The sequence below is a fragment of the Poecile atricapillus genome, chromosome 10, assembly GCF_030490865.1.
Source record: "Poecile atricapillus isolate bPoeAtr1 chromosome 10, bPoeAtr1.hap1, whole genome shotgun sequence".
Lineage (NCBI taxonomy): Eukaryota > Metazoa > Chordata > Aves > Passeriformes > Paridae > Poecile > Poecile atricapillus.
The window spans coordinates 1366254-1438342 of NC_081258.1; the positions used below are offsets into that span (position 1 = coordinate 1366254).

The 72089-nt window shown below is 43.5% G+C and overlaps 1 long non-coding RNA gene across 1 annotated transcript; it reads right to left on the reverse strand.

Moving 5' to 3' along the window:
* Nucleotides 1-14050: 14050 nt before the first annotated feature.
* Nucleotides 14051-42766, reverse strand: LOC131582595 (uncharacterized). Its single transcript, XR_009278368.1, has 3 exons — nucleotides 42667-42766; nucleotides 35297-35417; nucleotides 14051-14175 (listed from the first exon to the last, which is right to left on the reverse strand). It is a non-coding gene; the product is annotated as an uncharacterized LOC131582595 (long non-coding RNA).
* Between the last annotated feature and the right edge of the window lie 29323 nt (nucleotides 42767-72089).

A 72089-nucleotide genomic window follows, 5' to 3' on the forward strand; every position in this document is an offset into this window, starting at 1 on the left:
GTGTCTGTCCCTGGCTGTCCCTGGCTGTCCCTGTGTCTGTCCCTGTGTCTGTCCCTGTGTCTGTCCCTGTCCATCCCTGGGTGCAGGAGGGGCAGAGCAGGCCCAGGCTCTGCTGCAGGCCCAGCAATGGCCCCAGAGCCACGGGCAGGGGCTGAGCCCAGGCCCTGCCCTGCACAGGAGGCAGAACTTGTGCCCTGGGCAGTGCCCAGCCCCGAGCAGATTGTGCAGAGAGGCTGTGCAGTCTCCTCCCTGGGGATATTGCAGAGCCACATGGACACACTGCTGTGCCCTGGGCTCTGCTTTGGCCCTGCTGGAGCAGGGAGGTGGCACCAGAGGAGCCCCTGTGGGCCCCTCCATCCTCACCCAACCTGGGGTTCTGTGATTCTGACATTTGCTGACTAAAATTTCATTCCCAGTGCTGGTGGAAATCTGTTTCCAGCTCCTTATTTCAGGAGGTGCAGGACACAGAACTGTCCAAGCTCAAGCCTGGACACACGGCCGTGGCTCAGGAAGAGCAGGATGCTGTTGGCTGCCTGGCAAGCCCTGCTCTGCATCACCTTCACCATCACTCCCTTCCCTGTCCTTCCTCCTCATTCACTGGAGGCATTTGTCTGAAGAGCAAATCGAGGCTGACAGGGAAGGTCACTGTGCCCAACTGTGAATCTCAGCATACAAATGTGCCTTTGGCTCCCCGAACAGTGACTGTGTCCTATTATTGATAAAGCCTTGGAAAGTCTTTAATGCATCTTCATTTCACAAAACAACTGCCTTCAAGGTTGCTCTGAGAAAATAAGCAGCCAGAATGCTGAAGAATTCTCTAAGTTGGCATTCTCCCGAAGATTAAAAGATAATAACACTTCTATTAGAATCACTCTGCTACGCTGTATTGATCTCATCAGGGAGGCCACTGCAGGTCTAATATGAACAGAGCAGTTTTAGAATTAATCACAGGAGTTTTTATTATGGTTCATAGGGCTCCTCATTCAAATGGCATCGTTTGCAATATTTATGGCCTAGATTGGTTGCCATTATTAAGTGCAAGTGTGCCACATGGTGTCTGGCCTGCTGTGTTAAAACACAAAGTCATTCTTCAAAAGTAAATCTTATCTAAACTATGCACAAAAAGCCAATTACTTTTTGATTTACATTTTAATTTCACATTCAGCTTTCCCCTTATATACAAACCTCTTACTTAATCTTTGTTTTGGATTAACTAGCACAGGCATACAAGGTACACGCCGTAGTTTTAAGTAGACTGTTACAGCATATTAATGCATTCTGCTCAAAAAGATGTATTTGGTCAGTGACAAGGCACACTTTCTGTGTGAGAGAAGCAAATGAAAAGCTGGAAGAAATAGAGCACCCTGCAAAGTGGACTGGCCACTGATCTTCAAGATAAAACACACTCATTAAGACTCTCAACTTAGACGGTGAACTTGGAAATGAAAAAAGTGTTTGTCAATGTCAGAACAAGCCCTCAGTGACCAGATCCAGTAGTGATTTAAGACAGAGCTCTTGCATTTCCATGTTCCTTGCTTTGCTTGCTTTGGTTTTTTAATCTTCTTTGCCAGGGCTTCAGCCAAGCTCAGGTTTCAGTCCTGCTCATTCCTGTTTGCCTGATCCCACCAGCATTTCCTCACCATGACGGTGACAGAAGTTGAATCTCAGCAAACATGAATGAGCAAATGCAATCCTGATGCTAAGTTATGAAATTAATTAAAACCCTGGGAAAATATGAGAGGGGAGGTTCTTTTTGGTTTTGGTTTGTTTCTTTTAAACCAGAAAGAATTTTAGGGAGTCTGGTAAAGTATGTTGGAAATTTTTGTCCTAAATCTCAGATTCTGTTGAGTTTTTAGTGAATTTTGGGCAAGAAAACTGCACTGACCTTTTCAAGGCCATGTAAGGAATGTCCACAACAATTTTGCATTAAACCTAACCATTAACCTATAATAAAATGAATTAGAATTGCTTGTATAAACATCTCTGTTGACTTTAAAAACCCTCATATTCTCTTAACTCTATTTGAAAACAAGCCATTATTATGACATTCATTTAATTTGAGGGACTAATTATACGTGGCAAGCACATACCTAAATGCTTTGAAGGGTGGAAAAACACTTAATGAACGTAGAGAAAATTGTATTTATCTGCTTAGTCAATGCAATAAAGCAGGTCTGCTCACACTTTTTTCTCCTGACAGCACAAGGTAGGAAGCAGCAATAGAGAAAAGACAAAATAAAAATGAATTGGCAGAAGCCTCCCAATTTATTAAGACTGCAAGGCATATACATTTACAAGTGATATACATTTAAAAGGGGTATGCATTTAAAAGGAGTATACATTTACAAGGGGTATTCAGTTATAAGGGATGTAAAAGTTCTCAAAGGGTAGAATAAACCAATGCCAAGTTGTGCTGGGAATCACCTTGTCTCCAGTCCCCACTGACCCCAGCATTCCCTGTCTCAGCTCAGTCCTTCCAGGATACTGCTGTGAAGCATCTCCACCAATTCCTGCTTTCTCCTGGACAAAAGGACCTGGGAAACAGAATGAATAGAACAGTGCTATCATACACTTTAATTCACACACATTTGTTTTCATCTTGCTCCCATTCCAACCCACTCAACCTCCAAAAACAACTCTCCCAATGAATTCTTTGCTAACAGAGACACCACCACACCTAATTTCAGCCTGATGGACAAAAACAGTTTACCACAACATGTTGGTAGATCTGTTTGCTTCTGCTTTCTGTATTATAAGTAAATATATTCATATTCATCATATTCATAATTTGGTTGATCACTGCACTTCAAAGCCAACAAAATCAAAACTGAGATTGGAATACACCTCTTTCCTCTCCCAGCATCCTAGGAATCCACTCATGCTCTTTTTCTTGATAGCTAGTGAAAAATAATTGTTTGGAGTTTTGTTTTTGGTCTTTTTCTTTTTAAGCAACTACCAATCTACTGTGCAGCAGAACTCTGCAAATGAACTCTTGGATCACAGCACCACCTTATCTACTCCTCTTTACCAGCCAAATAACATATTGACTATCATTCTCACCTCTGACAGATCTAACCCAAGTCTCCCAGAGTGAAAGATTAGGAAGTTAATCCATTTTGAAGCCTTGCTGCGAGATATTAATGTTTTCAAAAACAAAAGTGATGGATGAATATTATTCAGGTCAAATAAAATCAGAGTTCTAAGAAGAGCTAGCCAGGTTTCAGTTCCAAAAAACAGTGTGTGATAAAACCAAGCCTTGAGATAGGGCATCAAATGGGAATTCAAACATATTTATTCCTAGTTTAGGGAGATATTTTAATTTCATAATTGATGAAGTGGGTTTTGAATGCAGTTTTCAGCAAGTCTATTCAAAATTTACTGTAGGATGCTTTGGGAGGGATGGCTGTGATACCATCTCTGCTTTCAGTATCATTCTTTAATTTCATTCTCTGTAATTTGCAGCCTCTCCTGTGTATATTCCTACACACACCAAGTGTTGCTATATCCTGATACACACATAAATGCAGTCCCTTTTCCACCACTAAATCCAGATTTCATACCTGTATATTCACACATATGAAAATACAGCCTTCTGAAATCCTCCAAGTGCTGCATTCAATATCTCAAGTTCATATTTCAGGCTCTATTGAATTTATGCATTTTTTGAAAGTGAAAATGTCTATGCAATACTGTTCAAGTTGTTGTCATTAATTATACACTTGTATTTATGGTATAATTTAGTGTGCACTTGAGAACAGTAATTCAGGTTCACTTAGATTTGGTTCCTCAGCTAAAGGAAATGAGATTAATTGATACAATAATAGGGTGACTCTTTGGCTGGCCAAGATGGGAGTCCCCAAACAGAAATAACCAGAAAACAACTCCAGAGGTTATCAGGAAAGCCTGAATACATGGAAATTCTCTTGAAAATATAAAGCAGGGCAGCATGGGGCAAATCACCCAGTTCCACCCAAGATTCAAGCAGTCTCTTGTGCTTTCACATGTATTTAAGGTGCCCAGTAAAGATTTAAGGTGTACAATACCTGGGAGCCAATGCTTCCTGCAGCTTCCTAAAGAAGGGAAAACAGAGAAGGAAGAAGGCAGGAGTTCCTAAAGAATAGACAAAATAAATACTACCAGACAAATGTTTGTCTTGCTCCAAGTTTTAAACAATATTGCCTTGAAATGGAATATATTTCATTAAAAAACAAACAAATCAGCAACCAAAAAGCCCAAGCCAAAGTTTAACTCCTAGAAGAGGCATCTATAGAACTAAGGAACAGGGATGTCAGCATTTTCCCTTGTGGTTATTCTCTAGAGAAAATGGTAAGGAACTGTAGAACAATTATAGAAGCCTCTCTTCAGAATCCATCTTTAATTTTCCTTGTTTCTGTGACACACTGCCTCAGGAATTCTGAGTCAATTCTGATAACTCTGTTCTCTAGAATGATTTTCAAATTACCAGAATTCAGGCAGAAGCTGATAGGCAAAATCCACCCCTCACAGACATTGACAGTTAAAGAAAGTAAAATAGTTTTTGCTGAAGCAAGAAAGAACTTAACAGTAGTAGCTGTTTAACTATGGCAAATAAACACAGCTTACACCAGACAACATAAAACAGCACAAGATTACGGTATAAATGTGGCATTATTGTGACTTAACAGAAGTCCACAGGTAACAGCATCCTCCTATGAGGAATTACTGACAGCACAATGGTGTTTAAGTAGGAAAGATTCCAGATTTCCAACCCTCAGTAAAGCTTGTTAGCTCAGGTTCTATGGCAGAATAACCCAGAATCCCAGACAGTCCCAGAATTCAGAACACGAATCATTCCCATCTTTGGGGTGAGCGGGGTCTGCTCTGTGCCCCCCACAGCCCCACGATGGCAGAGCTGCTGGTGCCATCGCCACACAGGCGGTGACAGCAGCAGGGACACGGGGACATGGCACTGCCATGCTCGGGGCTGTCACCTGTCAGCCCTGCAGCTGCCACCTGCTCAGCCTGGCACAGCCACATGGGGCCATGGGGACATGGGGACATGGGGACATGGGGACAGGGACACACGGACACAGGGACACGGGGACACAGGGACACAGGGACACAGGGACACGGGGACACGGGGACATGGGGACAGGGACACAGGGACACAGGGACACAGGCACAGGGACACAGGGACACAGGGACACGGGGACACGGGGACACAGGGACACGGGGACACAGGGACACGGGGACACAGGGACACAGGGACACAGGGACACGGGGACACGGGGACACGGGGACAGGGACACAGGGACACAGGGACACAGGGACACAGGGACACGGGGACACGGGGACATGGGGACAGGGACACACGGACACAGGGACACAGACACAGGGACACAGGGACACAGGGACACAGGGACACAGGGACACGGGGACACGGGGACACAGGGACACGGGGACACAGGGACACGGGGACACAGGGACACAGGGACACGGGGACACGGGGACACGGGGACACGGGGACAGGGACACGGGGACACGGGGACACGGGGACACGGGGACACGGGGACACGGGGACACAGACATGGGGACACAGACACAGGGACACAGGGACACAGACATGGGGCACACGGACACAGGGACAGGGACACAGGGACACACAGACACAGGGACATGGGGACAGGGACACAGGGACAGGGACAGGGACACAGGCACAGGGACACAGACACAGGGACACAGGGATAGGGACACAGGGACACACAGACACACAGACACACAGACACACAGACACAGGGACAGGGACACAGGGACACAGGGATAGGGACACAGGGACAGGGACACAGGGACACAGCGACACAGGGACAGGCAGTGCCCAGCTGCCCTTTGCCCTCCCAAGCCCACCCCTGTCTCCTGGGGTCCTTGCAGGTGCACAGCAGACACACTGGAACACACCAACCCCACATGGAAATACAGAGTTAAGGTTAAATCTCACATGCAAAATTAATCCCCATTTTCTTCCCAATTCTGTTTGAAAGCAAATACAAAATACAGCAGTGCAGAGCATCATGTGCATGCAGTGCATTACTTCATGAGTTATTTTGTGCTAATTTTGGTGAAAAACACCCACAATAGAAATGTTGGTTTCAAAGTCAAAGGCCACTTTTATACTTGGAAGCTATCTCTGGAATAAGTTGTCTCCAGTCAACTGACGATGCACAATTTCAGAAAAATCATTTTAAACTGTCAGTGATCTGCTTATTACATGCTTGACTAATTCCTTGAACAGAGGAAAGCCCCACATGACTGCAGAACAGATAGAGGAGATGAAAGATATATGGACTCTCTTTCCACAGAATCCAATTGCTGGTTTCTATAAATATGAAAATATATTTTTGTGATACAAGCAATGGCAAAACATGACTTCACCTCCTGGTCTGTTTGAAAATGCAAAGGTTTTTCCACAGTGAGAAAAAGCCTGGAATGTGCCTTGGATGCAATGATGAACTAATGCCTCAAATCCCTACAGTGTAAGACTGATTATAAATTTCTAACTCCCATTTAGGGTTTTAATATGAGATTCACTGGGAATACATGGACTGAGATTCATTTTCATTTTCCTACTGGGAAGTGTTTACTGCAAAGAAGCTCAACTTTTTGTATTGTACAATGATATTCTAATTATTTTTATACCCCATGCCCTCATGAATTCCCTGTGATCTTTGTCGAGGGACCACATCTAAAACCCAACCATCTTAATCTTTTAGATCAAAGTGTGGACTGAATAGACTCAAAGTCAAATATGGGATAAACTATTTCCAAAGCTAAAATCATAAATAATAGGCAGGAAATGAGCAGCAGTGGGAGGTTACAGAGCACCTTTCAACTGAAGAACAGGAGATTTTGTGTAGAGAGCTCCTGGTTAACAGAGCCATGGCTGAGGACCACCTGGTTTAGTCCCCAAATAATAGAACATCTTTAGAGGGGGGAGTGGAGGTACTTGGGGATGGGCTGGGCAGAGTTAGACTTCACAAACTCACAGAAAGTTTCAAAAGCCTAAATGGGAGTTAGAAATTTATCATCAGACTTACCCTGTGTGGACTGGAGGCCTTAGTTCATCATTGCTCCAAGGCACATTCATTCCAGGCTTTTTCTCACTGTGAGGAACCTTTGCTTTTTCAAAAACATTTTCTTCAGCTTGGCTTGGAAACTGGATACACTTTTATTTAGGCTGCCTGTTCACCTTCCAGTGAAGAAATGCACCTGCAAAGCCTTTGGGCTACTCCAGGAACCCTCCCTGCAGCTCCATGGCCAGGGCAGAGCCCAGGGCAGTGCCCACCTCCTCCACCCACCCAGCCACAGCAGCAGAGACACAACACCTCCACACCTGGAGTATGTGGAGCTGATTTCTCTGAGCTTGAAGGAATTGCAAGCTGTCAGTGACTGATTGTCACCCTGAAAACTCAGCTTCTGAGCTTGCTGACATGGTTTTCTAAGGACTTTCCCAGGCCAGTAACTATAAACATAGATATGTGTACATTCTTTCTGTTACACGTCTTGTGATGGGCATCTCTCATGGCCAGTGCAGTGAGAAAGTGTTATCCTGACCATCCAATCCCTGGTTGTGGTCAGGAGCCTATAAATCCTGGGGGGAAAAATAAACTCTCTCTTCCTTTCACCACACCTCGACCTGTGTCCATGTGATCTATTCATCTTCAGCGGCAACAACTGATATGTCCTTAAGGGAAAGTTTCTTGGGAGATCTTACACTCAAAGACAACATTTGTAAAGCATCTTGTTTTCTCAAAACAATTCTGTATAACTGTAGATAGTGAGTTTTTCTCTTCTCCCACCAATGGGACAAGAGGTGGTGTTCTCTTACCCAATCATGTTAACCCTGTGGTGTAAAACCCTATAAAAACTGAAAAGTTCAGAGAATAAAAACCCCTTTTCCTTGCGACTCGTTCTGGTGTGTGCTGTGAACCCCCACGTCCCCATCGTGTCCAGCAGTGCCAGGAGTGAGGCACTCACACCCCAAACTGCTCAGCACTCCCCAAACCCCACAGGTGAGCCCAGCACAGCTCAGGCTTGACCCACCTGAGGCCACCAAACCCACGGAGTTCAGCACCCTCAGTGTTTATCCCAGCTGAACATTGGGATGTTTCAACACCAAACACACTCAGTCCTCACCACCTGTAGTAGAGCTGCACTATTTCTACCAGATACAGCCTTGGTGCTGCTGCTGGAATTATTAGATCTTTATAATCTCCTCAATCTACTGCCAAACCACCCCTATTTCAGAAGTCAAAGACCAAATGCTAACACACATTTCTAATTATAAGAGATGGGAAAATTGTTCTATTCCACCTCCAGTCCCTGACAAGGACATCACACCTACTGAATTTCAGCTGCTCCTGTTTCTCTGGCATGATGAGAGGCACTCACACCCCAGAAATGCTGGGCCCAGTCAGTGCCTAGCTGCATATGTCAAATTATCCACTGCCAATTCAGACTGGTTCAATTCCCTTCATCAGCGGTGGTGAATCACTTCTCTTAGCATATGGTTACACATCACGTGTCTAACTCTACTTCTGCCCTCTGAAAAATCATCTGAGGAGGGATTTACTGAAGTTTTAGATACGGAGAAATTCAGCAGTGAAAATTATTGATGCTCACCATTATCTGTTTGCATACACAGTCAGCAGGCTGGGCAGGGAATGTTCACTTAGCAGGGCTGGATTAGTATTTTTAAACTCTTTCTATTATTGATTTAACCACTTGAAGCTGCTGGAAGCAGAGTTCTTGTGGCAGCTGTTAATGCAAGAGGCATTAGGGAAAATCCCTACTGTGGAGGTGTGCAAAAATGATCACGCATTAATGGTGAGATTTCACTTTTCATCAGCATCGTGTGCAACCCCAAATCCCCATTTTATCCTGCTCTGCTGGGTAAGAAACGTGAAAGGGGAAAAGTTTGGGGGTTTTGGTGGTGATTTTTTGTTTGTGTGCTTTGTTTTGGTTTTGTTCTCATTTACTTTAGTCCTTTCTAAAACCAGGATCCTGCAGTCTAGCCAAAGTGAGGAGCACTTTTTTTTCCCTCAAGTCATTCCATTAAAGTTAATGCAGCCACTTGCAGAGCAGGGCTATTCAAAGAGAGCAGTGGTATCAATGCAGCTCTGCATGATCACAAGGCCATTAACAAGATCCTTAAAAAAAAGAAGAAAGTGGCTTTATCAAAGCTGAAATGGACCAGGCTTTGCAACACTGTTAAAACTACTCTTGGCCAAGACAAGGGTGGGGAAATTAGTTTCTTCATTTAAAATAAAAATTAAGGTAACTAACTTCCAGACAACATGAATAAAGGAAAACATGCACTTAAAATTTTGTCTTCTCTGCAGCTGAAAATTCATTCTGATTGAGGCAGGATGTGGATTCATGGTTTAAAAGCCATTCTAGAAGTACCACACTTGCCATGTCTTAATTTGAACAGTCCCTCTCTTAATTAACCCAAAATACCTCCTGTGCAGAGAAGCTCTTGCATGGCTCACAAAAGAAATACTCCAAAAACTGTAATGATTTTCAAATTCATTGATAACTATTATGTCCTTCACTTATTTTTCATGTTCCTGCATCTCTATTCTAAATGATTGTTTCATTGATGCCAACAAAAATTAGCACATTATTGCCATGAACCAAATCTATTCATTGGCTTGACAATGCTGCCCTTCAGTTCTGTAAACACTTGAAAAAGTTCCAAGCTATAAACAATAGGCCTAGAAAAGCCTCTCACCACACATATCCAAAGATATTTCACTTGTGCAGAATAAAGCAAGGTAACTCTCATTGTTCTCTTCAGTGCCTGAAGGAATCCTATGAGGGGGATGAAGAGGGACTGGGGACAAGGGATGGAGGGACAGGACACAGGGAATGGCTCCCAGTGCCAGAGGGTAGGGTCAGATGGGATCTTGGGCAGGAATTGTTCCCTGGCAGGGTGGGCAGGCCCTGGCACAGTGTGCCCAGAGCAGCTGGGGCTGCCCCTGGATCCCTGGCAGTGCCCAAGGCCAGGCTGGACATTGGGGCTGGAGCAGCCTGGGACAGTGGGAGGTGTCCCTGCCATGGCAGGGGTGGCACTGGGTGGGCTTTGAGGTCCCTTCCAACCCAAACTATTCTGGGATTCTGTACTTAATTGCAAAACCCCATTCCAAAATATCTCTGTACACTGAACATTTGGGTGTGTCTGTGCACTGATTAATGTGCTAAACTGCTTCACCTGCCTCACCACCATCTCAGCTCTGTTGGCTTCCGAGACCACTCAGAGCATCACTATCATGGACCAAGGGGCATTTCATTTCCCACAGACTCCAACTGAGCAATGCTGGAAAGCACAGGGAAAACACTGAAACAATTTGCTTTTTAAAAACATTCTACTCTGGATTTAAATACAAAATTCCTATGATAATCTCCATGGTTTGGTACTAAGGTTGTACCATGCTTCTCTTAAACCCATTTGGTCTGTGGGTCCAACTGATACATAAAATGGGTCCATTGCTGCTTACAGATCCATATCTGGCAGAACTGTGAGTTTGAGAATGATTTCTGTTTCAATTGAAAGTGGACAAGAAGAAAAAATAAAATTAACCATAGCAGAAATGAGATAATTGCCCAAATTCAGCTACTACTCAATGAATTTATTATAACTTTGGTCTGGAGAGTTCCAAAAGTGCCAAGTTACAGCAGCAGTGAAAGACAAAAACTGGGGATGTTTCAGCAGTGCTGCTCAGAAAACAGAGCTTGTCAACAGCAGCAGGGCCTGGATTTGTGGTGCAGGAGAGAGGCACCGAACCCCCGGCTCTCTGGGAGCGCTGCTCTTTGACAGTTCCATGCTTGATTATACTCATTTTCTACTTCAGCAAGCAGCAAAATTTTATGAGATCCACCCCCATAGATGTTTGTTCCCTAACAATCTGGTGTACAGTTACAGAAGTTGCTAAATATGATTATTGCCTGGGAAGCAAGGAGAAAACAGAATTTTTTTAACCCAGCAATTCCCCTTCTGCCCCCCACCAGCAGCAATGCCAGGACAAGGCACTGCCACTCCAACCCCACAAACAGGGAAGCATAAACCAGTAAATTAAGTCAGTGAGGAGAAAATTATTTAGTTATATTTGAAGATAGCACATAGATCATATTGATCTAGTTCTTGCTCCAACAGAAGGTGGGTTTTTATCTCTTTTAAGAAGAGGGCAGAAGGTTTGTAATTACCCAGCTGCAAATGGGGCACAAGTATCTGCTCCTGTTGGAACCCAGAACTTAATACCTGTAGTCACAAACGCCTCAAAATGCACAGAATACAAAATCATTTTTGGTGCAATTCCTTCATTCATTGTTTCTGTGTCTCTGTTTCAGTCTGTTCTCATCCTGTAAACAAAATTATTCCTTTCTTTTCCTTCTTGGCCCCTCATTGTGATTTAACTGGGAGCAGAGCACTGTCCCCCCTGCCCTGATTCCCCCCAGTTATTTTTGATAAATCTGAGGCATTCCACCCCCTGCATCAGGCAGGTATGTCTGTCAGGGATCCTCATCCCTGCTGCATGCAATTGCATCCTTTCATTAGCAAATGTTGCCAAACAAAGCACTTCTCTGACAACTTCTCATTTCCAGGCATATTACAGGGTTCCATCTTAGACCAGCTTTACTGTTATAGATTTAGATTGAATTTGCCTCACTAAGTTGTCCCATTCTGGGCTGATGACAAAACCTGAGCTATCCATATGCCTAATTGCACTCATAAATGGAGCTCTTAGCAGGCTGTGGTGGTGATGGTGCTACAGTTGCTGTTTATGGAATTGTTCTCTAATTCCCTTTTTTTCCTAAGCTGAAATATTTTTTCCTAGGACTTGCACACATTCTGATGGAGAATGTTATTTTTCATGAAATGTACTTGGCCTGCAAACGGCAGCAGAAGGGAGAGGGAATGCAAGTGAGAAATAACCAAATGAGGGGAAGAAAAGGTAACTGTGTACCCAGTCTGGGTGGAAATCATCACAAGCAGCCCCAGCCAACTCCACAAAAGGGGCAGCAAAGTATCCAAGCACCCAAGGAGCCATCTGGGCTCCTTCATCTTGTCACCAGCTCCTTCCAGACAAACATCCCCTGCCAACCCCTGCAGGGGCAGCTCTGAGCTGTGCACCCAGGGAGCAGCTGGAGCTGGGCAGGCTCAGAGCAGGGAAAGGTTCTGCTTCCCCCAGAGGTGCTGGCACTGCCCAGGCTCCCCAGGGAATGGTCCCGGCCCCGAGGCTGCCAGAGCTCCAGGAGATGCCAGGGATGCCCAGGGGGATTGCTGGGGGGTCTGGAGCTGTGCCCATGATCCTGGTGGATATTCCAGCCCTGGATATTCTGTGCTTCGAACCATCTTCGCTCACAAAGTGATTCCTTTAAGGGAAATTCTCCACATTGGGATAATTCAATGGGGAAATAAATAAATTTATATGTGCACCAAAACTTTCAGGTCATATCATTTGTGCTTTCTTAATATTCATTGACATGAAAATCCCCCTGGACTTATTGCTTGCTTTTTGAGTCTTTTCCCTGGTGTACACATAGCTGTGAAATCGCCCAGGAAATTCCTTAAAGCAACATTTGGACTGATGCTTTGAAATTACATTCCCATTTCAAACAGGACTCAAATAATTTTAAAATGGCAACAAAAGTTTAACAAATATGAAAATAAAGAAATCAGCGAGTCACTTAAACCATTGTGGGTCAGATTAACATAAAACTTAACAGAAAACATAAAAAAAAATCATTAACTGGAAAAATTCTTGTTTTGGGTAAGGGAAGGCAGTCTAGGAAGATACTATTTCTCACTAACAGGTGAGAATGACAGAGTGACTTAAAACACTTTATAAGAATTATTTCATAAACACTCATGTGAAAGAATTCAAACTCTTGAAAAGCAGCCTTCAAATCAAAATTGTTATTGACGTGTTTCATCTGATTGGAATGAGGCTTTCAAAAATTTTTAAAAATCCAAATAACACAGACATTTCTTTGTCTCTTTTCTGTCCTGCTCCTTCCTCCTCACTACAGCAATATAGAATTTTATCAGTTTGGCTGTGAATTCATTCCTTATGGGTGATGAATTCCTGCAGCACTAATGGTCTTTGGAAGATTTCTGAACCAATGTGTGGCAGATCTGAGAGAATCCCATTCCTCTGCCCCAGTACCACTCTGCCAGAGGGGATTGGGGGATTCTGCACGTTTAAACAGTAATTTTATCAAAATTCCCCTTTGCAGGTATCACAGCCCAGCTGACAGGATGGTTATTCTGATATTTGCTGCCCAAGGATGTGATGCCAGCAGGACCTGGGTGCCTCAGGGGGAGTTTTGTGCTCATTTATAATCTGGTCAGTGGGTTTAAAGGCACTCAGACATGCATTAAAATCTGTCTGAGACGGGACCTTGAAGTTAATTTTCAATTGATTCTGTCTTGTAAATGCCACTTAAGTAAGAACTTCAGTCTTTTTCTTTTTCCCCCTTTTTTCTTCTTCCTCCAGAAGGCAGAAGTTTCATTAGCAGGGTGCCATTCTGCTTTGCTTCTCCCAAAGAATGGAACTGCCACAGCCCAATAATCATTTTTACATGTGGACCATACCTGAAGTGACTTAAGAAATTTAATTCCCTACAGAAGAATGATGTGAGACAGTGCACAAGCTAGACTGTAAAATCACTAAATATCATTGTTCACCTATGCCTATTTCACCTCACAGATTTAATGCTTTTCTACTGAGAAAGAACAGGTTAGGGGGAGTCAATTCCACAATTTTAATATATAAGCAAAAAAAGAGAAAAATTCCTGCAGTCCAAGAGGTGGAACTGTATCGATTTTGCTGTTTTGCTCAGGAGCACAATATCAATTCTGTTTGCAATTATTTTGCATTACTAATCAGCTCATTACCAGGCAGTCAGACAATGTTAGTTCATGCTACAATACACTGGTGGGTCATTTGCCAATAGCAATAAAATTTCACAATGTAGCAGGTGAAATTTTGTGTCGCTCACGGTACCTGTGGTGGGCTCATCTGCAGATCTGCTACACTGAGGATGAGAGAGCTTCCAGAGACAGTGAAACCATGGTGCACATGAGGAAATCTGACATTTACAAAGGAGGAAACGTCTGCTGGAGTGGAAATTCAGCAGCTGAAAAGCAACAAGGAACATCCAGTTAAAGGGGCTTAAATGAAATAACTATTCAAGCAGCAACCTGGCTTTAGCAGGAATAATGTATAGCTTAAACCTGGGTCCATCACATGCAAAACTCAGGCACAGCCACTGGAATTGTTTTATTTAATCAAAATACAAGACTGTTAGCAGTAAATGTGTGACACTGCAAGGGCCACATGGCTACAGTACATTACAAAAAGCAGCATGGCTGGGAAAATTTAAACTTTCTTTATAAATATATAACCCTTATACATGGTTGGTTTTGGAAGCTTCAGGCACACTTTAAATATGCTGGAATTTTCTGTTTTGTATTCTTGCAGTATTATTTTCTCCATAAGAAAGTATGGAGCTTGCAGTACAAAGCTATTCTTTAGAATGCAAAGAAGCAAGTAAAAATTGGTATATTGTGTCCTTCCTTGTTCCTATAATCCATAAAACTTATGAAAAAGCAGTCTCTTGAAATTTATTTCAACCAATGACACAGAATATGAAGTGGAAGGACAAACAGTCCCCTGCACAATTCTATTAGAAAATAAAATTTATGTATATATGTAAATATTCTCTCCTAAATATCAGTTAGGATTGCAGAGTCCTTTCATCATGGGGTTTGTATTTAGAATTTTGAAGAAGAATTATTTTCAAAGTTGACAGTAAAACTTATTGTCTGTTCTCTTCCATGTATGTTGAAAATCTTAATTACTTGCTTCAGTATGTATTATTTTTACTTCAACATTTCTAATTTGGTTCCTAGTATGATAACTATCTTTTGAGAAGCAATTATTCTATATTTCTCCTTATTACCTGCTCAGTTTTATTTATTCCTGTATACTGAATTTGCTTTGTAAATGAACCTCATCGCTGTAGGACTTGGTGGTTTTCTAAATAATTTATCTTTATGAGAATACTCTGAGTCAGGAAAGTGCTAATACTGAGATTAAAACCAAAAATGTGCACCAGACTACCCAAGAGACCTCAGGTGAAAGGGCAACGTGCCCTTCCCAGTGAGCAGAATTACATGAAAAATGAGAATTACATCAAAAACAAGAACTTTCAGCAATATTAATGCCCCCAATGTCTCAAGGCAAATTTGAACCCCAAAACTTCTAACCCACACACACACACACAAATCTGGAGACCTGAGCTTCAGCAGACAAATTCCCAATTCCTCCCTTTTTTCCCAACAATCTGCCTTTGCAGTGGTCATCTTGCTCCTGAGAGATTCTTTCCCACATTCTGAGCCAAGATCGAGGTTTAGTGGGAAGCACAAAGAATTTCCAAAGCTACACCCTGGCAAGCTCCAAACCTCTGCTGAAAACAACAGGGACAAGTTTCTAGAAAAGCCAAAAACATGCCTTAAAAAATTCAATAATTTATTTCTCTGCCTTGGTCCTGAATAAATGTCTGCATATCAGAGTCTCCATTCAGGTGAAGTTTTCTGGGATGGCTCAAGCTGAGGCTGGTTCCCAGGCAGATGAAGGCAGAAATTGCTCAGGGGAGTGTCTGGGCCCAGTGCAGGGCATTCAGCAGCTCAGGTGTGTGCTCTGTGCTCTGGGAGGAGCACATCAGCTGCCTGTCCATAGCTCTGCAGCTCTTCTGGCCGTGTGTAACAACTTCAGGGTTCATACTCAACTGCCATGTGCTGATTCCAGTCCTTCTCCCAGCTCTTTTTGTACTTTTCTTTATTTCCCCGTCCTGAATGAGGTGTACTGAGGAGCATCCTCAGTTTTCCATCAAATGAAGCAATTTGGATGCCCAAAGCACTCACCCAGCTTCCAAGAAGCCTTAACAGACGATGCAGATCCCACCTTTTCCATCTGACTCTGGCTATTTTGGCCTTCAGACAGAGTCACTCAACAGAAAAGATGAAGAATGATGTTTCTCCCTGGGAATTTCTTTGGAATTTCTGGTCATGTCCCTGCTGCTATTAAGATGTACTTTTATTGTGCCCTGTAAGATTGCAACTGCATGCTTCACAATACTGGTATATATTTTAATATTGTGATATTATCTGCTAGATATCATCCTTATTAGATAATAGAGCATTTATCACACTTAAATGCTTCACAGTTCCCAACCCTGAGTATATTTTTATTAATGTATACAGGTGATAAGAAATACAGAGTACAGCAGAAATCCAACTGGGAGCCAACATTACCACCCATTTCAGAGTTTCTAATATTTGTATCCATTGGGAGAGGTGATTTGCCCTGAAATGAAATGTTTATCTTGGCCAGCCCTACCTCACAGCAGTAGCCCTTCTAAATGCTCCTTGAAAATACTTACAGATATTATCTGACTCTTATTCCTCCTCCCCCTGTTAGATTCTGAACAGATTTTTTTCATCCTGTTCTGTGCTCAGTGTGGACAGACTGCAGGGATGAGGAATTCCTGTCCTGGATATTATACCCTGCAAGAGGCACCCTGATGTTTTCCTAAGCCCTGGCTCCGTTCAGCACCGAGGGACTCCCTGAATCTGCCCAGGAGAGGGGAGCAGGAGACGGGAACAGGTATTTGAAACTTGTTTATGCTCAGTAGTCAGAGAGTGTCAACAAACAATTCACAGAAGCCTCATATAGTATTATCCCTCTCTCTTCCTTTTAGGCAATGGACTCCATCTTTGCACAGAACTTAAACATTCAATGACCCTGCTGCATGGAAAATGCCTTTCAAAGGCTTTCTGCAGTGCTGTGAGGACTGAAACATTACATTTACTGTGGAAATACTCCTCTTTGCTAATGCTAGTGGGCTAGGAAAACCCACAATTACCAACTATGCCTGCAAAAAGAAAGAAATACTTTTTTCCATACAGAATTTCACAGTAAATAATACATTTATAATTTTCAAATTTTGCTCTGTTGGACCTGGTTTCTCTGTCCTTCTCCCTTGCAGTGTAAATTTGGAGTACACATCTAGAATTTAAAAGGCACAGGATACACCAGACAATGTTTCTCACTCATCTTCCGAAGTTCCTGCTTGTATGGCACAACCTTGGGCTTTCCACAGCACCATGGCAATAAAACAGCACAACAAAAACACCAGAAAATTAAGTTCATGCCAGATCTAAGAAAAAGCTCATTTTAAATTGATTATAATTCATTAACTGCAAACTCCAGGTTGGTCAGGTGCAACACTAACCAGACTTCTCTGTGTAGCAAACACAGCACATCAGCACACATCAGCCTGATCTGTGATGGCTTATATGGTCAGAAAGAATATTTTCCACAATTAAAGTAAAGACTAAACTCAGCAAACAAACTCCCTGGGCAGTGGCATTTCCCTTTGCTGTAAGCCTGCATTAGGATAAACAAGGGAAAATGAACTTTGTGTTGTCCATGTGGTGATTCAGTTTGAGATCATTGTGCTGTCCCTGCAGCCTCAGCAGCGCAATCCCTCAGCTGGGACAGACAAAGGGACAGACAAAGGGACAGGGATCACACACCAGGCACTCCCTGAAAGGTGAAATGGAGATGGAGCAGACTGCACTGACAATTCCCAAAACATTCAGCCATGCATCCCCAAAGCCCCTCATACCCAGCTGCCGTGGGACAAGGAAGGGCTCCCAGGACAGGAATAAGGGGGTGGATTTTTCCAGTGGGAGGAGGAGCACTACAGCAGTCTGGACTCCAGGGATCAGGAAAAAGGACTGCAAGGGGAGCAAAGCTCTTGAGAAATTCCTGAGAAGTCACCAAGGGTAGCTGTCATGGAATTGTAGAAAGCCCTCCCAATCCTCCCTGAAAGTGCTAAAAAGCTCTTGGCATTCAAACAGATCCATTCAACATTCCAGAAGGACAAAAAGAGAAAGCAAAGCTACAGAAATTGTAAGGGAAAAACCTACTGAATATCCATGTGCAGTCACAACCCAACAGCTGCTCGTGGGTTTGTTCCTCCATCCCAAAAAGCCTCTGGATTCTCTGGACACACAGAAAGGTGCAGAGAAGGGCAACAAGAGCAAGGGAAGGTGGGGAGGTTTCAGACTTTTCCAAAATAAGTACATGTGTGAATGTATGTCCAGAATTGACACAAATATCTCACTTCCTCACACAGAAGTGGCACATTGTGGCCCTGGATTTTAGGAATGTTAAAAAAAAATCCATATCCAAAAAATTCCATTAAATTAGCAAACCAAAAATCTGTGAAGTGCCTTTAAACACAGCCACACAAAAAAATCCAGTGCTGAAAGACAATACATCAGAGTCTGGGAATCATCACTCCATCTGTATCCTACTCTCCCACAAGAGAAGAGGAAATTGTGAGAGGGCAGGGAGCCTTTGATGGAACACACAGCTGCAAAGCTACAGATGCAACCAGATCCCCAAGTGCCAATCCAGACAATCCTTGTTGTTTCTCCTTGATTCATTTTGTGAGAACTCAAGAAACCCACTCACACAATTAAGGGCGGTTTCACATTTCTCATTCTGTTTTTATTTACCATTCATATGTTCACATTTCTGTGCAGGCAGGGCTGCCCACTTCTTACCCAAATAAAGTGGAAAAATGGGAGGTCTCAAGCAATTAGCTGAGGTACTGTGCCAGTGCTTAAATGAACCATCTGTTCCAAGGTATGCAAGAGCAGCGTGCCTGGAGCCATGAGGCAGCTCTGCAATATCCAGCCCTGCTCTGGAAAGGCTCTGGGCTTGGATGTTTTGGAATTACACCCAGAAAAAGCACCAACATCAGCCTCATCTGCCACACACAGAGCAGGCTCTGCCAGAGGCTCCCTTTGGCTCGTGGGGATCTGGGCTTTGGCAGAGTGTGGGTGGAAATGAACACATACAACACCCAGAACAGTGTGTGGAAAGCCACTCCAAAAAGTTTCCTGAATGTGTTGTGCAAAAGGAGATGAAAAATTAAAGGTCAAGACAGTGGAATTAACAATATTTCACCGTGGCATGAAGGAATTCTTGAATGAAGAAATTTGGCCTTTGCTGCTCAAGTACAGCTTTTATCTTGGATGGAAAGGGCAAGCAGATGGGAGGAGATTGGGGTTTTGTCTCCTCAAAAACAGATCTAAAGCATGAGGACCTCCAGCATCCAGTTCCAGGAGTGTTTTATTAGTACATGGCTGACATTTATCCATGCCAAGACTGAACATGCTCGTTAGAACTGTTTATTAGACAAAAGGCTACTAGGAGAATGATAATTAATCAGTTGGCATTGATTGAAATTCTTGATGAAATGAAGCATGAGCTGTTAAAAAATAATTGAATGTAATCATAAAATTCATGAATCATCCATAGAAAGCACATTTATTAAAGCAGAATTCATAAGTAAGATATTTTGTCTGGCTGTTTTTCTCTTCTTTGGCTCCTGTCCCGTTGGATGAACAGGCAGCTGCTCCTCCAGCACAGCTCCAAAGAGCAGACAACAGGTAAACATCCCATGCAAGAGCAGAACAGCAGCTCTGCCATTTGAATTACCACCAAGCTCAAAGAGCTTTTGTAAACCAAAAACCTAAAACCTGCTATTTGGCATGAGAATTCAGGAAAAGCAAATTAGTTTTATGCTAAAAAACATGAAAATCTTAGCTGCCTTCAAAAGGAGTGAGCAAAATTTTCATTCTCTAGGTGAAAAACTCAGAATTGAGTCGGGATATACCTGGCTACTCTTTCTCAATACCAATTTCTAAGGAAAAAAATGAATAATGCAATGCCACAGTTTCAAAAGTCTTGGCACAGGTGTACCCTTGGACACAGAAATTCAGTTGCTGGTGGTTTTTTTTTAAATTTGAAATCTATCATTAACTAAACACAGAAACAGCCTAGATGAATAAAGCTCCCAGTATAAAAAATTGCTGACCATATTATCATGGAACAGATATTTAAGAACTGAGATTGGGTTCAAAGGAAACCTCATTTTCTGAAGATAGCAATCAAATCATTTTATATAAATTCTGCTTTTAAATTTCCTAAGTAACAATCAACCATTAGATGAATTGAGTTAATTCCCCCTAACACTGACTGACATTCAAGTAAATATGAACTTTTCCCTGAGAGAAGCTAAAATATTTATATAACAGGCAAAACTGTAACCAGTTAATCCCAAATGTTAGATTAGATAAAAATACATCTTTAATCATGTAACTTTATATTTAGCAAAGTCCAATGTTTTAATATCATTTCAAAGAGAATTTGTTTCTACTCACTGCCTAAAATGAAACAAAAATCCAAAATGCGAACAGACAAGGTGCTGATTTGTCTGTTAAACCACAAAAACCTGTATCAGAATGTTTGAAATACACAAATATTTCTGTTGCAGTGGATGATTTTTAGCAGAAAATCTTACTTATCCTGCTTCTCACATCCCCTGAGAGCAGGAGCAGCTCACCAAGCCAGGAAAACAATTCCTTCTGCAAACACTGCAGGCACAACTGAGATGATGGGTGGGACTAAAGTTGGCAGTGACCAAAACCATCTTTATTTCTGACTTTTCTCCTGGATGAAGAAGCATCTTCTCCACAGGCACAGGCACTCACAGTGAGTGAGACAAAGCCCTTAATGGCTTCACTCACGGCCAGCCCAAGCAGGAAGGGTAAATCACACAGCACAACCTCTGACCTCCACAAGCAGCATCTTCTCATCCCTCAGCAAGGCACAGAACTGCCCTGGGCCTGCTGGAAAGATCCTTTGCTAAGACCCCCATGAACAACAAAATATGGTCGTTCTAAATGCAGCTGAATAAGTGGGAAGGAGGGAAAAATACATCTGGAAAAACTTGTGGAGCACAGGATCCTCCCTGTCACAGGATGTCTGCTCTGCTCCCAAGGCAAGGACGTGGCCAGGAGCACCAGCAGGACTGAGATGAGCTGGCTCTGCTCTCACAAACTCTGGCTGGTTTCTTTACAGCACCATTTTCCTCTGTCAGACAAAAAAGACTTGATAGGAAAAAGACTAAAACATCCCAAGCTTACACATTACAAAGGAAAAAGCATTGGGCAGGTTTTAATTATTACATTAAACACAAGCTCCACCACCATAAATTCATTTCAAATACTGCTGAACCCTACAGAGGTAGCAGTAAATCTACTAAAACAAACTTTTGGAGCAAAATCTGATTTTTGTATCATCATATTTCTGCTGCTGAGCTGCACAGCCCCTCACATACCCTCTCAGATATGCACATAAAGCCTTAAACAGGCAAATATTACCGTGACATTATTTCTATAGGATGCCCAAAATAGATCTAAATGAATCCTTAATATGTGACACCCAGAGAACTTAACAAGTGAACCATTCATTTTTATTGACACAGATTTTCCTACATCAATGAAGTGATGGCACTGAACTCATTTCAGGGGGACTTGAGGGGACAGCGCTGCTTTTCTGCCGTCACCAAAAGAGCCACGATGGCAGCAGCAGCAGCAGCACAGCGGCAGCAGTGCAGCAGCCGTGCAGCAGCAGCAGTGCAGCAGCAGTGCAGCAGCAGTGCGGCAGCAGTGCAGCAGCAGTGCAGCGGCAGCAGCGCAGCAGCAGCAGTGCAGCAGCAGCAGTGCAGCAGCTGCTGGAGTTGTGGTGGATTTTGGCCATTTCTGGGATGTGACACAGGGACTTTTGGCACCCCTGGAAGAGCATTTACAGCAGGACACGACAGGCAGGGGCTCAGCCTGCATGGTACAGATAAAGACAATACAAATGCAAGCTCCAGGAATAACCTCTTGGAGAATTTTATCAAACAGACTTTGTTTCCATGCATTATTTATCCACATCTACATTTCAGTGAAAATGGCCTCATTTGAGTTAATTGATGCTTTCCTATGGGTATTTGTTAGAAATCAGTTCTGCACATCCCCCTGGTTTATGTTATATTTGTAGCTTTGTGTCATCACAGGTACCCAATAATTATAAGTTCACCCATTTAAGGCAAATAAATAGCAAATAAAGACTTCAATTACTTGTTTCAGTCATCAAATAAATGTTGCAGAGTTTTGAGGTTTTTTTTGCAGAAGTCTGAGTAAAAAATGTACTGCTTTTTTGGTTCTTCCCCTGCCATTATTTCTGAACTAGTGCATTTATTTCAGATGGAGTATTCTACAGTGTTAAAAAACAAAATGAGATAGCTCAGAAATTAAAAATTTAACTTGTGAAAGATGCTGCTATAACTGGAATTCATAAGGATTTAATAAAAGTCTTCATAAAGTTCTTTTAGTATGACAACAGCAATTATTCCTTCTCCTCCTCCTCAGTGATGTCCCCTTCATTGCACAGTGTATATTAAACACAGCAGCCCAGTTTGTAGGGGAAACCCCTACAGGCCCCCTTGTCCAGTTTAATGGAGCCTGTGCCACCCCACTGCTTAACCCCTCTCAAATTCCCCTCCTGCACCACCAAAGATTAATGGCTTCTCCCTGGGTTTGGAGTTCATTCAAGCCAGAGATGAAGGTGCAAAGGGATTTATTCCCATTTCTGCCCAATTATACCTGATGCCCGTCAAGAAAAAAGCCTCAGCAACGTCCAGCATGGCTCAGTGGATTGGCTGAGCCAATTTGTTTTCTCTGCTTGTGTAGCAGGGGAAAGGAGGCACTGATGATGTTTAAGGAATGTTTCTTGCAAAATTAGAGCTCCTAAACATCAAAATTAAGGCCAGACAGAAGTAAAAATATAAATCCATACTTGCAGCTTTTGAGAAGCCCATGTTAGAATGAAGTGATTGAATCACACGTGTCTCGTGTCCAGGTTTTGTACAATGCTGCCCTGACACCGCAGGTGCCCTCAGCTTTGGTGGGAAGAGGCAGGAAAGCTGTGGGTGTTGGGCTTTGGATCAGCCTGTGAGGAGCTCAGGGGGAACAGGGGGGACAGGAGCCAGCAGAGCACAGAGATCATTTCTGGGGTGATCCCTTTGGATCAGCCTGTGAGGAGCACAGGGGGAACAGGGGGGACAGGAGGAGCACAGGGGGAACAGGGGGAGCACAGGGGGAACACAGGGGGAACAGGGGGCACAGGAGGAGCACAGGGGGGACAGGAGCCAGCAGAGCTCAGAGCTCACTCCTGGGGTGAGCCCTGGAACAGGGGGAGCACAGAGGGGACAGGAGGAGCACAGAGGGGACAGGAGGAGCACAGGGGGGACAGGAGGAGCACAGGGGGAACAGGGGGAGCACAGGGGGAACAGGGGGAGCACAGGGGGAGCACAGGGGCACAGGAGGAGCACAGGGGGGACAGGAGCCAGCAGAGCTCAGAGCTCACTCCTGGGGTGAGCCCTGGAACAGGGGGCACAGCACAGCAGGCAGGGGAGGCTCGGAGGGATTTTATTTGCAGCAGAGTATGGCAGGAGCAGCCAGCCTTTAGTGTAGGGCACAGAGTTTGGGTACAGCACGTGTGGTTTCACAGCAGTATCACAGGTGGGTTTATCTATTGAGAGACTGCCAGTTTATTCACCAGCCTTCACAGAAGTAAACGTGAACACCGTTTATTTCTATTATTAACACACCTTTTATAGGGTTCTACAGGGTCTGCAGGCAGAGCAAGCTACTATTGGCTAACACACACAGTTTACATTTTTTCCCTTACACACAAGGATATTGTTTTGCTTTACTCTCTCTTCTGCAGGAAGGTTTCAAGGACTTTAGCCTTTAATATCATGACTTATTTCAAAGGCTGGTTTGTGCAGACAGGCCTTTACTAATATATAAATTATATCAACATTAATCCAAGGAAAACACCGGAATTTTAAAGGTTCAAGAGCACTCTGGCAGGAGATGGCAATGGTACAGTGGCTCTTCATGATCTTGCATGTGTCAAAATACTCTGCATGTGTTTCTAGTCTCCCCTCCCCACAGCAAATACGCTCCCTTGGCCTACCGTGCTGCTTTTGCCCTCCTCCCTTCTCTTTAACCTCCCCCAGCTCTGGAATTCTGGAAGGTTTCCTCCCAAGCCTCCCAGTGCAGCCCCATCTCTTCCTCATGCTCCACAGGCAGCTCTCAAATGCAACATTCTCAGAGCAGGAAGAAATGCTGCTCTCCTGATGTTATTTCCAGCCTGACAATGGACATTTGGGCATGAATGGATCTGCTGGAGTAGCACACCATGCTTTCTGTGAAAGATTCCTGTATTTCCCTTTGAATAAAATGACAAACTCCTGGGTGTGCCCCCAGCAGAGCCAGCCTCCCTCTCTGCCCTCACACCACCCTGAACTGTGCTGGAACTCCCATTTCCCATATGGAGCAAACGTGGTTCAAAGCAGTTTCAGCGTTCACACCTCTAAAAGGGATGAGTTTCACAATAAATACCACACATCTCACAGAAGCTGTGCTCCTTGTCCTCCAGGCTGTATCCAACACAGCACCAGATCAAACTGTAGGAGGGATGTTTTCCTTTCCTGGTCTGAGACTGGAACAGCACAAAGCACTGTCCCACTGCAAAAATAGCATCCTGCTTTATCAGGACTTTTCTTTTCTTGCCTTTTTTAAACTTTGGAACAGCTCTCAGCTGCTGACAGGGTGCTGTGCCCGAATACACAAGGCAGGATTCTGCCTGTGGCAGTGGGAATGGAGCTCAGGAAGGGTTTTGTACCCAATCTTCCCACAGCTCCTGTGCTGCTCAAGCACTGCAGGTGCTGAAGGATTCCTGCAGCTGGGAATGTGCTGCCTCCTGGGCAGGGCAGGAGCTCTGGGTGGAGGGGAGCAATTCTGCCTCAAACCAGGACCCAGGGATGAAATACAGGAATTGTGCTCTTGCTGAAGATTATCTGCTTTCCCTTTAGGGTGAGGATTCAGTGTCATCTTTAGGGAGTCCTACAGACCGGGAAGGCATCTTGTTTTACAGAGCTGATTCTGGTCATATTGAAATGTTTATAAAGGGGGGGTGAGGAAACAAAGAAGTGGCCCCAGCATTCAGCAGCATAACAAACATTATTCTTCTCTAAACATGGACAAAAGCTTCCATGAGGCTCATCACATCAGTGTCCAGGGGGTTACTGCTTCTCCTCCTTTTTATTTTGAAGGACAGAAATGGAAAATAGTCTTCTTACAGGCCACAGAGTCCAAATCAGAAAAATAAGGTCAATGCTATTCATACAGCTACACATTCGCCTCAAAAAGTGGAGAATGCATTCCTGATAATGGCAAATCAGAAACAGAAAATAAAAAGTCTAATTCTGAATTTGTTCCATTTATAAATAAACTGCAAGAAGATAATGCATTTCTCCAATATTTTCTAGTGGAAACAGTGCTGCTCCCAGCAAAGCAAAGCAACAAAAAAAAAAAAAGGAAGCTGCAATATTAAACTTGCTGCTTACTCATCAATTTTCATGTGAGAGTCTCATTGGCAAGAGGCCCAGGCACAGAGAGGATGCTATTGTAATCACTATTTCTACCCCAAACAATGTTGACTATTTAATTATTAAAGTATTTCTTTCTAAGTAGTTATTTTCAACCACTGGGTCTGACAGAACGGAGAGAACTCCTCTGTTCACAGGTTTGCTCCAAGAAAGGTTGATCACTGAAAAATAACTTCAATTTTCATGTTCTAAGCTGGTTGTGTCCTTAAATACAAATCCAGTTCCTGTGCCAGCAAGGAGCTGATATGAAGCATTGAACTTGTTATCAGGCAATGAAAAAGCTGAAGTCCCACTTCTCCTTCCCGATTTCAGTCATATTTTCTCTCATATTGCATTTTTCATTCCCCAGTTAAGTGAGGCAAACAACATTGAGAGTATTCACAAAGGTTTGGAAAACTATTTCTGTTTGTGGAAACAGACATTTGTTTTTGCCTGACAACCCTGTGTGGCTTGGTGATAGGCAGGAGAAAAGAGAATTGAAGGCACAAATATGCTATTAATAGACAAAAGGTTTTGCTTTTGGTGTTTTCTGTACCTGCCAGGTAATTTTAAATTTGGGATTCATGCATGCAGTCAACGTGGAAAGGGAAGTTTCTAAGCATCTACAAATGCGTTAGGCTTGCTCCTGTCCTGCTGCCTGCTCAGTGTTGGGCACTGCTGCTGTTCCAGGTCCTTCACAGCACCCCTTGCTCTGCACACCAGGACATGCAGCCAGGGACCAAGAGCAATCTCCAGAACAGTTTAGATCTATGGCAAAAAACTCAAGCTGCAATGTCTCTGTAGTACCAGGAATCTTATTCCTTCAGTGCATTCAAGTATTAAATTAGTTCAGCCTCTGAAGGTAGTGGCCACTGTCTTTACAAGAAAATATGTCATTTCAGCAAACCCTACTGCTGCCAAAGAGCCCCATTTATCCTGATACTAATCTGGAATAGACTCCTCATTTCAGGCCTCCCTGGACTGAGAAATTTCAATAACTAACTCAGCTCCTGAACCATTTTGGATGTTTGGGGCTGTTTCAGCAGCAGCTGACCAATGTCCAAAGCTCACCACATTTTAACAACCCTTACTCAGCTGTGCTGCAGCAACAAGCAGACTATGAAATAAAAGCTCTAGGCACTCTTATTAGCACATATATTATAATTACTACATTTGAAAAGGGTTTAAGCTTATCTCAAGCTGTCAACTTGTGCCTTTTGTGTCGTTGTGCATTCTGCTTTGTGAGCCTGTGCAGTTGGGCAGTGCCAGGCACACAACATCAATCCTGAGTAAACAGGAGGTCACAGCACTCACGTCCTCAGAGCTATTACAGAAATTGCAGGCTTCATCCCATCTCAAATCCCAGTGCTCACTTAAAAGCTCCAACCATATAATTAAATGTAGGGCAGCTTAAAAGTGGACAATTCTTTTCAGGCTTTGCACAGCGCTCCTCGGTGGAGCCTTCAGCAATTCTGCTCTTTTATCTCGGAGGGCTGACAGATGGTTGTCAAAACCAGGGGCTTGCTGGAAGAAAGTTTTAAGGCAGAGAAAAAGGTACAACAGTGTAGGAGGAGATACTTAAAAGAGAATAAATCTCTAGCTTACTTTCTTCAAAGCTAGAATCCCTCCCCTGCCTCAGCCACAGCGAGGACAAGTTTAACCCAGGGTAACTCTTCTGTAGTCTAATGGCCTTACACCAATGAGTATTTTGACCCAAACTGCTTGAGACATGCCAGGAAAAATAGCCTTCTGTTTTGTTCACAGTCCTGCTGCACAGAGGGAAATCTTTCTTGTCACTCCTTCAAGCTTTCACATCTTAAGTTTTGTGTAGAAACTCCCCCCGGCTTCCTCCAGCCCTATCAGCCAGTCCTCACAAGAGCAGGCTGCACTGTCCTGTCCTTTGCCCCATGGATTCCACTCTCAGATATATTGCTGCAAGTGTTGCAAGAGCCTGCCCTTGGCCTTGGGGTCCTGCCATGGTTCCTTTTCTCCTCACAAAAGAGGGACCATGACAATAAATCAATTGTGCTCTGACAAGTTGCCACTTTTACTGTGTGCCTTGAGAGCTCCAGTGTACCCAGGTTGTTTTTCTGCAAGGAAAACTCTTTGTGGGACATGAAGGGGAGAGGGGAACACCAAGGAGGAAAAGGAGCCCTGACATGTGGGGAGAAGCAGCCTGCTCAGAAACAGACACAAAGCACAGCCCAGCTTGTTTCTCACACGTCATTCCTTCTCAACTCAGATCTATTTTAATCTCAATGCAACTTGCCTTTTGTCCACCAACTAAATCAACTCTTTACAACAAATGAAAACATTCATTTACCATTCTTCAATATATGAATTTAGGTTTGTTTGATGCTTTTAGTCATTAAACTGTTCTTGAAATTGCTTCAGTGCAAACAGACTACACTCATTTAAGTTCCCTTTTACAGTAACCTATACTCTTCTCTTATCTTTCAAAGGAAAAAGCCCAATGTGTTCTTAGTGTTAAGTATTCAGATATTCATTATCAATCTATTCTAGGAGACATCTACACATCTTTTGTTGTGAAATCAAATCATAATTCAATTACTGAAGATTAAAGACTGCCTAATCTAGCTGTAATTTTTTTAGTCAGTGTAAAAACCAGTGAGACACTGCACCATTAAATGTGAGAATCCAATCCATGGCAATAACTAAGAAACATCATTCAAACAAAAAAAACCAAAAACCATTTAAGTGGACACCTAAACATATCTAGACAAGTTTTCTATTTCAGCTATTTTGACACTATGCAGTAGGAAAAATGCATTTTCTACCCAGTTTAGCATTCAGCTAATTTTCAGGCCAAAGATAAAAAAAGACAAAACCAAACACACCCAAACCACCAAGGTCCTTTGTACTGGACAATTTCATTACCACAAGGAATTTCCAGGTAACTCCACTACTTAAGACATTTAGGGACAACAGATTATCCAAGATATGAGCTATAACCAAGAAAAAAATCCACATTTAAGCACTTGCTTCTCAGCCCCCTTTGCTCTCTCCCTTTTTGCAGTGCATGGCTCTGGATCCTGTGCCATCACAGTGCCTAATCCACATTATTTCTGTATTACCAAAAGCAAATTCCATATTTTCCATGTATGGAAAATGTATGTTTTGCATGATGCAAACCTCTGATGTCATCATCAGGATGCTTTAACCCAAATTCACACCAACTACAGCTTGATTTTTTTCTTTCTTGATACAAATGTCTCTTATTAATGCAAACAAATCAAACTTGAGGAAGACTTCATTTCCCACATCTGTGTCCAGGACTTTCCAGGGAGATGTGCAAAGAAGGAATGAATCCATGCAGCATTTATGTCACTCTCAAAATAGCCTGGATCCATCCATGATAAACCAGCACAGCAGGCACTCCATTGCCCAGAATTCCTGGGAATCATCAAACACAGAGTCAAAGCCAGAGTCCAGCCCAGCTGTTGGTGGCAGCAGGACAAACACACTCCTGCCAGAGCCAGGGGCAATGCTGAGTGAGAGAGAGGGGAACATCTTTTCCTTCCACTGCAGCAGGTTTTGACAGCTTTTATTACTTCAGAATTAGGTTCCATCTCCCTACTCTCCTCCTTTTTTTTTCATATTGGTATCAAAACACAACGTGGAGCTTTTCAGCCACCTTGCTCAGCCACAGCTGCTCAGCCTGTGCCACTGGTGGGACACCTGAGGTGACAGCTCACCCCTGCAGCCTCTGACACAGGGATGAGACATCAGAGGCAGGGCTGGAACAGAGATTTCTGCTGGCTCCAGAGGGAAAGGGCCAACTCCTGGCTCTCCACAAGTCAAACAACTTCATTCCCCACCCCTCAGCACCCACAGACACAGCTGGCACTCTTCTGTCTGCCACCCAGCCCTGGCCACCCTTCCTGCCTAAGTCACACATTAAATTGAACTAAATAAGCTCATGTTTTCTTGATTCCCAACTGGGAGGTGCTTTCTTCTTCCAGACACCTAGGACTGTATATAATTCCAGTCATAACTGCAAGCAGCCCTTCCTGATAGCAGAAACCCAGATGAATATTGCCAGGGAAGACACCCTGTGCTGAGCTGCAGTGCTGCTCCTTGAGCACATCCCCACTGCTGGGATGGGGGAGAGCAGAGCTGCAAACGTGGAGCTGGGGCTGGCACAGCTCAGCCAGGACAAAGGGAACAAACACTCGTGTTACACTGCAGCAAATACTGAAATCCTGGGAGGAATATAGGTCAAAGGTAATAAATGATCAGAGGGTTCTGTTCACCCCTCTGGCACAGATGAACAGAACTTTATCAGCAGGTATATTATCTATACACTCAGAAAACACCCCTGGGCATGCCTTTCAGCAAGCAGCTCCTCCTTTAATAAAGCAATTAACCAAATTCAAACCATCACCCATCCCTTCCAAGTTATTTTTGCCACTGGAGACATAAACGATGAAAAACTTCCCAGCACTGTTTGCAAATACTGAGCTTGAATTTCCAAGTTAGGCACCAGTCCATGGAAACAAACCAGTGCAGAACAGAAATCCTTGTGATGTATCCAAACATCCTGCAAGCAGCAGGTGTCCTCTCAACTGGTGCAGCATCATTCACACACTTACAAGAAAAAAACCTTTTCATGTAATGGATATGGGCAACAATTTCAAACAGTGGTTCTGTCTCTACTCAGGTGCTGTTCATCCTGCACTTCATAGCCACAGGCACCTGGAAAAGCCCAGAACGTTCAGTATTTGTGAATTTAAGTGAGCTGGGAGCTGGCTAAGTGGCAAGTCAGGAGTAGCAGCTGATATTAATCTTCATTCTGATTCCCAGAGAATTAATACTGAAGAATGTGTATTACCAAGATTTGCTAATTTGTGATTTCTTCTTTTCTTGGTCCTTCATTGTTCTTCAAATATCTTTGGAAAAAGACATGTTCTTCCTGTCAGAATTCAACATCTTTGTTTCAGCACAGGGCTGAAATTATCATAAGGGATGCAAATTAAAGTCTTGGATTTTTGAAAACCAGAAGGGAAAACCTGAATTTAGTATCAAGAGACAAACCCCTTCTTGCACCCTCACCTTTATTTATTGAGAAAGTAGAATCTCTGACAGTCTGTCTTTCCTGTTCTATTTACAGAACAGGTCTCCCCAGACCCATCCCTTTGGCATTCTCCTTGGGACACACTACAGCTGGCAGGATAGAAATCTTATTAGGAAAATATTTCATTTTATGGAAATGAACAGTCAGATGCAGAGAAACACAACATGAGCTGTATCTCTGTATTCCAGCAGCCAAGCCAGCTTCAAGGAAACCTGTGAACCAGAATAACAAAGGTAAATGAAAACTAGAAAATAGATTTAGGAATCAATTCTTTATTTTCTTTTCAGAACTCTTGAGATTCTTTTTTGAAGACAAAGCAGCATTTTAATTTAAAATATAAATTAACATATTGCATGTGACAACTCTGTTCCAAAGTCTCAGGTGTGTGGTAGAGCCCAGTTATGTTTCCTCTGACTGTTGCTATCACTTAATCTCTTGGAATTTTCTTCAAAATACTGGGAATTGATGATCTCAGTTTAGCATGAAGTGTTAACAGCAGAAAGATTAGATAATGATGAGGTAAACATAAACAAATCATAGACTCCTCTGCAGCAGTGCCTGCTGTGCCTGCCTGCCAATTTGCAATTTTCAGTAATCTTCCCTGGCCTTTTTGCCATTTTCCTGCCATAACCTGGCGGGGGCTGCACCCCTGAAGCTGCTGGGCAGTGCTTGTGTCGCTTCCAACAAACTCCACGTGGTTTTATTGCCAACATCAACTCAAAAGGGAACTCTGGGAGCGCCCCCAGGTCCCACTGATCTGCACCCAGGTGGCAAAACCAGCAACAAACCCAGGTGAAAAAGGATTGCAGTTTCTCCAGGAGGAAGGAATTATGCAAGCCCTTCTCATGGACTCCATTTCAGCAGAACATGAGGTATATTACAAATTATTCAATGTTCATTCCTCAAGAAATAAGGAATGGAATTTTGATGGTGCATCCACTGAATGATTTATATTTTGTATATGTGGTACAAACAGAATGGATGCCAGCTGCATTATTGATTTTGTACCTAGCACAGGATCATGGAATGGTTTACAAACCTTGGAGATCCTCTCATTCAAACCCCCCACCTTGGGCACTGCAAAAGGAAAACTTCCTTTTGGAAGTTTTGGAAGCCTCTCAGGAAAAGCAAAATAGAAAACTACAGAAATTTAGTGACCCAAAACAACTGCACTGGGAGAAAGCACCCATTCTGAAAGGGCACAAAGTTGGGAGGATGATTTCCATGGAGTCTCAATCTTTAATTTATCTTCACTTTCTGTGCTCTGCTTCCATTCCTCTTGCTTAGAACCCCAGACATTTCAGTAATTTCTGTTTCTCAACATCAAGGAAAAAATTCTATCATTTTACAGTGAGCTCTGGTAAATTTGTGTTTCAGTCATCTCAGGAAAAATCTTGATTTATTCCCAGGCCAAGAAGAGCACAAGGTGCACTCAGAGTGCCTTAGAGTTCCATAAAATGGGCTCCATCTTCAGCTCTGCAGGAACCTATTGATCATTGCCAATAAATGACCATTAACTGAGTCTCCAATTAATTCTTCAATGCAGCAAAAGAAATTTTTCTTGCCACCACAAGAGAATTCCCCTGCACTCCACCATTTAAAGAGCAAACTACAAAAGTCTGTCCACAAATTATATTTGAAGAAGAAAAGGAAAATATCTATGTTCTATTTTTTGTTTAAAAGATTATTCATCAAACTTCTGTTACAAGTACTGACACAGCCCAGTATGACCAGTAATAAACTTATTCTTATAGAACAGAATTCTAAAAAGATATATTTAAAATAACCAGCTATATCAAATCAAAGTGAAAATATGTAAAATTAAAAAATTGTTTTTCAAACTATTAAAAAAAGTTTTAAAAAAAGTCAAAGTCAAGGTTCCATTCATCAACCAACATTTCCAAGGCCTCTGCTTCAATAAGCTCTGAGGATGCCACCACCCTGAGAGTTCTGCTGACATTAACATTAACCTTGGACCTGCTGAGCCTCACCACGGCCAAGCTGAGCTCATGTCAGTCAGTGCTACAAATCAAAGCCTTCATGGACCCTTCCCAGCCCAAAACACAGCAGAGAAGTTCAATATAAAGGATAAAATTAGGAAATTCCCACTCCTGAATGGTACTGAGTGTTCCTCTTTAACTCTGCATCGTCACCTGGCGTTACCCAGGGCAGGGGAGCAGAGACAACCAGCACTGGATCATTTCTGATGTGACAGAATAAGTTTAAATACTCTGAAGAAAGGAAACACTGGAAATGGAACAACCTTCAGTATTTGGTGTCAAGGAATATTAAGTGACAAACTCAGTGCTTATTATTCTTTTTTTCCTGCTCTAATACCAGCGTGACTGACATTTTTCCATTTCCATAGCGTCAAGTCTGTAATGCTTAAAAATATCTTGTGAAATACAACGCTCAACTTTGTCAACTCCTGAGTTATCAGCATACAGGGAAAATAATGCCTGTGTCATCAGCAACCTTGTGTGTCACCCAAGGGTAAAGCATCCAGCATTCTTCCTTTTCTCCACCTGCTTGATAAATTTAAAAACACAAGCACTTCTCATCAGTTTCCCAGAATTATTTCTCTCACCTCTATGGACTTGCTCAAGAGTGAGAATGAGTCTGAGATATTTGTGTGCTGCAAACCAACCTGGCCCCAGCTGGATCCACTCGGACATCTCTTGCTGCTGGGACACATCCCAGGCACAGACTGGCACCATTTGTTTTTTCAGAGCAGAGTAAAAAAGATTCCTTTGGTAACTAACAGATAATTCCACCCAATTTTCCCTGAAAAAGAGTGAGAATGCCATCCCTGTTAAAGTCTGGTTTCCTGGGCCTCAGCAATCCCCTCTAAGTGGTTTATACTACATTTTCCCTCACATTTTGTTAGAGGATGCAGATGGCCAGGATAACAGCAGGGGAAAAAAATAAAAAGGAAATTAAAAGAAAATTATTATTTTCCTCCCCAAAATTCTCCTTTAACCTTCATGCAGAGGGAGAGGCTGGTGGGAGGTGTGTGCAGTGTGGTGTTCCACAGCCAGCAGCTCATCCTGGAGCACAGCCCTGGGGCCACACAGCCCCAAACCTGAACTGCTCTGGGGCAGGCTTATCTTGCACATGGGGAAGAGTTTCTTCTAGAAAGGCTGATTTGGTGCTGGAATGAAACTGCCCAGGGAGGTTTGGAGTCCCCATCCCTGTCCCAGGAGGGGCTGGAGGTGCCTCAGAGCTCTGGGCTGGGAACAAGGTGGGCACCAGGCACAGCTGGGACTCCACAGTCCGCAAGGTTCTTCTCATTTAAATGATTCTGTGATCCTGGAACACAGCCAGGAGCCTGAAGACTGAAAATTGTGTCTGTCACACGCAAACAGGATTTGTTCCTTAGAAGGGCTGAGTACACTGAACTCCTGGAGACTCAAATCACAGATAACTGAGGCCAGCCTTTCATCTTCTTCTCCTTCTCCTTCTCCTTCTCCTTCTCCTTCTCCTTCTCCTTCTCCTTCTCCTTCTCCTTCTCCTTCTCCTTCTCCTTCTCCTTCTCCTTCTCCTTCTCCTTCTCCTTCTCCTTCTCCTTCTCCTTCTCCTTCTCCTTCTCCTTCTCCTCTTTTTTTTCTTCTTCTTTGTTTCTTCGTCTTCTTCATCTTCTGCTTCTTCTTCTTCTTTGTCTTCTGCTTCTGTTTCTCCCTCTTTTGGTTTTTCGTTGTTTTGGTTTTTGGTTTGTGTTCTTTTTTTTGATTTTGGTTTTGGGTTTTGGGTTTGTTTTTTTTTGGTTTTGTTTGGTTTGGCAGTTTTCTGTCTTTTTTGTTGTTTTTTAATGTATGGTGATGCTTTAGGACTGTTTTCCCTCATTTTCACATGAATTCTACTTCTCTTGTAGTGAATTGTACTATTCACTACAATTTGCCATGCAACAACAATAAGCTGTCTAAGCACCTGACACCAGTGGAACTGCTCCTAAACCTGTTTCAAAACTTTCTTAAAGTGTGTGGAAAGCATTTAAAAACTAAAAACCATAATGACATTCTCTTCCCTTGAGTCTCCAATCCCCCATGAACATCCTCAAGCTCTTCTCCTTCCTGTGTGCCTCAGAACGTGTCCTCTGCTCAGAGCAGAAAATTACATTTGGGAAGGAAATCTTGTGCAGCTGAAATTGTGACCAATATAATTCCCTTTTTTCCTCTCCCTCCCTCCCTTTCCACTGAGTGTTTCTGGAAGTGAATCCTAAAGGTACAAATCCATCAGGACAAATCATTTACTTGTGCTGTTCACAGGGGCTGGGCACAGCCATCTCCACTGAGAAGTTTTATTTCTGCCTGACAGAGGAAGGTGAAAGCACATCCCCAGCACAAGCATCAGAGGCTCCCTCTGAACCCCAAACGCTGCCTTATCCAATCTGTGTGGCACACACATCCTGGGGACACCAGGGACTAATTGCCACTGAAATGAAAGAAGATAATGTGACACTGCTCATTTCAGCACACCCAAAAATGCATTTTAGGAAGATTGGTAGGAAAAGGAGCACCTTGAAACATCATGGGAGAAATGAAATACTCCTCTCCCAGCAGCATTAGGAAAATAATAATGAAAGCTGAATAGCAAAGTAATTATTACTACTAAAATTAAAAACAAATAGGAAAGTACCATGTCTTTCAAAGGCATGGTTCAAAGTTTCAAAGGCCTGGGTGTTGTAATTTTTCCTTAGTGAATTCAGACTGCTTTAAATTTTATTAGCTGACAACTTAACACAGCTTTAATACTTACAGTGCATTGAAGAAGATTTTTGCAACATGTACATCGAGGCCATCCCATGGTATGCTCCAGGTATGCTCACATCAACAGAACAGGCCTTATTCCAGAACAGCTCCAGTGCTTAATCCGAAATCTGGAAAAATTTATGAACAAAGCATTTTACAGGACATCTGCATTTGGAAAGTGGTTTTCCAGCTTTTATACAACAGGCTCTTTTTATTGCAAGGTTTAACTTCATTAGAACCACAGAGTTTTGGGTTGGAAGGACCTTCCCATGAGATCTCATTCCAACCCTGCCACGGACCTTCACTAGACCAGGTTGCTCAGAGACCCATCCAACCCCTGACAGCTCGGTTTCACAGTTTTTATATAAGCTATCTATGATTTCACAACATAAATGTAAGTTCTAAAGGGTTTTTTATAAAGACTTTTCCCAGAACAAGGATCCCACACATGACAGTGGGCATCTACAGTGTACATCTCTGTTGTTTATTGCTTCCAGCCCAGCCAAGGGGAGATTTGCTGAGAGGAAAGAAGGTGACAAATTGCCAGTGAAAGCCCAAGATAATCTTTTCAGGAATTCCTTAAAAAAACAAAAACCAAAAGGTTTTCAAGTAGATGGAAAGATGTGAAAGTTCACCAAAGGTTTATCACAAAGCCAGCTGAGAACAGGAAAACAAACTGTAGACTGAAGGAATCCCAAAGGAAATGGAACTAAATCCCCTGTCCTGTGGCTAAGCGGCTGCCTGTCCTCACCAGGTGACATTTCAGTTCCATTTTAGCTGTGAGAGGCAAAGGAGGAGTGGAATACACATGAAATGAACAGTAACACCTAAGCCTGCCCTGCAGCTTTTGGCTCCACCAAGTAAAGAGCCAAAATCATGGGCCAAGATCAGGGTGGGTGCAGACAGCAGCTCCTCCCCTGGCTGCAGGAACATTGCTGACACTGCAGGCACCCAGAACTGGGAAAAACAGGGAAAATCTTTAGAGCCTCAGCCCTGCTGAGCCCCAAAAGCCTCCCAAAGCTGCTGTGGCCCAGCAGCTGTGCAGGACATTTATCTTATGGCAATGAGTCTCAGGGGAGCGCGTTTCATTTCAGTCCCTGAAGTTAACACCATTAGAAGATACATTTCCTTGATGATTAAAAATTAACCACAAAAGTATTTCAAAGCTTTTGAAATAACTCTGAACTAATGAAGGACTAATTGCTTCACTACATGTCTTCATATAATAATGTATAAAAAATTGGTGTCAACTCTCTTATGTCAACTCCTGCATCAGTTAATTACATGTTTGCCATCAGTCATCCACAGTCACAATTAAAACAGGAGAATATTGTTATAATTAGTTTTCTGGTTTAGAGCAAGAGACAATTGAAGGAAGTGTTAAAACTTGGTTGACTTTTTTTCATTGCTAAATTGCCGTAGTCATTAGCACCATTGTAGGAATCAGCTCCATGGGCAGCTGGCTGATGGGAATTAAATCTCTGAGCCTTGATTCACCTTTAGAAAACTCTGGGACTTTGCAAATGCAAGTTCACAATTCTGAATTTATTCCCTCTTAGTTTCTGAAGTATCATCAACAACATCTAGATGTTTATCAGATTAAATACACTGAAATTTCTCGTGGCAAAAAGTCTAACACATGAAATTAGCAGGAAACCACTGCCTCTGTTATCATGGAAATAAAGACAAGGAGGACTGGAGAGGAGGAACATTCATCCCCCCTGACTGATGGGGGGAAATCTGCTTATCAGAAGTTTGAAATAAGATGCAGCAACCTCCCAAATCCCACTTGAGCCCTAAATTGTGAGCAAATTCCATGGGAACAGCTCCACTGAATTCCCTGAGTTTCTTACACAAAGAATTCTCTTGATTTTAAAAGCTGGTTTGCTTTGTTGGATTTTGGTTATTTTTTTTAAACCAAGTATCAATACATCACAGCATCTCTATCTCAGAGCCTTTCTGAATACAAATAAGCAATTTCAAGGAAAAACAAACTGGTCTTTTAGAACTGGAGCTGCTGCTCTCTGCCTCCAAACTGAAGTTACTGCTCCAGCAGGGCTGGAAGTCAAAGCCAGCTGACATTAAACAGGTAAAGAGAGACAGAGACAAGACCAGGAGCTATTCCAGAGTCAAGGGATATGGCAAGGTGGTATCCTGGACTTTGAAGCATTCCCTCCCAACTTTCCAGAGAATTAAATCCCTGGACCAAAACAGAGCAAAACACAGAATAGAAAAATCACCACCACAATAAATGCATGCATACCTAAAAATACAGATGTTTATCTACAGGACCAAACCTATTTTTCTCAGAAATATCTTACTCTAAAATTGTTTCAGCAAGGAAACAGTCAGGACCAAAACTGGGGAGGATGTAATTTTGATATTAATGGAATTAGAAACTGGATATCAAAAATCTCCTGACACAATAATTTCTATATTTTTAAACACAACAGCTTATATGTATTTTCAGTTCCCCAAAAGAGAGTACTGAAGTTTAAGAACGAGCATGGTTCCACACAAGAACAGCATTTCATGGGGAAAGCTAACTCAGGAATTTTTCAGGTCCCTCGAACAAACATTTCTGCTTTTGCTATATTGAAATATGCCTGCCAGCCAGAATTTCTGAGCTAAACCTCAGCAGTTACTGTTACAAAAAAAAAAAAAAAGGAAACAAACAACAAAATCCACCTTCAAGCCAGTGTCCTCCCTCACCCCAAAGACCACCTGGAAAAACAAAATGGAAGAGAGCAGAGGACACAGGTCCTGGAATTCCAGGAGCCGTGAGCCCCGACAGGCAGGGTTTGTGAGATGAATAACCAAGGCAGGCTCTGCTCCCCACACACCCTGAGCACAAACCCTTCTCTTATAACTTTTTAATCTGTTTTTTCCTTCTGATTTTGCTTCTGTACTTCTTCTCATACTTGTATTTCTCAGTCCCCTGTGGGCCGAGCTCCTTGGGGATATTCCCTCACGGGGAGTTCTGTTTGTCTCAGTTCTCCAGGTCAGGATGAAAACTCCAAAGCCTGTTAGGATCTTGTATTTCGTGTTTATTAGGATGTTATCACAAAACTTGGCAGGTCTCTCCAGACTTTCTACACAAGTTCAAATCACTACAACCTGGCACATTTGGGCTTTGATGGCAGAAAATGACCCCAAACCACGCAGCCATCTCATCTTTATATCTATTTTTACCCTATTAACTATTGACACGTGTATTGTTTCTATATATTAACAAATCATTTCCTACCTCTCTGTCCAGCCCAGCCTGAGCCCTCTGCAGGGGGATGTGGTTGTGGATCTGGGCTGGCAGCACAGATGGGAACACTCACAGGGGCACCTCTCACTTCACTCTGAATTGTTGCCTCCTGAGAGATTTTCCAGGTTTGCTCCTCAGACCTCTGGAGAGCAAATCCTTTCCAAACTGCCACATAATTCCTGGAGCCAAGGTGAAACACGATGGGCATGAAAAGGAATAGCAAAGTGCATCAGGGATGTGGCAGCAGGAGCCTGGTGTGGCTGCTCTGGGCTGGGGCTCAGCCGGGATGGGATGGGATGGGCTGGGCTGGGCTGGGCTGGGCTGGGCTGGGCTGGGCTGGGCTGGGCTGGGCTGGGATGGGATGGGATGGGATGGGATGGGATGGGATGGGATGGGATGGGATGGGATGGGATGGGATGGGATGGGATGGGATGGGATGGGATGGGATGGGATGGGATGGGATGGGATGGGATGGGATGGGATGGGATGGGATGGGATGGGATGGGATGGGATGGGATGGGATGGGATGGGATGGGATGGGATGGGATGGGATGGGATGGGATGGGATGGGATGGGATGGGATGGGATGGGATGGGATGGGATGGGATGGGATGGGATGGGATGGGATGGGATGGGATGGGATGGGATGGGATGGGATGGGATGGGATGGGATGGGATGGGAAGGACAGCCCAGCCTGCTCTGGACACCCCAGCTCTGACAGCGGTGTCCTCACCAAGAGCTTTCCCCAGGCTCCCGTGGCAGGGCTTGGGCCTCTGCTGCAGCAATGGGAACCCCTCCAGCCCTGCTCAACACCTCAGATCAGGGGATAAACATCAGCAAGCAGAGCCTGTGCCACATTTTAACCCATCCCCACCTGAAAACAAACAAAATCTGATGGCCACTTGCACACAGAGAACCTGCAGGACATTCTAACACAGAATCCCATTTCACACCAGCTGCTCAGATGCCATTTTGTGATGAAAATGAATTTTAAACTTTCAAAAAGGCTGAAAAAATCATCAGAGTGTGGGGAATGCCAGAATCAGGCAAGGGGAAATCCCTGGTGTAAGTGACTGAACACATGACAACTTCAGACACTTTCATCTCTCGGTCCACTCTTGGTCATTGTTTAACATATTCTTGTTGAAGGAAGGCCTCAAAATCAGAAACATGATGAGAAAAGTTGTTTAAAGTGCTCCTCTCAACCTTTCCTCATATTTTAAAAAGCTTCTCTGAAGAAAAGGGTTTAAAAAATCATGAAGAGGCTTTAAATACTAAACGTTGTCTCTATTTAGAGTTACAAATTATTCATTTTACCTTCAAAACTGTACATTCACTGTGAAGCTGCAGTACATAAATCACTAAGAAATATGCTCTTACTCTGTGAGGTGGAAATTCAGTAATTTGAATCACTTTTAGGGAAACATAGCAGTTTTTGTTAGTAGGGCCCCAAAGAAAATGGCATTTTAAAATTTGTATGTAAAAATCCATCGCCCTGGCTGGGATTTGTGCTTGTCACAGAGCACTGGGGGTGTTAATTCCCCAAGGGAGCAGGAACAATCCTGCTTTAGAGGATGAGACAGTCCAGAATGGAATTTCACACAAAATACATTGATGACAATTCTCTGTTGGAAGGATCTAAACAGAGAAAACTTCTTGGATAAAAACCTCTGCTGACTGATGCTGCAACACTGAAGCTGAGGCGAGTTTCAACATCTTCATTTATGAACCCAAAGTCAGATGATTCTCCTTTTTCTATCCCTTTTTTGTATTTTTTTTTTCTGTTTTACTGTGCAAGCCATAGAAGTTGTGCCAACAAGAACTGCCAAAAAAATGTGCTGAACCAGTACTGGCTTTACAGAGAGCCATGGAAACTGTAGATATATTGGGTTTTATAAGCTGAGAATCCAAATGGGTTTTATAAGCTGAGAATATAGAATTGAGGGAGGGGAGAACAGAAAAATGAATGTCTTTGCTCACTGCTTGACAAGTCAAGAACCTCGTGCCACCACAGCTAAAAAGCCAGAGATGAATCAATCTTTATTTATTAAAAAAAGACACTCTGGCTATCTCTATAAAACAGAACAGATGTTAATAGCTTATGTCATTGGGTTGAAGAGTGGAATCCAACAGATTTTAGAAATCAAACCCAAGTGAGATGTGTCAGTGGCTGGGGGCAGCAGCAGCTCCAGGGCAGCTCTGAGCTCCAGGGGCTCGGGGTGGTTCCCAGCTCTGTGCCAGGGCTGCACCCTGCCATGGTTCCAGTGCCTCCCAGTGCCAGAGCACCCCAGCTGCTGCTGTGGGAGAGCCAAACCACGAGGAGAATGAAAATCAAAGCTTTTACTGTGGAGCCTGTGCAATAAACCACATTAAACAGACAGCCAGCATTTCCACCAGCAAAACTTCCTTGGATTGCAGGGCCTTACTCCATCTACTAGTACTCAGTAAGTTGAATTTAACTTGGATTTAATAACTGTCTCTGAATGGAGAAAGAGAGAAACAAATACACACAGAGAGATTTAATAAATTAAGCTGGAAACATCCCCAAAAATAAAGCAGTTCGCAGAAGTGGGAGGAAAAAAAAAGAATATGCATGAATCATTTAATGCCATGTATAAGAACAATGAAATGGAGTTGTGTAAAAATGGATCTAAGATGGATCATTCAACTACCCAGCTTAAAAATCCTAATAGTCAATAAATACAATACTTGTCCCAAGTTGCTCTGCTTTTAATTAGTAAGTCCTTTCAAGTAAACATCACCAAACAGGCAATAGAATTTCCTGTGTATTTCCTCTGAGAACAGTTTCAAAGAGCTGTTTATAACTAAAGAACAATTTGGTGACTAGAAATCAAAATATACAATAATATACACCATCCTAAAGGTCATCTTTCCCCTGCCAAAAAAGCAGAAACCTCTTAAAAAACCAAGCCTGCACTCTATTTTGTGTTTATTTACATACCTGACTGTATCTGCTGTCATGGTTTTGGGGTTTTTTCCCCAAGAGACATCTGCTTCCTGAAATTTGGGATCATCATTTGCAAGTAAAGGTCCTTGATATCGAGGTATTGAATGTCAAAAAGCTGCAAATATTAAATGCCAATTTTCATGTCCTCCCATTAAAATTAAAAATCTCATTAGTAAATATATCATTGGAGTTTTATCAGTCCAGTCCTGGTCCTGTCTGCAGAAGAGAAGTTACTGACCAAATCCTCCTCCTCCTGAATTCATTATGGATTTGGAGGTTGATTGCAGTGGAAAGAGGGGGGCATAAATTCTTTACTCCAGTTTTACTGATAGTCTTTGTATACACGGGATTTGGGCTGGGTTCCAAATTTACAGCTTCTCCAGTGCTCAGGACAGTTCACTCAAGGTGCATGAACCCAGCACCACACATTCTACCAACTTTTGGCTTGTTCCTCAGAAATGAGAAGCTCAATCCCTTGTGGAAAAAAGGTTTTTTTGCATCATAATTTAAAGAGCTTCAGGGCCCTGCTGTGAGTTCAACCCTCTGAGTGCCCACAGTGGGGTCCTGGAACTTCCTGCAGCAGGAAAATAACCCCAAAACCAGCCCACAGCTGCAGCTCTGCACCATTCCCCATTCCAGCCATTAAACCTCATCCTCCCCCCTTAAGAAAAAATAATGAACTGCAGAGAACTTTAATGTGAAATTAAAAAGTAAAGTGAACACTACCTTAAGGGACATTTCCTCATATACATTTAAGGTTACTGTGAGACCAGACACGGGTGGCACCAGGACAGTCCCAGTTTATTTGACTAACAAATTCTCCTTTTAACAGCAAGGCATATTTGCTTCCAGCAGAGCCACATTTAAGAAAGTCTGGATGTGACATAGCTGCTGCCCTCAGGTGCAGTTCCTTAACCTTTATGAACGGCAAGATGTGAAGCCAGGATCGCTATTCTGCAATTAAAATAACTGTAAAATACCGTGTGTGCACAAAGTGACTCAAGGTTACAAGGGCAAGCTAAGATTTTTCTAATTCTTAACCTTTAAGACCTAACTTTCAAATAACTTGTAAGGCTACAAAGCACTTTTTTAACCTTGATATTACAAAGATAAAAGACTTTTCCTAATATGTATTTAGAGTTGGCAAAATACCTCTATCCGAGCTTATCTCCTGCAGCGCTGATTAGAGACGAGACGCTGTACATTATTTGAACGCTGCTGTATCCTGCAGATAAGTGCTGGCAAAAGTGAGCAGATCCCAGCTGCAGGTCCCAGCTGAGTTTTGAGATGACTCTGGAGCACAGTGGCCAGAAGAGGCCGGGACATGTGGTGTTGACAAGTGTCAGACATCGATTCGTGCACCGCGGCTGGTGACTCAAAGGGCACTGCACGCAGCAAGCTGCTGCCTCATCTCCAAACTTTGGGTTCCCGGTACTTCTGCTGCTTCCAAGCATTTGATACCCCCTCCCACACACGAAAAGGAGATGCTTTAAGCTTGGCAAGAGGCAGCAATAATGAGGACAAGCTGTGGCTCCTGTTCTGGGCTGGCTGTCCCCGCTGAATTCCTGCTCAGGTGGCATTTGGGGAATGGCAAAGGAACTGCTGCTCGTGCTCCTGCACAGATGGATGGGAGAGAGGCACCATGGATGTCCCCTGCAGCTGAGTCAGGGGTTAAACAGAGCCAGGAAGAGGGTCTGTGGTGTTTGTTCCCTCCCAGTAAGGGAAAAGAGCACGATTTTAGTTGTCAGGCTGAAATAGCTGAGTGAGGTGGAACATTCAAGAGCAGAGGCACCAGGCAGTGCCAGGACTCGGGCTCTCCTCAGTCACACATTCCCATCTCCCTCACTGGGGCTGTCCTGGGGCAAACAGCACACTCAGAGATCCAGGATGGGAATGATCCAGCAGAAGATAACCCAGCAAAAAACATAACCAGTCAAACACCTCCCTGATTTGTACAACAGCGCTCCTTCCACTGCCAACAAGGGCAGAAGGCAGAGAAAGTGTGAGAAAGGGAGAGCAGGGCCATGGCTCTGAAGAACTTCCATCGGGAATTATTTGTCCCAGTGGATCTGGTAATCCTGCCTGGAACCATTATATTTCAATAATATTCCTTAAAGAACCTAATCTTGATGGGTGTTTCTTGTGATGACCCAGGACCAAATTCCTGGTTGCAAGTTTGCTTTCACCTGTGCTTTTAGACCTCACATGGATATATTCAAACCTAAATATCCCAGAACAGTCAGAAACCAAGCACACCATCTCAAACAAAATCTGGTTAGGAGACTTTACTACCTGTACCTGCTTAACATCAAAAAATGCATTTTTTATAAAATGTTTTGAGGTTATATATATACGAATATATCACTGAGTAAACCATAGAGGAGTTTTAAGCATTGTCATCTCACCATCTGAGAGGTGTGGAAGATAAAGCAATTTCTTAATTCCCCTCTCAGACATAATTTTTGGAAGTACTCTCTGTTTTGGCAGTTCTAATCTTGCTTGGGGTGTCTGGCAGCCCTGAGCAGGTCACTCCTGATTACAGTGCTGGGATTTCCAGCAGTGCAAACAAACAGGACCAAGGGCTGCTCTCCCTCCCCTCCCCTCCCCAGGCCAGCAGAGAGAAGGGCTCAGGCTCTGCTCATTCCCTGCACAGCCCTGCAGAGTCTGCTCAGGGTAAATTCACCTTCAGCTGCCACAGCCCCACACCCCCAGCCTGGCTCTGGGGCTCTCACAGCTGCCACAGCAGAGACAGGCCAGCGTGGATGTGCTCTCCCAAAAAAGCACCAACACAGCTGGGCCCATCTGATCTCATTTCCCTCCTTCCACTGCTCCCAGCTGACACTCGGGATGTGTTTCCTTCAACACTTCAGGGGAGGGAGAACTCCACAGCGGGTCTGAGAGGTTCCAGATAAGTTCATTAAGCCAATTTGTTAATCATCTCCATGAACTGTGCTCTCATTTCTTATGAGGATTTGTGAAATAGATTTTATAAAACCTTAATGAAAATCTAATTAAAGCCAAAAGTCTTGGAAAGATTTAATTCTTTCTTTTTTTTCCTTCATTCTCCTCCTCCTATTTTTCCTCCCTTTTAATTATGAATTGGATGAAAAGGGACAGTAAAGGACAGGACAGTAACAAAGAACACTGAAGATTAAGCTTCAAACTTTTAGCATTTTTCTTTCATACTCATGTGCATCCACAGCAGGAAAGTTGTTAAATCTGTGCTGTTTCTTTGCACTGATATTGCATTGCAGGAGTGGCTGTGACAGGAGATATTCACACAAGAGTCACAGCACCAGGCTCTCACAGCTCTCCTTCTAACAGGTCAGTGTTCCATTCAATGAACTTGCTGGATAAATAAAAATGCCACTTTTCAAAGATGCATTTCAAGGATGCCACTCCACAGCTCGCTCTGGCCTCAACAGCTGAGGATCAGTCCCTTTCAAACTCAGCTTCCTCATTCCCCCTTTCCTCCAGCCACAAACTCTGCACCAGGTTTTGGGGGGAGATCCAAGCATGCAAACACAGCCTGAAGATCCCAAACTCACACCATATAAATCATCAAACTGGGCAAGCTGGGATCGTGGAAGGTGTCCCTGCCCATGGCAGGGGTGGGAACAAGAATTTAAGATCCCTCCCAACCCAAAGCATTCTGTGATTCTATTTGAACAGGTATATATAATATATATATAATGGATATATATTCCTATATAATGGAAAGAGACAAAGCTGCTGATTTCACCTCAAGAAAAAAGAATCAGTGACAAATTCAGTCTTTAAGACATTGATTTTGCAAAACACCGGTATTTTGCAACTGATTTAAATATCAGCTCACAACATGACTCACCAAAGCATGTATGTATGCCAGGAGATACAATTACTTCAAATATTTGCAGATTTCATGTAAATATGGAGAGAAAATGGGTTCTGTATAACATAATTCTATGTGTCATCATACCCAAAAATAGAAGCACAAAGTAACTCTTCTCTAACTCTTTCCTCCTTCCCTTCATACCTTTATTTCTGAACACACAAACATAAAGAGTCTTTGAGAACATGAACTGATTTGGGACTTTTGGGATTATTTTTTTTCTTCCCTTAACACCTTCATTTGTAAACATGCAAACATGAAGACTCTTTAGGAACACAAATTGATTTTGGACTTTGGGGTCATTTTTTTCTCCCCTGAAGTACATCTGTGTGATAGAGTTTTGTCACTTGTTTTATTTTCTTTGGAAGGTTTTCTCCACACGTCCCTTTAAAAGCCAGGTTTTCAGCAAGTTTTTATGATTAAGAAGCTACAAAGTAGACTCTTCAAAATATCCAGACATGCATTTAGAATATAAATACAGCGACCATATTATTTCTTATTATTAAATATAAGAAACTAGAGAGAAAACTGCCAGGCTTTACACCTCCCCTAAACAGTACACAAGATGTCAGAGACCCTTGAGGGACCAAAATAATTAAATCAATTTGTCCTATGATTCAATAGAAACAAATGATAAATAGTTTCAGCTGAAAGGAGCAAACAAATGCAGCGCCAGGGAACCAAATCCTGAGGTCTTTGTTCGGTCTTAATCCGGCAGCTTCCACGGAGATGCGCTGACTTTGCTGGGAGATGTGAGGAGCTGGAACTGAAGAAGGCTGGGAGGATTTTCCCTGTGAATAGATTCCATCCAGGAGCTGGGTGTCAGGCAGGATAATGCACTGAGTGCAAGCCAACAATGAAGCCCTGGCACATTCAAAGTGACGCTTTTTGGGTCACGGCACCGAGAACGTCAAATCAGCGCCATTATCCCAGTGCCATCAGATCTCAGCCTGTGCTTGGGAGCAGCGGGCCTGGGAGATGGACACATCAGAGGGACCTCACAGAAAAGCATCTCAGATGATAAAAGCTTTGGAAAATAAAAAACCATGCTCTAAGAAAACGCCACATGTTAAGGAAACTTTACAAAGACTCTAAATGGGAAAAAGTAAGGAAGTTGCTGCAACTAAGTTGTCAGGGTTCAACTTGATAAAAAATTACGTTCTAAGGCATTTCCAGCACAAAAAGTCACTCGTGCCATGCAGGAAAATATACTAATATAGATTTAAAATACTAAAAATATTCATCTACTGCCAAAAGCACCGCAGTTCAATTGTAAACTTGTAAATTGAGACTGGTTGGTGTTAATCTGTCCTGTCCCATCCAATCCACCAATGATACAGATGGAGAAACAGCACTTTTCTGGAGATAATACTACACAATACCAAGTGTAGTAGACTGGACCCTACTAACCTCCCTCCACTTTAAAACCACAGAACCATTTAGGTTGGAAAACACCAACCAAGACCATCAAGTTCAACCATTAACACTGCACTGCCCAGGCCACCACTAAGCCATGTCCCCAGGTGCCACATCCACATGGCTTTAATCCTTTCAGGGATGGGAGCTCCAGCACTGCCCTGGGCAGCTGTGCCAGGGCTGGAGAAACCTTTCTGTGAGGAAATTGTTCCAAATACCCACCCTGAGCCTCCCCTGGCCCAGCCTGAGGCCGTTCCCTCTCCTCCTGTCCCTGTTCCCTGGGAGCAGAGCCCAACACCCCCGGCTGTCCCCTCCTGCCAGGGACTTGTGCAGAGCCACAAGGGCCCCCTGAGCCTCCTTTTCTCCATTCTGAGCCCCTTTCCAGCTCCCTCAGCCCCTCCTGGGGCTCCAGACCCTGCTCAGCTCTGTTCCCTTATCTCTGTTATGCTTTCCAAGTTTTTAAGATTTACAAAATCTCAGAAGTTTAAAACTCCCTTGAGCTCATTTTTGAATCCCAAGAATGAACAGACCCCTTATGGCAGGGCAATATTTGAGTGCTGGAAAAACAGAGTTTTACATTTACTCTCTACAATATCAGTGTGTTTAACCCATTAAAGCAGCGACTCAGGGCCATCCTAAACACCCCTCAGAGCCCTGCCAGCTTCAAGCTGCAGCCCTGCTAATTAAACACAGAAAAACAGGAGGGAGGGACCCAAGTCAGACTAATTAGAGCAGGAGCAGCATCCCAGTGGCACATCACTGGACTCTCCTGAAGATCTCTGCACAGTAAAGCAGAGAGGCTCCTTCCCAGGAATAAGGTGATGTGCAATAAGGGAGCTTTCTAATGCAGTGAGAGGAAACAAACAGGACACTGAATCCAAATAAAAATCAGTCTGCATTAAGGCACACATTTTAGGAGTCAGGGCAAGCAACCAGTGGAGTGAACTACCAAGAGAGATGACTAGAGGATTCAACACAGGATCTCCTTCTTTTTCCTTCTTTCTTCCTTCTTCTTTCCCCTCAAGCAGTGTTGCAAACTCACATACAAATGTCCAGCCAGGCTCAACATTCTGATAACTTAGAGATGAAGTTATATAGGAATTTTCCTCATCCTTCTGGCCTCAATACTTACTAACCTAAATGAAAAAATATATTTGATGCTGTACTGCAGGTCTGGAAAGTACAGAGTCTTTGTCACATTGGCTGTGAGCTCAGGGAAGTGTCACACTGCTTTTTGAGTGCCCTTTCAACTGAACACAGGAACATAAGTCGGTGTGGGAGGCAAATGGAGAACACTGCAATATGCACCAAAGGAATAAACAGCAGCTGTCTCCACACACACAAAGGCCAGCACCAAACTGCAGCCCAGGATCCCAGGCTGCCCCCTCTCCTCACTGCTGGGATTTGCTTCCTGCACATGGCAGCGTGAAATGAGGAGCTGCTGGAGGACACGGTGCTGGCAGAGCACAGAACACTTATTTCCCTAGGCATGGAGGAGAAACTGTGTCATTTATACAGCAGTGATGACACAGAAAGCATTGTCATAATAAGGGACTATTTTTGGATATGTGCAACCCCATCAAAACTTCTCCATGGCCAGACTTTGCTGCTGTACTGGAACTTGAGGGGCTGAAGTTGGTTACACCTTTTCTCAGCGTTTCAGAAAGCATTCTCTGTTTGTTTTGTGCAGACCCCACTGGCACCCCCAGCGGGATTTTGATTATCAGTGCTAAATCTCTCTGCTTGTGGGGCAGCTGCTCCCTCAGGCAGGCAGGCCAAGGGGCTGAGCACCCCTAGAGATGTGTTCCCAAAATAAACCCCAAAGGCAGAGGGGCTGAGCACCCCTAGAGATGTGTTCCCAAAATAAACCCCAAAGGCAGAGGGGCTGAGCACCCCTAGAGATGTGTTCCCAAAAGGATCCCCTTAGGCAGAGGGGCTGAGCACCCCTAGAGATGTGTTCCCAAAAGGAACCCCAAAGGCAGAGGGGCTGAGCACCCCTAGAGATGTGTTCCCAAAAGGATCCCCAAAGGCAGAGGGGCTGAGCACCCCTAGAGGTGTGTTCCCAAAATAAACCCCAAAGGCAGAGGGGCTGAGCACCCCTAGAGATGTGTTCCCAAAAGGATCCCCAAAGGCAGAGGGGCTGAGCACCCCTAGAGATGTGTTCCCAAAGGGATCCCCAAAGGCAGAGGGGCTGAGCACCCCTAGAGATGTGTTCCCAAAATAAACCCCAAAGGCAGAGGGGCTGAGCACCCCTAGAGATGTGTTCCCAAAAGGATCCCCAAAGGCAGAGGGGCTGAGCACCCCTAGAAACGCATTCCCAACAGGAACCCCAAAGGCAGAGGGGCTGAGCACCCCTAGAGATGTGTTCCCAAAAGGATCCCCAAAGGCAGAGGGGCTGAGCACCCCTAGAGATGTGTTCCCAAAATAAACCCCAAAGGCAGATGTGTTCTGCTCCCCTGCCTGGCTCACAGCTGGGCTGCTCCAGCCAAAGCACCGAGCCCCAAAGCCCAGCTCTCTCCTGGTCACACGAGGCCGGGAAATGCAGCTCAGCCCCGTTCCTGCCTTGCCTCAAGCAGATGGCTGTGCTATGGAAATAGCAGAACAAAGGGGTTTGTTTCCTTAGCAGAGCTTTCTTTAAGCCACAGCACCGAGCACAGGAGCCAGGAAAGGTGTCCAGCTCCCTGGGACTGGATCTCTGCTCCTCGTCCATCGGCCGCGCTCTCCTCACGGCTCTGTGCTCTCAGAACCAAATGCTCCCACTCTGATTTGTCTTTTGGAGCAGCTCTGGGAGAAGGTCCAAGGATTCTTGTGACAATATTTTGTATTGACAAAGGTACAATTTAGAGGACCTGCATCTCAGTTTATACCTGTGGTGTGACAGGCTCAGAAGCCCACAGCTCATGTCCCCAAGTGACTGAGGGACAGAATAAGAAATGCCAGTTTTAAACTTGAAAAATACACTCATAAAGGGAAATCTGTGTTTAAAACTTCCCCACAATTCTGTTCATGCAGTGCTCAAGATTGGAATTAACTCCATTTTAAACTAAAGCTGACCCAGGCCTGCTAGCCATGATCAGCCCTGCAGTACACAGCTTTTGAAACTATTTTCTCCTTTTCAGTAAAGACCTTTGCCAAAAAACAGGTGTTCCACATTTCCTGGGGATGCAAATTAGCAATTTCACAGCTCCTTTAACATTTCAAGTGCAAAACCAAAGGCTTGGATCCAAGGAAATATATATTTCATTATTTTATTTCTACCACCAAATTAAAACTTTACAGATTATTATCCATAAACATCTTCCCTATAATAAGCAGGAGTATAACTAAATCAAGTCTTCTACTAAATCTTGCAAGATCAAAAGAAAAATCTCAATTATTAAGATTCTGAGATATAGCTGAGATTTGTGCTGTCTTTTGCAGCAGCACACATTTTAATTTTAAGAAACAGCTTACCTATGTGCATTCAGGTATCATGGATATTTTGCTTACACATTTTTCAGTCTGCTGCAAATTAGCAAAATATTCCTACACAGAGGACCCACACAGATCCAAACCAGACAGAAAAGCAAGCGAAAATGTGGGGAAAGTTTGACTTGCATATTCTCTAGTCAAAAAATATTAATATCTAAAAATAAAAATGAGAATTATGTGCATTTATGCAAAAGTTTCACTGTGATTTAAGTAATTCAGCACTAGAAAGGCAAAGGGCCAAGTAATCAACATTTCTGCTGCTTGCCACTATTCCCAGAAGCAACATCACACAATGTTACCAGTTGCTACTTGATTAAGTTATTTTAAAGATTACCTGCTGGTACAGTATCTGCCCATTATTCACAAGATATTTCAGGTAACATATGATGAATATTCAGTAGCTTTTCTCTTTTTTTTGTGGATCATAAGTTTCTTTGAAAGTTCTCTTGACAAATTTTAATTGTTAGTGTCTGGGCTAAGTGCACCTTAAGAAAAAGCTTTGAAACAAACTTACTTAAAAAAAGCCCAGAATTAATAAAAACAAACAAACAAAAACCCCCACACAACAACAAACAAACAACAACACATCTAAAAACCAAACCAACAAAAATAACCACACCAAAGAAACCAGACCCAAACAAATCATGGAATTAATCCCAAAAAATCTTTTGAAAATTGTTTTCAATAGCAAGGAAATTGCTTGTTGTACTTCAGGAGGCCTAATCTCCGTAGGTCAGATGGGGTTTTCCAACAGTTTGAAATGAGCTTCACAAACTTGAGGAACTGGAAAACAATTTGCTGTAAATAGGGGAAAACACAGAAAGGAGCAATGCAGCCGAAAAAGTCATATCCCAAGCTAGAAAACCTGGGTAATTTTGTTTATTTCTGTTATCAATATTGTATTAACTCAATGAAAATGTGTTGAAACAGCAGAAAGTGAGATGGGCCACAGTGGTGAAAGGCAGCTGCGTTTGGACACGTCACTGGTGCCAATTTTAAAGCCTAATTGTTGGGTTGCACTGAGCAGCAGATCCAGGTTCTGCTCTCTGGAAGCACTCAGGACCTGAGCAGTCCCTGGCAGGAAGCACCAGTCAGATCCAGGAGTTCACAGTATTATTACATTTTCAATTTCTGACCAAGTGCAAGTGTGTGATCCCATACCCTTTGGATTTCAAAAAGCCATTGCATTGATTCAAACCCCAAGAAGGCAGATTAAATATAAATAACAAAGTGTATTAACACAGCTCGGAAGGAGGGCAAAAGGGTCTTGAAATATGTTGTTTTCAGTAGTTCCACCTGTCACTCAAAGCCCTGAGGAGAAAAGCAAAGCTCACATGAGGATGGTGCTGCAGGTACAGAGACATCAGTACAGGAACTGCTCAGGTCTGCAAACAAAACCTGGCAGGAGGGAAGACAGAACACCTCAGAACTGTAAAATGCCATGGAAAGGTGAAAACCACTTCCACAAATCCATCTCTGGTTAGCAACAGCCCTGATGGCTCTCACATCACAATTCATGGTGGGTTCACTCTGCTGCTTGATGGATTTAGCAAATTTTGGTGCAGTAAGATCTTCTTATCCCCATAACAAAATGAAGACCTCATTTTATTTAATTTATCATTTTTTTCTTCATTTTCAGGCAGCTGTTGCAGTTTCCCAGCAGATAATTTTCTTTGCCAGCAAATCAGAACCTGGGGCACTGCTGGGTCCCTGCAGCAAAGGGACCTACACAGTGTCTCTGGGCCACCCTGACCCAGCTGGAGAACGGCCAAAGAGCATTTCTGCCCAATCCCTGGGTGCTCTGAAGCACATTTACCCTTTCAGACCTGCTCTCTCCATTGCTGAGCCACCACTCCTGGAATCGCCTCCTCACGCCCTCACTGCGCCACTCGGCATCTCCTGGGAGCTCTGCAGCACCAGCTGCACTTTTTCACCAAAACACCAATTGGAATTGCATCTGAACTTGTAATCCATAAAGATAAAGTAGATGTGAAAAATAAAGAAAGGGAGCAATGTGACAGAACAGAGACTACAAAAAGCAGGAGGTGCCCAGCACCCCATGTGCAATCTAAAAGCTCTGTGGGGTTCCACATTATGTGCACTGGGGTTGATCCCTGAGCAGCCCTGTGACTGACCACAAATTAAAGATACATAAACACATAATAATTATTGCCAGAATTTTTCTGAGAGAGATTTCAGGAGGCTGTGGGTTTGGGGGGTAAGGTCTGAGGCATTTAATTTTCACCAATTCCATTTGCAGGAAGTCTTACACAACAGATACAATGTGTTACATTCCACAACAAAAAACTACAAATACTTTTCTTTTTAGGGCAGACACTACCAACTTTGATAAGGAAAGCAGCAGGAATGGGAGATATTGGAATGCTGTGCCTATCCAGTCAGAAGGCCTCTCAGGACCAGATTTGAAAGGAGTTGAGGAAAGTTAATCAGAGTATCAGCAGATGCTATGGAGAATTCTGCACGGATGGGAGAAAACTCAGAACAGGAATCCCATACGCCTCAGTGCTAACACCTCTTTTTTTTGGACCAGCAAACCCACAGAAATGCAACAGATAAAACGTTGCAGACAAAGCAGATAAAGCTTAGAACTGCATGAAGGGATTCTGGCGTACAGGAAGAATCTACACATCTGATAAAACGATCAACCTGCTCAAGATATTTCCTGTAGTGGCTGTTGCAAACAGTGGGGAAATGTGGAGATAGACAAAACAACTGCAAATTCCTCCTTCTGCCTCACCTCTCACAGCCCTCAGACCCTGCAGTGCCCCATCCCTCTGCTCTGTGCATTTCCTTGGCTCTCAGTCCAGTTGCTGCCCTCTCCCATCCCCACAGCTCTCAGGACACTCACATTTGTCCCTGTCCCCTGCCTCTGCTGGCTGCTGACTCCTGCAGGGACAGCTGATCCTCTTCCAAACCAGGATCCCAACAGGAAAACCAAACCCACCCAGCCCTAGACAGGCTCCTGCTGCTGCTACAACACATTTCTGAGCAAATGCAACCTCACCCAAGGGTGACTCCTGCTCCCAGGACACCCTTCCCTGGTGAGTGCAGCACCACAGCACTGCTCACAGGGTCTGGGACATTCAGCATGAATAGCTGAGACATTTATGAGATTTAAACCTGAGGTTGAAAAGCTACTGGTTGGTTCTGGGTGCTTGGTAGGCATGACAACTTCTTTTGTGATTAATTCTAACAATAACTTAGTTTTAGGATCCTCTGACATAAAAGTCTTGGCTGCTACAATATTAAATAGGAGATAAATCCAGGGAAATGTATTTGTTACTAAATCTTTTCTTTTTTTAAAATCATCTTTATAATATTTCCAGATGAAGATCTCAATTTGGAAAGCATTGATGCATCTGGAGATTTTATCATTTTTGTCAGGACACAGCAAAAGAAATTTATAATTCCCGAAACCATTTTTTGAAAACCATGAACTATATTTTCAGAAATTCTCCAGGTAGCACACATTAAGGCTGAAATTTTACAGCTGTTTCACTATGTGAGCAGAATTCCAAAAGGGAATGAGCTGCAGCCGTCCCAGCTTGGCTCCCTGCTCATCAAGGACAGCTCTTGTGTGCTTGTGCCCAGTGCTCTCAGATGTTGTAATTGAACAATTCCGAGCTGACCACACGGTTTGTAATCCCTAGAGGCTCACAGCCATAGAGAAACTGCAGCTACAATGAATTCAAGGCAAATTACATCACAGGCAGCAGTGAGAGGGAACTGCAGTCCCCAAACAGACAAGAGATCCCTCCAGGTACTGCCTTACCTGTTTTCACCTTTCTACCTGAGTGAGATTTTAACTCTTTAGAACCCCCCCAAGCACATCTGTGCTTCCCTCCTTGGAATTCAATTTTCAGATTTAAAAATGGGGCAAAACACCCCACACTGAGCACAAGGGAGAAGCAAAGGTCATCCCCTGGAAGCAGAAAGAGCAAACAGACACAAGTCTGCATCACTGGAGGCACAACAAAAACTTAATGGTTTAGGACAGAGTCCGGAGGCACAACCAGCTCAGAGTGAAATATCTGAGAGCTTTGACTTTCTCAAGCAGGAGAATGGACATTCCTGACTGAAGGTGGCCCTGCACCTCTGCAGAGTCCAGCTGGATGAAATCCCAGAAAACTGGGGGAGGGATGGTCCATAACTCCCACCCTGCAACGAGGAGTGAATGGCAGAGGTGGAAATTGGCTTCAGATATTTTAAAGCTCACACCAGTGAGGCTTCCCAGACAATGTTGCAGACCAAGGTAACTGGCCAGAACTTTGTCCACTTGTCCAAGAATTTATGGAATCACAATGCCAGCATCTCCCTCCCCAGTTCCTTCCCAGTCTGCTGGACCACACTAAAAAATCTAAATACCCTGCATGCCTTAAAAAAAGAGATTGTTCTAACAAATCCTGAATCCTACAACATTTTAGATGGTAATGATACACATCTATCTGCATTGCTATTTGCTGCTCCACAGAGATAATAGGCCAAAGAGAGAGAATTGGATTAAAAAAAAGAGAAATACATGTATAATTAATAGCTCAAAGCAATTTCTTGTTCAGAGATGGCAAGTGCAGAGGAAGGTTTATTAGGAGAAATTACTGAGGCAGAAACACCACGATGATTGAGGAAATTTTTTGGTTTGCATCCCCTACTTTAGAGATAACAAGAAATGAAATAGGTAAGGAAAGGTTCCTTACACACATTTTCTTATTCTCTCATCTATATCTCTTATGTAAAAATAATGCTATTAAAACTCAACATTTGTGTTTCTTAATGCATCAAGAGATCAGTTGGTTTATTATGACAAAGCAGTTAACCAGATTTAAAGGAAAATTGAGTGTCTTTGTTTAGACTGCAGTAAGGGGTAACTGAAGTGGGAACTGCTGACAAACCAAGCCCTGCTCCTGTAAATAGTTGTCCTGTTAAACTCAGGCTCCAAATGAAATGGTCTGATCCCAGCACAGACCAGTCTGGGTGATCCAAGGGGGAGAGTGTGATCAAGCTGCTGTTACCTCAAGTTCTGAACAGCTCCTGCTCTTCCCAGTTTAATTTGAAAGTGCAATATGGCCTAAAATAAACAAACATAAAAACAAAGAAACAAAAAAAGCAACACCTGGATAATCTAACCAACCAAATTATAAAAAAAAACAAACCCAAAAAGCCAAACAACAGTAAGGGGTTTGTGCTAACTGTCCTATGATAACCACGAAGTGTTGTAAGCTGCTTGTAAGACCCAAAATCTGCAGGGACAATGCCCTCCACCTTGTTTTGAATAGACTTAAGAGCTCTCAGATCTAAAGAATCTATTTCATTTCAATTTATGAATATAATTCTGTTCTTTACATGTCTTTAATAGGATGAGAATTCACCAAAACACCGTCATTTAGTCACAAATTAATTTTAATCTTTCCCAAACTCCATAAGCAAGTTTATAACCATCACTGATCACTTCACAATTCATTCATTTTGTCACTAACATGCAGTCAATAAATAACAATGAACTTCCAGAACGTTTTCCTAATTAGAGCTGAAAAGAAAAACCATTGTAAAGTCCTCTTGTTGTAAAAGGAGAAGGGATACAATTAGTTTGTTCATATATAAATGGCCCCACCCAACTCAGGGGCCAGCAGTCCTGGCACATTTTGGTTTTCACCCTCCAGTGTGTTTTGTTCACTGTGTTAAACCATCTTTCAGCTCTACATTTGTTTCTGGTCAAGCACAGGTGTCTGGGTCAGAACAACTTCAGAGATGTAAAGAAAAACCCTCTCCAAGGGGGTTCCAAGGAGGCCCAAGAGCACCAGCCAGGACCCTCCAGCATGGGCAGATGGCTCAGACCTCCCCAGCTGGCTGAGACTGGAAGGGTTTTGTTCCTTGAACTGGGAACTGAAGTAACACTGACAATTCCAGCAGGGCTTTCTCCAGCACCCCTGAATTCCAGGACAGTCCCCACCTCTGGTCATCCCCACCCAGAACTGCAGCTCCTTTCAGCTGAGAGAGTGGAACACCCATTCATTATGTGTTCATTATTTCCTGATGAGTCCCTACCTCACACCTGGCCAACACTCAGCTATCCCTGAAGGTTGGTCCTACTGCAGGAAATAACCCTTTCCTGATGGATCAAAAGGCAAATTGGTAAAATCCTGTGACACCAGAGCGATCTGAGCCAGCACTGCTCACCTGCCAAGCACAAGCCCCTGTTCCTGAACTTCCAAGCTGCTGCTTGAGGCACAGGCTCAGTGAGCAGGAGGAGGATGACTGCTGTGAGCACATCCCTCTGTGACCTCAGGAATTCACTGCCCTGTGGCTTATTGCTGGGTACTGGTATTGTGGTATCGGTGGTTGGATGAACAACTTTGTTAAGAGAACCTCTCTGAAAACAGGTTACATCCACTGATCCCCTGCAGTGCTTGGAGCAGAGCTGGACTCAGTTTGCAGACAGGTAACACAGAGATGTCAGATGGTGACAGAACCTGACACCAAGGGGTGGCCCAAGGACAGGAACAGGATTAGTTCTGCAGGGGCACAGACAGTCTGGGAGTCAGTAACAACTCATAACAGAGCAGAAGTGTGGCCATGGATCCCTGGAGAAGATACACATTTCTATCAGTAAATAAAATGTACAGAAATGCTTGGCTATCCAAGCATTAAGTGTGTAAAATCCTCGTTATTCACTGAACAGTAGATTTTGACCTTATATGCAGAATAAGTTGTGTTCATCCATTTTTAATGCAGAACAGTCCTTGCACTCCTGTGTCCCACAGAGTGCTGGGGGCACTCTGCTCTACTCCTGCTAAAGGTCAATTAGTTAAAATTAGTCACAGTCACAGATCACAGTCACAGACCTTTCTGAGTTGAAAGGGACCCACAAGGATCATTGAGTCAAGAGTTGAAGTAAATGCCCCACACAGGCTTGAGCCCACAACCTTGGTGTCATTAACATCACACTCTAATTCAACTTTTTCTGATTTTTCTGTTATGTCTGTCTTGTAGGTTTTTTACATTGTTTGTGGTTTTGCATTTGTGGGGTTTCTTTTAAGGAATGGGTAAAATTTGACTTCCCATGGAAGGGGACAGTGAACCTTTGTGTGCAAGTAGATAAGGACAGATGGGTTATGTGCTCTAGATTTCACTCTCACATGTCACACAGAGGGAGTCAATCACCAGGGATCCTGTACCAAAGCAGAGCTTTCCAGACAAAACTTCTCTTACCTTCACTGACTTCTGACAGTTGCTCTTTCTCAGACACCAGACGAGTGGAGACACAGCACAGAAATGAAGCAGACAAAAACCTCAAAGATCAAAAACATTTCTACAGCTTGGTTGAGAGCCACCCATATGTACTTTTTACATTCTTGGCAGGATCCTTTTTCTCAGAGTGCAAGCAACTTCCACTTTCTCTTGCCAGGGTCTCCAGATGTCACCTTCCTTGCCTGTTTCTCAGCTCTCCATCACCCTCACAACTGCAGCTTAACTACAGCAGCAAATTAATGGGTTAAACTGCTCAGAGCACAGTGCTGGACAGAAGGGATGTTTTCAGTGCTGAACAAAGATTCTCCTCACAAAGAACTGCACCACTGCTCCTCCAAAGACAGTCAAAGTTTCTGAACAGCACGGTTCCATCCCTCGTTAACCAAATGTTTAACTGAGAATAGCAGCACTTGTGCCCACTGTGCACATAATGTTCTTCCAGCTCTAAGGACAAAACAGAGCTTATGGTAGTGGGTCTTAATTGTAGCCAAAGATTTATTTTGTGTGGGTGCACACCTACACCTTTGCCTTGAAGTTATTCTGAATTATGGTCTGCAGGTCTGCAGGTTTCAGATGTAGGGTCAGAAGAGAACAAAAAATGCTGCTTCCTTCTGTCCTGTTCAGTGTTCTCCAGTGTGAGTAAATTCTCTTTACAGTACTTCCCATCTCCAGAGCAGACCAGGCTGCTCAAACCTTGCACAGAGCTCATTAGGAGGTCTCCTTGTGGTTCCAACCCTCTCTGTAGAAAGACATTAGCCAAAACTCTGCCTGACTCTTTTCATCAAGAGCCACCTTTGGTTACACCTTGTATTTTTAACATTTCCCAAGTCCTGAATGGATGGAAATGTGTGTGGTAGTCTCTGGAGGAAAGAAACCAGCAGTTCAGACACTTGGATGCATTCACCAATTTGGAAACTGAGCATGGAAATACCCATTTTGTTAGCTGAAAGTTGCTTCTGACATCACCTCACCCATCCCTAACTCTCACAAAACTCTGGTATTAGTAGCACAGCACTTTAAATAATCATGTATATACATGTGTACGCTTGCCTGAGCTCTGGAGCATCCATCCCTTCTTTGCTGAAGTTGTAGAGTGCATCAGCTGAGTAAGAAAATGCCTCTGGACTCTCTGCTCACGGCCTGGATGTGCTGGTGCATTTCCAGGCACAGGGTAGTTCTAAATCCAAATCTGGATCCCTTAATCACAAACCAACACCATGCTTTTGAACTGTCAACTGATTCAAATGCAGCTGCTGAAAATTTAATGTTGTAGGCAAGCTGTATCACAAAGTGGCTGGAGACCACTGGTCCTGAATTATTTGAAGCAGACAGAGTGAATAATAGAAGAGGTTTCATATGGTTACACCAGTTCAGCAGAGATCAAATGCCCGTAAATGCAGCACAATCTGCTCAAAGGCTGTTTCCTACCTGCCTGCTGGTAGAGACTGACCAACAGAGAGAACTGCCTCCCTGCAGAACTCACTCCTGCAGATGCTCAGTTTTAGCTTAAACCTCTTCACTTCTGACTGGGAAAAAAGAAACATTAGCACTACTGAGTACCTTAGGTGGAACAGTCCTTTAAAGAAAAAAAAACAAAAAGAACCCAACAAGACAAAATCTCCCATAAACCTCACATATCCCAGCTCCAGCGTGGGGGCCTGAGCTGACAAGTGCCAGGCAGTTTTGGTGCCTCTCCATCCCCCAGGAGCAGCTGGAGGAGCCAAGGCAGAGCTGGCACAGGCACAGCCAAACCCCCTCCTGCTGTGGACAAACCTTCAACCTCAACAGACTCCACAGCAAAGGTACAGACAGCATCAGAGGCCTGACAAACGTCTGTGGGATCCATGGCACTGGTCCTTCCCATCCATTTACATCCCAGACATCTGTTTAGTTGGAGACTCATGGCTTGATGAATTCGCTTATTATTTCAGATGCATTCAAAAATAGGATAATTGGCATTTTACACTGTAACTATTCAGCAGCTTGACACCACCATGCATTTTAATTAACATGAATACCAAAAGCTTGGGATTGAAGAGAGAGATAAGTCATATTAAAGTCTTTAACTGTCATCCTTCAGTTCAAATTCAGACACAGAACAAAACTAGATGTGTCTGTCAAAGCTGACATTTCAACAGTGTTGGTTAAAGGGGACAGGGTTGATGCAGTGCTTTTAAAGAGACTTTCACTAAATTCAAAAGCAGTGCTCAGTCCTCTTTCAAAAAAATCTTAGGCCAAGCACGGTGCCTGTGCACATTACCTGAGCTCTGTTAAACTCGACTTTAACCACTGAAGTCAGCAGCGAGGCCGCCCAGCTCCCAATAATGAGAGCTGAAATCTCCCAGGGCAGCCCCAGCCCCTGGCACACAACCCCACACAGGAGCTCCTCTGCAGGGCACTGGGCTCAGCCTGGGCTGCCAAACTGAAATCCAAAATGAAACCACACCAAAGCCCAGCACCCCACCCTGCACCTCCCAAGGCAGTGCAGGATTTCACCAGAGGAACTCTGAATGTCCTCCAGGAAAGGATATGTTTGGATTTCTCCAAAGGAACACTGACTACATGCTTCAGGCACAGGATGTTTACATCTCGTCTTGAAGCTGCCCTGAGTCAGTGTTCCTTTGGTGAAATCCAAATATATCCTTTAGGAAACCCTTCAGCTTTCTCTCACTGACAGTGCAATTCCACTCTGCAATTCCAATTTCTCTCTCAATAACTGTTCCAAGCACAAATCCACCTCCTGCTTACTAAGTTTGGCTCCAATTCATGCTCTGCAACAATCTTTAAAGATAATTTGATAACCATGCCAACTAAACATCACAGGAGGAAGATGCACATGCCCTCATCTGCAGTTCATTATTTAAAGGAGGAAAATACAATTCTTAAAATATAAATTTTAAATAGTAAAATAATGGAGTTTTTTGTTGTTAAGAATGTGTTGTGCCAGCATTAGCTTTCTCATGGAAGCATCATATACTGGAGGTAAATTATAAATTTATGGAAAGAGAAACATCCATTGGTGGCTGTACTAAATTTTCCATGGAAACACTATTACATCTAATAAATTCAGATATAAATTAGATGGTTAGCATGTTGTTAAAACATATAAATGAGTAAATATAATTAAACAAACACCAAATTTGCACAGAGAGAGACAGGGAGGAAAGAAGATCAAGGTGGCTCCTTTTAGGTTAGGACTGTAAATTTGTAATGAGACTGGAGAAGAAGTGTGGCCAGTCTGTGGTGTGATGGGTGGGCTCTGCCATGCTCAGAATTCCAGTTTTCCCTCCCCTTGCTCCCATGTCCAGCTGCACACCCACACAGGGCTCCCCGTGTCAGAGCACTCTCACTCTGCTCATTTTGGGAACTCACCACTTAACTAAGCCACTGTGATGCTGGAAAGAGAATTATAAAAATAAATCATTTTCAAACACACCAAAATCTGTCTCCTGAGAAGCACAAGAGAACAGGCCAGGAGGGATTTATGGAGCAGGATCCCAATTCCCCCCCAAATCCCCAGTCCACTGCCCTGCTCCAGGCAGGGGTCAGTGCCACAGCAGCCCTGCCCATCCTCACCATCCTCACTCCTCTGCAGCAAAGCCAGCCTGGGCAGAGCAGGAGCTGCTGAGCCAGGCTGGGCTCAGCTCAGTCACTGCGAGCATCCCCTCTAATCACCGCCTCCCCCAGGTAATTAATGAGCCGTGCCTTCACCATTAAGAAATGCTAATCAGGGTAAACACGTTCCTGCCCCAGAGGAAGCACATGGAAGGGCCCCAGGAATATTTTCCTGCCTTTTCTCTTGCAATAAAGATTTATTATCCAGTGACATAATCGCAATGTTGTAGCTCCAATAGGCCTGACCTTTTAATGTTCTTTACTTTCTGCTCTAAATTCCAGGTTTGCTGTCCCTGAGCCCACAGCATTTTCAGACTTGTTATTATCCATTCTGCTCCCAACTTTGCTCAATAAGAGTGCAAATCACTTGTGGGCAGCAAGGATGGCAGAGAGCAAGATAAAACATGCTCCAAAGCGAACTGATTGTGGCTGGAAGATGCTGTTAATGAGGATCTGACTCTCTGGGCTCTGGCTGTGCTTTAACTGTGTTTGCTTCCACCTCTCCAAATCCTCACAGCACCACTGAATGCAGGCTGCAGGGATGGGGGCTACAGAACACCCTCCCAAGGGACATCTGGGGATGGAATAGCAGCTCTAAAATCCTCTGGGTTTGTATTTCCCACCTGAAGGGAAGCTGAGAACAACCCCACCACATCCCAACACAAAAACCACGCAACCTTAACATGAAAATAACTTTAAGCAAATGCTGCTGGTGGAAAACAGGTGAGGTTTTCCTCCTAGTCAAATAAACAATGACAAATAAGCCACATTTACAGGCATTTCTTAAATGGTTTGTCAGGTAACAGCCCTGTGTATTTTAGAGTAGTGCAAATGGAGTCGCTCCACCGAATTCTTCCAGTCAGTCGGTTCAAATCTAAAATATCTCTTGCAGTCCAGATGGAAACCTCACCACCAAGTGACAGCAAAATCTGGGAGCAAAGAGCTTGTCATTGCTGCTTACATCAAGGCCAGGCAGAAGGTTAGCAGTTTGCTCACTTCCCAATTATTTTTTTTCCAGCCAGGGGCTGTCAGGTGCTCTTTGCTCCTTGCAGAGGAAGTCGCTCCTCTCGTGGCAGCAGCTGCGATGGCCCAAGGCCCCGTGTCACAGGCACAGCACAGCTCCAACCCTCTGCTGTCACCAAAGGCTGAGGGAACAGCTCTCTACCCAAAGCAAGCCTCATTTCCCCTTTTTTCCAGCTCTTTCTGACACACTCATGGGGGGCTCAGGGCTCCCCAGATGTGCGTGGCACCAGCTGGATTAAGAGCCAGGAAACAGAGTGGAGCTCTCTTAGTGCATGCCTCACACTCGGGCCAAAATCAACTTTTTTTTTTTTTATTTCATTATTTAGAAGACTCTGGTCCACTGCTTTGAGCTATATATTTTATTAACATTTTATTTTTGCATTATATATTTTACTACATTTTACTTAAATGTTACACCAGAAGCTTACACTTCCCATAGACCAAATGAAGGCTCAAATTAGCAACCTCTTGTTAATATTTCCCACAAGTGCAGTGTTCTCCCTCCAGGAATGACCTGGAGGTAAAAGCCTGTTCATTAGGAGTGAAGGAAGCTGGGAAGGAGTTCCTGGGGCTGCCCCTGGATCCCTGGCAGTGCCCAAGGCCAGGCTGGACATTGGGACAGTGGGAGCTGTCCCTGCCATGGCAGGGCTGGCACAAGGTCTGCAAGGTCCCCTCCCACACAGATTCTACAACTCTTTGATTCTGTGAAATTCAATCATAAATCCCAGTAGAAGGTGAACACTGAATATTTATTTAGTGATCTACTGACCTTAACGGGTACTTATTTTTTATGCATACCTTAAACAAAAAGTACAGCAGACCACTACTCTCGGACTAAATTTGGCTTGAAACATCCTCTGTGGAGCTGCATGTGTTGAGACAGGCCCTGGGAAAGGCTTGCAGTGCACAGCCTCGGCAGCTTTCAGCACCAGAAAGACAGATATTATTTCTCCTCACGCTATTTTTTGCTGCTTTGTTTGCACCACTGTCTAATGCAGTAAAGAGCTGGCAAAATTGACCATCCTAACACTATAGATAACTTGTGGAAATGCAACATATTGCCTTCCTTTAAATTGGAATGTTTTTTAAAATTAATTGGGTTCTAATGGTGACACTGTGCACTGAGTAATTGAGTGAAAATTGCTATTACACAGAGCCTGCCATCAGCACATAATTAGTGCACTCCCAGCTCCCACTCCAGGCAGGAATCCCATCCCTGTGAGCTGGGTCAGGCCGGCCAAGTGGCCTCTGCAAAGCAAGGAGCTCCTGTGCCAGCACTCTTCCACCCTGAGACAGGGATTTTCCTGGGGAAACTGGGAGAAGGCTGGGCTGGAGCACTCCTGTGGCTCCCAGGATTGCTGCCTGCGCTTCCCCCTCTTCCAGCCTTGCCTGGAATTCCTCAGGCTTTGGTTTCCTTTAGCTCTGGCCCTTCACACCTGCCCTGTGCTAAGTGTTATTTCTCATTTTGAAATCCCATTTATCCCAAAGAAATATTCCAAGTGTTATTTCTCATTTTGAAATCCCATTTATCCCAAAGAAGTTGAAAGTCCCAGGTGGGGATGAAACCACATCATTTAATCTCAGCTCTTTTGTTTTGACCAAATGTGTTAATTCTAACAGCCTGCAAGGAATTTCCATTGCATCCAGCTCAAAATGACCCAGCTCTGTTCCAGTTCAGGGCAGCCCTCTGATATTTCAGCCAAGCTGGTGTTTCTTGGTACTGTTCTGGAAATTATTTTTGAGATGCCTGAACCTCTTGGTCTGCATAATAGTGTGTGAATCATTAAATGAACTATCTCTCATCCCAGCAAAATGTATCAGCATTCTTCAGTCACCTCCCACAGACTTCACTTTGAAACAACCAATGTTTTCCACGGAAGCAGAACAGGACTCTGGAAAACTCCTGTCAGCACATCCCAGGTGCTGCTGGATATATTAGAGCCCCACCAAGGTCAAATTATTTGTTTAGCATTATTTTTCAGTTTATTTGTTTTCAAAGAGCAGTTTGGATGTTACTTCACTTTTTTTCCTGCCAGACCAAAATTTTTCCCATCTCTCAAATACAGTAATAATAATACTAATACTACTACTACCACTACTACTGCTAATAATAATAATAATAATAATGGTACAAGTAGATTTCATCTCCAACCCGAGGAAAACAAAGTGGAGTGATTTTCACAGGAAGAAAAGCTAATACATTTTGGAGCACCCAGCACTTCTCTTAATGGCAAAAATACAATACCTCAGATCACTGACCCATTTACCAAGAGTGGTAGCAAATTTAATATAAGCACAAAAGTGCCCTCACTCCCAAAGCACATTTTTTCCAGGTTGACACAGCAGATTAAGCACAAATTCACTTACCCCACTGTTCTATCAATACAGCAATTATTACACACAGCAGGAATTCAATCACTCTCCTGATATGCTCAGGCTGTGCCCACCACTTGTTGGGCTGAATTCCACCCCAGCCACACCAGGAACAGCTCCTGGCCCTCCCTTGCACAGCCTGCTCAGCTGGGCAGCCAAAAGGCAACCAAGGTTCACAGAAAAAATTTAATCATTTCAAAAAAGCCCATTCAAAGGAAATATCAGTATGGACAAATACACCCTGCAGTCTGTGTGACAGATTTTACTCTACCAGCAGACACAGAAAATAAAGATATGAACCCTAAGAAAAAGAGTGTAACTTAGTTTTCATTTATCAAAAGAAGTCTCTTCAGTATATATCCACCTATAAGGGTAATTAAAACTCCAGATAACTAATGAAAATATGCCTCTTACATAGCTAAATTGTCAAGTGTTTTGGTCTCATTTTCAGATCAGATTTGTTTCCAATCCTTCAACTTCAGAAGAGATTTAGGAAATTCGTGTAAGTTTTTATGGAGAAAAAATCATTGGCTCTTAAAATCATTGGATGTCTTCTGTGTTGAACCATATGCAGGTATGTCTATTTTCATTTCCAGCACCCTGAGGTCCCCAAACAATCAGAAAATTTGTGTTTCTAAATATGGAGTTTTCTGTATAGTCAGAAATAGAAAAAAAAAAAAAAAAATAAAAAGAAAACCCTCAGAAAAAAAGGATTAGTGACTTCCAGCATGATAAATACAGTACTGCATGAAAATAAATTCTGAGAGTAACAAACAGGATTTGTACCTATTTATCTACACTAAATTTTTTCTGTTTATTATCACAAAACAAAAGAAAAAAGTTCTATAGATAATAACTACAGAAACTCAGCCCAGAGCTGGGGGTATGGCCCAGAGCTGTCTCCCAGGGAAAAGACCAGAAGCACAAAAACCACTGCAAAGTTTTAAATACAAACACTGGAGCTTTTCCTGGTGTAAATTATTGACTCTGTAGAGCTTCGACAGCTGCAGAGCAGACTCAGAGTAATGAAATTCTGCCAAGTGAGACCCACGGAAATGCTAACCAATAAATATAGATTTATCAAATCACAGCTGAAGAATTACTGTTTTTGACAAAGGGGTATCAGCAGTGATTACTCTGATGCTTGATCTTGAAGCAGACACCTCTGCAAGGAGCACTTGCCAACGCTGCTTTTGCCTGGCTGTCATCTCCCCCCTGTGCCTGACTCCTGCTTTAGGGTTTGCAAGAGGTCATTTCTGCTCAAGCACAGGTCCTGCAAGTCCCTGGTAAAACTCTGCTCTGCTTGGCTGTGCTCTAACAACATCTCATCTTATTTACTTGGGAGCTACTGCAGTACTCTCTGTTTCTCTTGGAAATAGAACCCTTTTCATTCTTCCTTTTGATCCTACAGGTAGGATTTGAGCAGTGGAACTGTGGGATACAAAAAGCATCCTTCAGACCTCGAGAGACCCTGCCTGCAAAGCCCAGCTCCTGCTGCAAGAGTTCTGCAGGAGCTTGCTCTGCTTTCCAACTTGGTGTTAATTAAAACACCATATTAAGGCTGCTCTGGAGAGTCAGTTAATTGATTATAGATATCCTTTCAGAATGAGCTTTAGAGGCTATATTGCATTTCATAATAATGACTGGAAAATTTTAAGGTGCCTATCTGGTAAAAATATGCATATATATGTATCCATGAATATGAAAACCATCCTAAATGCATTACCATAGCTGCTGTTTATGAAATAGGAGACACTTGAAATGGTAAAATAATGAAAATCCGAGTGCAAATCAAGCCTTGCTCCTCTTTACGCAGTTCTGAAAGGTACATCGTCAGTGTATCAATCATCCCCCATAAACACTTAGAAGTGCAGATCCATAATCAGTAATGACTTGTGGAAATTCTGAAGTAGCCCTCCTGAGTGCATCCTTCTGTAACTATGCCTTGGGGCCATGATAATCAGCGTGAGCAGCAGAGAACAGATTTAAGAGCTTTCATCTTGAAGCTGATTTATATTCTTGTACTTATGTACAGTTCCTCCCCAGGTCTGCATCACCCTGTGCTAGAGTGCCACGGGAAAGCATTTCTCCACAATTCCCACCAGAGAACCCCTCCATCTCCAAGAAAGCCTTCCAAAAATGTATCAAAGAGCAGAGGACACTCTGAGGACGCTCTTGACTTATTTTATCCTCCTTATTTCCCTGAGAGGTTGCCCTGAGACCACACTCACATAATTCATTCACTATACAAGGGGGGGAAAAAAACCTCTTGCTGCACAATAATTTATAATAAATCACTCATGAACCCATCAACTCAATCTTCATTACAATCTATTGCTACAAAGATTGCTATAGTCTGACAGAAGACTTACTGAGTATAAAGATTTGCCTGAGGGCCTGAATGTAATCAGAGAGGGGCAGAATAAAAACAGAACTGGCTTGTTAGTACTGCTGTGTAAAAACACACGAGGAACTCTTAATAATGGGGAACTCATGGGAAAAGATAGATTTCTCTTACTCACTTTTCCCAGGACAGCAGACTTTGCCATATTCAATTCATTTTTCACAGGAATATTCCCACTGATTTGGGGGAGACATCTGGTTTGGGTTGGGGAAAGTTTGTGTTCCTCAACACCTGCTTTTTGCAAAGTCCAGGAGAATTTAATACAGTTAATCAGGAAGACTGGAGAATAATCAAATTATCTGAAACTGCAAAATGACCTTTTCCTTATTCCTTCAGAAAAAATACCCCTCAAAAAAAGCCCAAACCCAGACTACAGAGCACCAGACAGGAGGATAATAAAGAATGCTGGTGCTTTTGTGGAGTTTCTCTTCCCTTCTGCAAGTTACACTCCCTGACCAAGCCAGGTCCAAACAGTGGAGGACAGAAAAGCTGCTCCTGACTGACAGATCACACTCTGGAAAAGCAGTAAAATATTTCCCTCTCTGATACCTGAGGGCTTAGATTTGTGGGTCTTTAACCTTATTCTCATGTAGTGTCTTTTTAACCTGACAAATGCAGTAAAACAGGGGGTTTGTAGCCCATGCTCTATCTGCAGTATGGAACCCCTCCTGTGCTGACTGCACTGGAGTGACCCCACCCCAGCAATCACAGGCAGGAGTGAATCCCAGCTTGTACAAATGCCTGGGAAATGCCATTGCTGTCACAGAGTGACGGGGTCGTGGCTTCCTCCACTTGGACCAGATGCAAAATGAGCTCAGGACAAGGGGCAGTGACTCAGTGACACGGCTGGAGCCGTGCCCAGCCCTGGCTGCTCCATCCCTTGGTGCCTTCCCAACACCTCTGGAAAAGCATTTACCCCCAGAAGCCCTCATTGTCACAGCACTCTGAGCTAATTGCACTCATTAACCCTGCAAAAGCCTGGCCTGGGCATGGTGCAGATGTTGGGGAGATGTTTTACTGAGGGAGAAATCCCACAGCAGAGCGTGGGGAAAAGGCCCTGCAGGAGTATCCCTTGGCCAGGCTGGAGCCAAGCACAGACACGGGGCCTGCAAGTGAATTACACACAGCATCTCCCTGGAATTCTCCACAAAGTCACACACTGCTCTTCTCACAGCACAAAGGGGGATGCAGCACCAATGAGGCTGAAAACAAAGGAAACTGGAGAATGGGAAATTGTGTTTATCAGGAGGAAACAGGGAAAGCAAGCAAACATGCCTGGAGAATGAAGCTGCCTGAAGCAGGCTACCTTTACTCTGACTCCCTTCTGCTACATAAAGATCAGAGTTTATATTGGTTTTTCGCTGCTGCTGACTCAGAGGCCCAGACACTCCACATCAGCTGCAGCTTTGGAGGATAAATTGCCAGCTAAAATACATTCTGCAGCATGCTGGAGAGTGAGAAGTGATGATGATTTCATCCTGCTCGTGTCTAGACAGGCCCAGGCTCTCCCCTGCTGTCCTTACCCATGCAATGATGGCACAGCAGGTGTCGGTTCTGGGCTGTCCTACAGCTCTGAGGATGAGGTTCATTTTCCAAATGGCCTTACAGCTGATCAGTTATCTGCAAGTGACCACCCTGGCCTTTACAGTCCTGTACCACAGAGAGAATTTCACCCACTGAAGTATTTTATAATGCACAAAATAGGCCAATGCATTAACATCCACACAGACACTTGAGTTGGCACATGTATAGTCAAACAGATTTCTCCTTGGATTCAGCTCTCAAATTCTGCTTGCCACACCCATTCAATTCCATTGATTTCTTCTCCTACTCAATCTACCCCTTCCTGAATGTTTCTGAGCTGTTTTACGAGGAAATAAAAAAAAAACACTGTCAGTTTTCACACATCTGAACTTTCTCCCAACTTCCTTCATAAAAATGTTCAACTTCTTCCTCCTGGAATTTTTATTTTTTCAGATCCTGTACTGTGTCCCTCAGCTCTGGGGCTGGGCAGGCCTCGTGTCCTTCCCTGGCATCCATCTCTGTCTGCAGCTTTGCTCAGCTCCCCCTTCCCCCCCACTCATTATCTTGCCATGGATTGAGCATTTCTTGGAATACATCATCTCGTTGCTATCTGTCAGCCTGGGCTGCCTTCTGCTGAAGACATATGGAGAGGCATTCTTTCTCCTTGAGGGGTGACCAAGCAGACAAGGCTTTCGGAGCAAAGTCTCCTCAGGAAAATGAGAATTGCGCAGCTCCGGAACGAGCTCTGGGAGCCTGGCTGCAGGAAATTGCACAAGCCCAGACAAAAGCATTTCTCCCCGCTGACCCAAACCGTGTTTGCTGGGGCTGATGATTAATATTGCTCCTTAAAACAGCTTTTTCATCATCAGTTCCTGCTAATGAAGTTGGCCTGCTGGAGTGGAGGCAGGACTCAGGGCAGCCGAGTTCCGTCTGCAGTTGGAACGTGGCTCCTCCGGGTATGAGACCAAAGACAGCCAAAGTTCAGGAATTCTGCTGCTCTGCCAACAAAACTGATCCAGCCAGCTGCTAATCTGCTCCTCAAGATACCACAGTCACACAAGATAACATTCACAATTCCATTAACCTGGGAGACTTCAACCACTTTTCCCTTCTACCTCACAAATAAAAGTGAACGAGATGGAGTTTTTCTCTCATATTCTTCTCACAGCCTTTGTTGTGCTTCAGGTCTGCTTGTCTGAATCATTAAAGTGCCTTGATGCACAACGGATTAACTACTTAAATAAATAGTTCACTTTTCCTCTAAATTGCAAAAGTGATTTCAATTTTTTAGCTGTTCGCAGAAAACATTTTAAAAAGATAAACATCCCATTCTTTGTGCAAATACAGAATGTTTTTCATGGCCCAACTTTTCATAAAAAACGTCTATAAGGACAAAAGAAGTTCTAAAAAAGAAAAAAAATGTTTTGAATTCTTGCTTTGAAAGACATAGCAACAGTTTCAGATGCAGTGGACACAAGGCTGAGCTGCTCAGAGCCAGACTGGCAGCTCAGCCACGTGTTTTTAATCACCCCACTGCAGGAAAGGGGCTGTTCTGGAGGAAACAATCCCCACTGTGTGGACTGAGAACACCCTTGGAGGAGAAAGGAGCAGCTCTCACCCTGAGTTCACTACAGGCCCAGGTACCAGGATGGATCAGTCCCATTCCAGCAGGAATCTCTGGCAGAGTCTGCCTGTAGAAACAAAACAAGAATATTTGCTTAGACACTGCTTATTTCAGTATGAAACACGCTGGTCAAACATTTCCCTTATGTTATTTTCATGCCCCAGGGCAGTCTCAGATGGGGATTGATGTCATTTTCTTGAAATATTTGCTGTAAAATAAAAGCTGCTTGTTTTTCAGCCAAGGAAATCTACCCTGGGAAATACAGAGAGGCTGAACTTGGCATTTTCTCCCGTGGGCAGCACATCCTGGCCCTGGCTGCACTTCCCAGCTGGGTTTGCCCTGCAGCCCTGCCACAACCCCAGAGTCCCATGTGTGATTTCTGGAGTGCTTGGAGCCTGAGGCAGGAGCCAATCACTCTGAGCTCCCTACAGAGCTAAAAAAGAGAAAGCATCATCTCAAACAGGTGCTTCAGCCCATGGGAACTACTGACCAGGCTTATTTTTGCCATCACCTTCACAGAGCAATTGGTCTCCTGATTTGGGAGACTTATAAAGGTGCTTAAGGTTAGAAAGAATTAAATCCCCAAAGCCAGCCCAAATCAAGCACCGGAGAAGTCAACATTGTGACCACAGAGGGACTTCTGCTGAAATAAATCTCCCTGCATAAATCTATAAGAACAGTCAATAGAAATCATTGGATAATGATCCAATTTCCCCTTTTATAATCCTGACTGAAGTTAAATCTCTTCTTCAAATTTGCCGTCCCTCGCTGCTTGCATGTCCCAGCTAATTGCATTATCCCTGCTGGAAGCACCTGGCTCCTGCTCAGGGCAGCTCCAGGGCCCCCATCCCTGCCCACATCAGGTGGGTGCTTTCAGCTGAAGGTTCCAGACACAGCCAAGCACGTCATATTTCAAAAATACAACACCAAAATGTACCTTGTAATGAGTTATGGGTGCAGTTCAAGCCTCACAATTCCATCTGCACCTGCTCAGTGCTGTTTGCCAACAGAATTTTGTGAGTCCTTCCTCACTGAGTCCGGCAGGCACTGCCCCTGTCAAAGTACCTCTGTGCTTTGGGCTCAGCAGCCAAAGCAGGGATGAGAACAATTCCTCACCACTTGCTCCAAAGATGAGGTGTTTTAAAAATGTGACAAATTCTCACCTGTTAGAAAAGGTTGGAATTTTAAACGCAGTATCAGTAGCCTACACCTGCAGGTTTCATTTCAGAAAAACCACTAAAATACCAAAAGAAACATTTCTAAGTGTTAGTAGTGAGAGACAGAACCCAGGGAATGAAGGGATGGAGGAAACTGTTTTATCTGCTAGCCTGAGTAATGAGCTGTCTATATTACAGGGAGAAAATGAAACTCCAGGATGGGAAATGCAAAGTAGATTTGTAAGTGCATTAAAGGAATTCAGAGTATTTCAGATGAAGGAACACAAATAAAAATTAGGGAGGGAAAAAAGAGTTCTTGGCTTGAGCATGTGAAAGTAAGCAGTGATTCCTCACCTCAGGAATGTTTCTATATTTTCAGCTCAGAAATGTCGTAATCCAGGTGCAGCTGGTACATTTAGTCACATCCATAGATCTTCCTATTTTATTTTTTAATATCTAAGGTTACCTTTGCCAAACACTTCTAAAGCATTCAGGGCCATTTTCTCCCTCTCTAAATAGCTAGAAAAGCAAACACTTTTGTAATAACCTCTGTCATAGTAGACAAAAAATCCCAAGGAATTTAATTTGACAGAGTCCCACAGGCGTGAAGGGTCACTTCCATGCCACTGACTAGAAATGAGAGACAAATCCAACAGAAAAAAACAGTGGATATTTCTCTTTTCTGCCAGCAAATGGGCAATCCAGGAATGCAGAGATCTCCTGTAGTAGCAGTACAGAAAAGGTCCAGTAACTTGATAAGAAGGAATTAATTAAAGCAGCTATACAGAAAATGGGTAGGGGTACTGTGAGCTGATAGAAACCAATCACTAC